General features: G+C 45.8%; 2 long non-coding RNA genes across 4 annotated transcripts; one reads left to right on the top strand and one right to left on the bottom strand.

Moving 5' to 3' along the window:
- Positions 1 to 25803: 25803 nt before the first annotated feature.
- On the bottom strand, positions 25804 to 28368 carry LOC143438215 (uncharacterized). 2 transcript variants are annotated; one of them, XR_013107209.1, is made up of 4 exons: positions 28253 to 28368; positions 27241 to 27388; positions 26136 to 26373; positions 25804 to 25956 (listed from the first exon to the last, which is right to left on the bottom strand). It is a non-coding gene; the product is annotated as an uncharacterized LOC143438215 (long non-coding RNA). The 2 variants fall into 2 exon arrangements; XR_013107210.1 differs by having other exon boundaries at positions 26136 to 26349.
- Positions 28369 to 35631: 7263 nt separating this feature from the next.
- Positions 35632 to 58098, top strand: LOC143438214 (uncharacterized). 2 transcript variants are annotated; one of them, XR_013107208.1, is made up of 4 exons: positions 35632 to 35855; positions 55648 to 55833; positions 56303 to 56374; positions 56594 to 58098. It is a non-coding gene; the product is annotated as an uncharacterized LOC143438214 (long non-coding RNA). The 2 variants fall into 2 exon arrangements; XR_013107207.1 differs by lacking the exon at positions 35632 to 35855 and having other exon boundaries at positions 55274 to 55833.
- Positions 58099 to 72089: the final 13991 nt, after the last annotated feature.

The following is a 72089-nucleotide window of genomic DNA, read 5'->3' as shown; positions in this document are numbered from 1 at the left end:
ACTGGCTGATGTGAGGATCAGAAGATACTTGTTAGCATTTTGTCTAAACTCCGCCCCACAGTTACCTGGCAATGGCCAGGTGTGCCTGACTCACTATAAAAGGGGCCGCTCGCCCCCGCCCCCTCCGCTGTCTCTTGCCTTCTAACATATACTGTGTATAAAGTCAGATATGTGCTGTGTAGAAAGCCCCTCCAGATCCAAGGATGCAGTCATTTGTCTTTCATGGAACCGGGTAAGGGCCAGGCTTGCAGGTAGCGCCTGTATGAGAGAAACCTCAACTGATGGGAGACGGAAGCATCTGGACCACCGAGGTTTGCCTCAAGGCAGGAGACATTCAGACCACCCTGTGTGTGTGTGTGGGGTGTGGGGTGTGGTACACCCCCCCCCCCCCCCCCCCGACACACACACACTAAGGTGAAAGGTCAACAGCGTCTGCCCTCTTGACCTTTTCTTCCTTATTCTGCCTCTCCCTAGGGACAGGATTAGACCACACAAGAAGGGAACCTCTGCTTTGTTTGCCTCGGGGTTGGGGGTAAAGAACACGTTTGTGTAATTTTAGCTGGTGGGGACCCACCACAGCTGGGATCAGCATTCTGGGGCTCGCCCTCTGCTCCTGCCCCCCTTCTCCTTTCACTTTGCCCTCTTAGGGGATCTCAGAGCAAGGCTGTGACTCAGAAAGGTCAGTCTGCTGCACCCTTTAACGCAGACTTTGTCCTGAGTGCGCACCAGTTAGACGAGGGCCCATTTCATTATCTAGAGAATCATGAAAGACTTCTCTTACACCTTGTTTAGTAACTAAGGCACTGGAAAACTGACCTTGGATGTACTGAGGCTTGTTGGGGAGACTTTGCAGGTCGCCAAAGCAGACATGATATTTTTCTCTAGCGTTGTTTCCTGGACAGAAGCTCTGTGAGTCTCGGCCTTGCGTATGCTGTCATGGCCAATGGGCAAGTGACACTACTGCCAGGGACTTCTAGTGACCCCAGAAAAATCTCAACATGGTGCCAGTTCCCAGTCTCCCTGTGTTTATTAGTGACATCAACCACCATAGCTGAATGCTGCCATTCTGTGTCTTTAGTGATTAGAGATATCTTTGCTCCCAGTTTTGGAGCAGAATGACAGATGCTGGTTTTAGCATTGCCAGCCCATATATTCTTGTACCCTATTCAGTACCCTTGGTACTCTGTGACAAAGTACCTCCAGCCCTGAGGACAAAGCCCATGGCATCTTGGTCCTTCTGCTCTCTGCGTGTCCCCGTCTTCTAAAATTATCGTTGCAAGGTCTGGAACCCAGATGGACATTTGGAAGGGCAAGCTCTGCCCTTTGGTAACCATCCACAAAAGCCCTTGACGGCAATATGTCCTCTCAGAGAGACAAGTATCAAAGTTGAGCTTCCTGGATTGATTTATGAGCTTGCTACTGAGTGGCAGAGAAGCCAATTTGAGAGTGGTAGTTTTTTTTTTTACAAAAAGAAATACCCTCAGATCTACCCCCTGGGTCAGTTGGTATCAGGGAGAAAAGGGGAGAGGGAAATCTGCCTGTCAGTTGGGTTTCCCTTCTGCACACTGTGTTAACAGTTAACCTGCCTCTTCCCACACCATGTGCTTTCTTTTGGGAGGAGCTAACATACAGCAAGAAGGATTTTGAACCTGTGATATCAAAAGTATGTGGTCCCTGCAAGCTACCTTGAAAAGCTGTGTAACCCTGGCTGTTCTGGAACTCGCTCTGTAGACCAGGTCAAAGCTGGCCATAAACTCAAAGAGCCATCTCTCTCTGCCTCTTGAGTGCTGGGATGAAAAGCTGGTTTTTAGCTATCCCAGAATGCAGCCAGGGAAGACACCTTAGTACTTAGTTGTTTGAGGAATTTATGTGCAGATGTGTCTAGATCTCAGCTGATTTCAAGAGCCAGCCCTGACTCTGAGCCCTGATGGTAGTCATGTGAACAATGGAGGGAGGTCCTCATCTTGGCCAGCCAGGCTCTCCCAAGCTGTCCTATGCCTTTGAGGTTGTATAAAGGACTTAATTTCAGAAACAATGTTAGCAACTTGCAAATAATGCCTAGTTGCCATGCCCCAGGATCTTAACCACCCCGATTAACTTTATGTCTTTTGGGAGTTCTGCCATTTCTTACAGAGAGGGTTAGACTGTGGCCCTAGCTATCCACAAGGACTAGGTTGTTCTTCCTGCTGGGAAAGTTAGGGGAGGGGGTCAGGAAGGGGCAGGGGAGGGGAGGAGGGAGAGAAGAGGGAGGTGAAGGAACAGGAGAGGGAGAAGAAAAAGGAGGAGGGGATGGAAGGAAGGAAGGAAGGAAGAAAGAAAGAAAAAGAAAAGGATGGAGGGAGGGAGGATGGAGGGAAGAAGGAAGGAAGGAAGGAAGGAAGGAAGGAAGGAAGGAAGGAAGGAAGGAAGGGTGGATGGTGTGCTGAGACTTTGCCCTGCAGCAGGGCGTCTGCTTGTGTGGTCACCTTGTACTCTCTGGTTTTATCCACAAGTCCCCGACCGACCCAGAGTTCTCAGAGGAAGGAATATCCCTGGACATTGTGTCATTCCAAGTAGCTCATTGTTCTCAGTTTCTAGAGTGGTGCTGGCTTGGGGATCCTTTGGATGGTATCGAAGACCTCAGCAGTGGTCAGTCTCCTCTCATCTTGGCCAGAGCAGAGGAGGCAGCTGAGACCCCTCCTCTGTGGGGCAGCTCGGGCTGCTGTGACGTGCGGTTCTAATCTTCAGAACAAAAGTGTCCCTTGATTTAAAGAGAAAGTGCCAGCTCCCAACTTGGTTGACTCTCTGTGGGTAACAATCCTCCCATTCACTTTCTGGTGGGTCTCTTTCTGTGGGGCTTATTGTCAGAGACTGGGGGATGGTCATGAAGGTCTAAGAGGGGGCTGCAAGCAGCAAGTGCTTACGTACTGGGGAGCAAGCCCTCCTTTCTGTGCCACAGGTTGGTGCTGCTGAAGCCGCAGCAACTGCCCCTCTGTGATGTGAACTGTTGTGACTTCCAACAGTCTTAAAGTCTCTGCCCAGGTGACAAGTGACTGCAATAAAAGCAAAGCCTGCTTTCTTATTTAATGACCCTCCTCTCACCCAGACACAAACGCTTAGATCTCTGTCCCCTAAGACACAGTTACACAGAGAAAAGAAACTATCTAGAGAAAGGTGAAAGATACTTAACACAGAAAGGAATGTTATTTGGGTAGGACCTGGCCCTGGGCTCTGCCTTGCTCATCACTGGAGAAGATGGCTAGAAACCAGTTTTTAAGAGGGGGGGAAAAAAAACCAAACCCAAACCCCAAACCAAAACAACAACAACAACAACAACAACAACAACAACAACAACAACAACAACAAAACAGGTGTTAAATTCCATCTACGCAATACTGGCTGTTCACTTCTCTCTTCTGTTCTCTCTACTTCCTTACTTCCTTTTTTAAAATTGTATTTTGTGGCTGACTCTAGTGGGTAGCTTTCCAATTATCTGCTAGCTTTGTCTGTCCAAGGAGCCCTCTGTCCCTTCAAATGAATATGGCTCAGATCAGTCCCAACTTTCCTCTTCAGAACGACGCCTCCTCCTAACCTCCTTGTGTCTGTTAGTGACATCAACTATCTTTGCTGAGTGTTGTCATTCTATGTCATTAGTGATTATAGAAACTTCCCCTTCCTTGTCCTCTCCAGACGTAAGACAAGACCCCATCACTGCACATCACCACAGTCAGTCCAGCGTATCTCACACCCAGCCTTCTCCATTCTAATCCTTTCTAAAGAGATCATGCCGCGGTTTGTCGTGGGCATGTGTTCTTTGTGGGTATTCAATATCACTGAACATCCTTTCATATTCTGGGCCATGCCTTCCTAAAGCAGAAGATTCCTCTTCCCCAACTCCCCTGCAGCTAAGATGCAGTTATTTTATTGCTCCTAAGATGCAGTCATAACATTCCAGCTCGATGTCTCCCAGGTACCTCTGATCCCTGGAAGAGCTGCAGAAGCATTGGTGACCAAGGAAGTGGTTGTGTACAGGGATCCATTCTTGTGTCAAATGTGGTATGGGAGGTTTTGTGTTCCTCGGGCATGTTAGTGACCTGTTTTTATGACAACTGCCCTTGTAACCTGGCTCTTATAAGATGCCCTATATTGTTTGATAATTCTCCTTTAAGCTTCAACTATTCAAAGCAATTGACAAGTAAACTTTTTTTTTTTTTAAATCAATGTAGAATGGTACCTTGCTTTTCAGCCTGGGTTCACATTTCTCCAGAAGAAGGTGTCATACCCACAGACCTTTCAAAGCTACCATTTTGGTCTCTACTTGTTTTTGCTATCTCTATTGGTTGCATGTCCTCTGACTGCAGTATTTTCCTCTGTAACCTTAGCTTTCTGCATTCGTTTCTACTTTGCGTGAACTGTTTATTGACTGAGAAGAGCGGCCAGGAGAAAATGTTTCATCCAGGAAATAGTCTTTGCTCTGGTCCATGGCTCTTCCTCGTTTCTTTCTTTCTTTTTCTTTTTCTTTATTTTTTTTAAACGCAGAGATGAGCAGTTGTGAAGGGTCCCAGCAATGCTAATATATGTCCTATACAGACATGAAACCCATCAAATCTTGGCAGAGGAGAAAACACTAAAATATTAAAGAAATTTGTTAGCATCAAAGAGTATTTTTGATCAAGCCTACAGACTTCATAGTCTCATATTTATGACTTTGTTTTAAACATCAAATGTGGGCATGCAAAGTCAGGATCCACAGGCGTTTTCATTGCGTGGAAAGAGAACATCTGAAGGATTTCATGTCGTCGTCATCACCGTTTGCCTGGTCTCTGATGTTCATCAAGATGGGAAGATCTTTCTTGTTTCAGTCCATGCTTGGCTTTCATGTGTGTTCTCAAAACCGTGGAAAGATGAGGCTCACTGACCCCTGGACAGTGCCAATGGAATGGGGATGATGTTAATTACAGACTGCTTTTTGCCAGTGTCCCATCGATACTGTCTGGAATCCTAAATTGAAGAGAGGTCCAGGGCAGGGCAGGGGCCTCCAGATTTCACTGAGCCCATAGGTGTGGAAGCAGCCTATCAGAATAAGTCCTTTTGCCAACCATGGCTTACGGAGGGCCTAGACGGGGTCCGTGTCCACCGTCTGCTTTTGGGGCCAGTGCTACTTATGACTTCAGACCTGGCAGATGACATGGTGTTTCCTCTGGCTCCGAATCACAGTGTTCTCAGTGACAACAGGAGATTCAACAACTTCCCTGGTTTCTTATCAGATTATGTCAATTCTGCCCACTTCCTGCTCATTTTCCTCACAGATGTGAGATCTACTCATGGTTAAATCATTTCTTTTCCGTTGGCAAAGAAAACATTCTTAAAGCCTACAGTTATCATCGATACTCAGAGTTCTTTTAAATTCCTTATCGACTAGGGCTGGGGAGATGGCTAAGTGGTTAAGAGCACTGGCTGCTCTTCCAGAGGTCATGAGTTCAATTCCCAGCAACCACATGGTGGCTCACAATGGTATCTAATACCCTCTTCTGGTGTGTCAGCAACAGTGTGCTCATATAAATAAATAAATAAATAAATAAATAAATAAATAAAATTTCTTATCATCTATTCTCAGTCTCCATGGACATCACAAATATCACGGTGTCTGGGCTGCACTGAAGACACACTTAAAAAAAAAATCTGTGTTTATCAGTGAGAAAAACCAAGAGGTTTTGGTGTAAGGCAGTGAGTGGTTCTCAACCTGTGGGTCATGTGCCAGATTATGATTCAGAAGAATAGCAACATACAGTTAGGAGGCAGCAACAAATAATTTTATGCTTGGGGGTCTAAAGACGTGTATATGTATGTGCCTGCATAAATTTATGATCACTATATGCACGCAGGTGTCCAAAGAGGCCAGAAGCCATCAGGTATCCTGGAAATGAAGTTACAGGCAGTTGTAAGTTTCAGGTGTTGCGAGCTAAACCCCGGTCCTCTGCAAGAGCAGTAAGCACTCTTAACTGCTGAGCCATCTCTTCAGCCCTGTTTGGTTTTCCTAAATGAATTTAAATTGCCTTGCTCCATGTAGATTAATAGTCATAACCCTATATAGACCATTGGCTTGGTCTGTGGGCACAATGCTTTTGTACACTGTCTAAAGGTTCTCCTTGTGTTATTCAAAGGCTGATTTCTCTGCTCTCATATCTTGTTTCAATCAGGACATGGCAGCGTAATGTTTATGACTAGAATCTCCTGTCTTAATTTTGTGTAAGCAATTCTTACCATTTGTTTTCTGCCTCGTTAATAAATACTGATGGCCCAGTGGTTGGACAGAAGAGAGAACAGGGTGGAAATTTCCACCAGTCAGGGGAAGGAGAGAGAGGGAGTTTCAGGGAAGCCATGAGGAGAGGGTCCAGGAAGACACCATGAAAAGAAACATCTAAAGCAGACAGAGCCAGAACAACATTAAAGTGCAAATATTAATTAGGATCATGGCTGGGAGGTAGCCAGATTAGCATAGAGGGTTCGGGTAGGTTATTTAACTGCTCAGTTATTGAAGTGCAGGTTGAAATAAACCTTGGTTTCTCTGTATGGTTATTGGGGACAAGCAAAAGTAAAGAAACACAGCTGCAGGATTCATTCACTAATCACATTTATATTTAAAACAATCCACTTTATATTCGTCTCCATGAATTCTACTAGATGTTCCTATGACAATCCATTTTGCACATTAAAAGGCTGGTAATATGGGTTTGTAGCATAATTAAAACATTTTTGTTTAAATATTTATGAATTAAATATAATTAAGTTGCTATATTTAATTACAAGATATTTATTATATTGTATATGACATACATATGTAAAAAAAAAAAAATCACCCAACACTTCCCCTTCATTCTGATGAGAGAAATGTCTGTTGTCATGTCTTAAGGAGCACTGCCTATTGCTTAAGGAAGACCAATGTCTGCATTTATTCCAGATTTCATTAATAATTCCATCTCGTGACCACTGAGCTGAACTCGATGACACAAGGCCTGTTGGAGTCAATGAGATTTGACAAAAGCGGCCATTCAGCATCTTTGGATACATTTCAGGAACCGTCAAGCCTGACTGCGTAGCGGGGACGGAAGCATTGCCAGGGCTGAGTGGGTTCGTTAACTGGTTAATCGTCTACCTAAAGCATACTTGAATGAAACTGGGAAGTCCTGTCATCTGGTTGCCAGATGTTGACAGAACTGAGAGGGGACACTGGAGCTCGGGAGTTCAGGCCATACGTTAGCAAACTGGCTTTTGTTATCATACAAAGCTTCCTCGGACAGGGATAGATCAAGCACATGTGTATATGAATGTGTGCACGTATTTTCCTATTTGTTCAGGAATCTATTAGAGAATAATATCTTTCGACTTAAGGGACTGAAATACTATGCCTCTCTAGGAGAGTTGTTATAAATAATGCGATTCTAGCCCTTCAACATTGCAACTTCACCAAGATGTTCCAAGGCATTTATACATACAAGAAGATTGTGGAATGAATAACTCTGGGGAAACTTAGTGAATATTGCTGTTATCAAACTTGGGGAGATCAAAACCTGTGCCTCCCAAGCCAGGTCTGGACACTCATCCTTGATAAGTCTATTAAAGAGGCAAATTAATAGTAGAAAGCAAATGATCGACTTGTATTCAATGTGGCCACACTAGGAAGAAAGCAAAGGAGACCCAGCGAACAGCTCCAAGTCTGCCTTCAGGGTTCTCAAGTGAGATTAAAGTTTCAATACACACATCTAAGCAGTCACCTTCAAGCCATGGTTCCTGCCATTCTTGTCTGGCTTTGAGGCTCACCTTGGAAGGTGATCTGAAAAATCGTTAGGACACTGTGCTATCTTTTTCCAGAAGACAAGTTCCCCTTCTGGCTGTGGTATTTTCTTTGTCTCAGCATCAAACTCCTGGGTAAAGCCAGTTGATGGTGGGACACTTGGGAAGCAGAAGTAGACAGACCTCTGAGTTCAAGACCAGCTTGGTCTACAGATTGAGTTCCAGGACAGCTGGAGCTACACAGAGAAATCCTGTCCCCCCAAAACCAAAACCAATCAACCAACCAAACACCCCCCAAACAAAACAAAACAAACCCCAAAAGTGGTGGTGGGAGAAAGAAAGAACTTCCTGGGAAAATTCTTATTTCTCTGGGGTCCACTGTTTCAAACGATCTGTTAGTCAGATGGAGAGATACGAATGCCTCATTTATTATCTTTATTTCTGCCAAGCTGGTTGTATGCTTATCATGAAGCAGAAGCATATCAGAGATGTACTATGGGCTGTGGACCATAGGGAGGACAAAGTGTGCTGGTTGTCCACACTTGGGGAGGTTATCAGCTGCTTTCCTGACAGAGCTTTCAGTGATGTGGTTGCCCTGTATCCTTCCTCCGTCAGGCTGTCCTGAGTCATTTAGTATCAAAGTTAGGTTAATGATAACACAGCAAAGGTCCCTCAGCTGGTCACCATCCGCATGCAGCTAAGTAATCAAGGGGACGGTCTCAGAACAATGGCTAGCGGCCCTAACCTGACATATCACTTCTGCTTCTTGCAAGTAGTTTGAGACTAGACGGGTGTCTTGACCCTTCTCACTTCCCATCCTTAAATGTGGATAACATTCTTTGAGGTGTTGCTGGCAAGAAGTAGAGACGATATATGAACTGACCTGGTGTCTATTAGTCCTCAGTAAGTGTTGGTTGAATGTGTACCTCACGTCATGAAACACAGGCCCAAATGTTACTGCTGCTGAGTCTGGACCAAAGGAGTGGGTCTGAGGAGTTCTGGAACAATTCAGGATGGCCTCTGTTCCTATTTCCGTGGGAAATTCCAGGTGCAAGGTCTCCATGCACTGTTTAAGAGAGGTGATTTCGATTAGAAGCCTTGGAGAAATCCTTGTGGAGAAATGTACTTGGCCTTCAAATCTCCTTCGGAGTGGATTGGAAGCTTCATAGAGACCATTTTAGATTTCAGGTCTCTTTATAGTGATCACAATCCCCTGGGAGTATCATGAACTTGCAGGGTCAAAGACACTTTGACCTGAATTTGCTGGGACAGTTACATCAGACCATGAGGCAGCTCCTTCCCTTCTAAATATTAGAGATTTTACTTGATTCCAGTAAATCACTGCTTCCTCCACTGGGCTAGAAGAAAAGGCCTAGGGTGACCCTACTACTATTTTGATGGGAGGGTCACTCATCTAGTATGGAAGTAACATAGAGCTTGTGATTGTGCAGGTGCAAGATCTTTTATTATCTGTGCCACCTGGCCCGTCTTCAACATTACTACACTGGTTGTTTGGAGGGTAGCTTACAGACAACAGCAATGTATTTGTCACAGTCCTAAAGACTGCACACTCTAGGACGAAAGTATCGTCCTAATTTCCACATCCAGTGAGGCTCTCTTCCTTATTGTAGAAGGAGTGTGTGAGCCAGCTTTGTCACTATTGTGATCAAATACCTGATAAAACCAACTTAAAGAGAGGAAAGATTCATGATTTCAAAGAGCTCTCGTTGTCACTATGTAGGGTTGGGGAGAGCATAGCAGCTCACTCATGGTGGTCAGAGAGCAGAGGGAGAACGTGGGTACCGGTGGGGGTAGATGGGGGTTCTAGCTTGCTTCCTCCTTTCACACCTTAGTCTCTCCAGGGCCCAGTGTATTGGATAGGAAGCAGTCTAAGTGTCTTTCCTTTTACTCAGCCCTCTCTGGGAGTGCCCCCACCCCAGGAGTGTTCTTTCTTAGCTCCAGGTCTGCCCCAGCCCAGTCAAGTTGACAATTAAGATGAACTATCTCCGAGATGGAAGGGACTTTCTCTGGGATTTTTAAAAAAAGAGTATTAATCCTGGTCACAAGGTCTCTACCCTCTTGACCTATACCCTGAAAGGTTTCATTTCATGCTAATATCTCTTCGGAGGAGAAGATTTTATCACATGAGTTTGGGAGCAGGGGTTGTGAGCTGGGACACATTTAGTTCACTGCAGTGAATGTGCCTCAACACTGTCATCTGAGCGATGAATGAGTGCCACCTATCTCCTCCCAGTTATGACATGGGTCAATGAGATTAGGACTGTTACAGAATCTATTCGTGGAATTGAGGAGATGGCTCAGTACTTAGAACATTTATTGCTCTTACAGAGGACCTTAGTCCGATCTCCTACCCATGCTGGGTGGCTCATACTCCAGTTCCAGAGTATCTAAGGTGATATTCTGGCTTTCATAGGTACCTGAACTCATGTGCACGTGCGTGTGCATACACACACACACACACACACACACACACACACACACACACACACACACACTTAAAAACTATTTTTTAAAAATAAATTAAAGATCAGAAGGTATATCAGACCAATGAGAGCCAGGGTGCAAACACACAATTTAAAGAAATCCTGTAGGGAATAAGAAAAGACTTTTTAACCCCCTGCTTTCCCTAAGAAACAAGTTTCATGCTTCGGACATACGCTAAATACCTTTCAATGCTGTTCTTCAAACTGGCCCGTCCCCGCTAGAGCCTCTGCAGCCTGCTTAGGGCTTTCAAACATTCTTTTAACTGAGGTAACATTTTGTGTTACAACTTCTAATATGAAATACATATTTCATATTAAAATCCATATATACATATGCTTTCTCTGGGAATTTTTAAAAGAGTATTGATCCTGGTCACAAGGTCTCAACCCTCAACTATACTATATATATAGTTGGAGACTATACTATATATACTATATATATAGTTGAAGTACAGGAGAGCCTCTCCTCTGTCCCATATATGTATATGGGTTTTGCCCTGTTTCAAAAATCCCCAAAGTCCTGGAAATTACAAAGGGGTAAGTACCATCTGTACACTTGGTCAGGACTGGGCAACAGAACTCCTAGACAGCTTCAGGACGGAGGAGGCTGGTTGTCAGGGAAACCAACCCTGCTGGTACGAAGACTAGAACTTGGGGCTGGAGAAACACCTCAGCAGTTAAGAGCACTGGTCATGAGTTCAATTCCCAGCAACCACATAGTGGCTCACAATCATCTGTAATTGGATCCATTGCCCTCTTTTGTTCATACACATAAAAGTTCACATACATTGAATAAATAAATAAATAAATAAATAAATATTCTAAAAAAAGAACACTAGAACTTTTAGCTTCCTTCTTTAACATCTGATCTCTGGGAAGAGAGAGGGCTAGAGATCAAGTTGATCACATGGTAGTGACATAATCAATCATAGTCACATAATTAAAGCTTCATAAAACCCTGCAAGAGTGAGGTTTGGAGGGTTGCTTCCCTCCCCTTCTTCTTCCTCCTCTTCCTCCTCTCATGTAGTTCAGGATGGTTTCTAACTCAAGATCTTTCTACCTCAGCTTTCAAAGTACTGGGATTACAGAAGTGTTTGTGTGTGTGCGCGCAGGCATGTGTGTGTGTGTGTGTGTGTGTGTGTGTGTGTGAGAGAGAGAGAGAGAGAGAGAGAGAGAGAGAGAGAGAGACCCTGTCCAGCTTCTAACATGTCTTAATATTTGCTGTAAGGTTTATAATAGTGTACCAGTTAATTTCTGAAAGCGTAGTGGTGTGTATCCCGAGGAGAACAGTGCCATAGAGCTGTTGGTATTACTTTCAGCTCTCCATACATTACACCCCATCTGTCCACGATACTTTGCTGACAACACTTCAGTGTACATCTTGGATGTCATGATGCACCGCGATGACCTCAGGTCAGGATCAACGCTGATGAAATGCCCAATGAACTGTGTTGTTTTGAAACTCAAGTAGTATGCCCCTTGCTCTCTCCTTCTTCTGCTGGTAAAGTACATGGCAGATGCACTTGGGAAGCTCAATGAACAGAAACAAGGCTTCACATTAATGTGAATATGCAAGATGTTCTCAATATGAATTATGGCTTTAATCAGTAAACAGCGATTCTTGGATAGTTTTAATAGCTGCGGGGGGGAGGGGGAGAGAAAAATCTAATAACTAGACACAAAAATTGAGCAATTTTCCATGGTATCTTGAGCAGAGTTACACAAAACTCTCACTAATTTCAGCATGCTTATACAGATGGAATCAAATTCCTGTGTGGTCCTGAGAGCCAGCTTCAGGTAAAAGTCCCATTTGAGATGGAAAAAGCCTTACAGGCTGGCCATCCTTGCCCCAAGGCCTCTGGGATGCTACTGAGGACACGTGAGGCTCTTCCCAGGCTGGGGCCTGATCGGAAGGTCTGCCCTCAGGACAGAGGGAACGTTTGATACAAAGTTCTTACCCCATCTACTTTTTCACCCAAGTATCAAGAAGCCAGCCTTTCTCAGAAATAGTCTGCCTTGTCTGATACTCCAATCTCAGTTTGACAAGTCCTTAATTGTTCTTGAATAAAGTTAAGCAACCTGTTATTATTTATTTAAAGAGTGTGTGTCTTTGTGAGTGTGTGTGTGTGTGTGTGTGTGTGTGTGTGCCTCTGCTTGTCTGTATGTGCACCACATGTATGCAGTGCTTGAGGAGGCCAGAAGAGGTCACAGGAGCCCCTGGGACTGGTGTTACAGGCAGTTATCAGCTGCCAATGGTGCTGGGAATGTCCTTAACCACTGAGCCATCTCCCCACTATTTATTTTAAGTTGAAAGCAACTGCATATGGAATCTTTAAAATCTGTTATAAAGTCCTGGATAAGGTAGGAGTCAAAAGACACAAAACTTAAAGAGGAAAAGTTCCAAGATCTACTGCCATGACATGCATGTATTCCTGAAGATTGGTGAAAAAGTATATTCTGTATTTTTACTCTTAAAAAGTAGTATATGAGATAACTGTCTTTCTTTAGCTATTCTATAATGTCTACACATGTCTAAACAATATATTATATGTGATAAGTATGTGCAATTGTTCTCAATTTAAAATAGTGTCTGGGGAGAGGTTAAGGACCTCTCCCAGCACCATTGGCAGCTGATAACTGCCTGTAACACCAGTCCCAGGAGCTCCTCTGCACTCTTCTGGCCTCCTCAAGCACTGCATACATGTGGTGCACATACAGACAAGCAGAGGCACACACACACACACACACACACACACACACACAATTAAATAATTAATTAATGAATAAAAGCATACTTAACTTTATTGAAGAGTAATCAAGGACTTGTCAGACTGAGATTAGAGTATTAGACAAGGCAGACTATTTCTAAGAGAGGCCTGGTTGTTGATACTTGGGTGAAGAAGGAAAGTAGATGGGGAAAGAACTTTGTATCAAACTTTCACAGTCTGTATTGTGGGAAGATCTTCAGATCATACCCCTGGCCTGGGAAGATGCCTCATGTGTTTTCCCAGAGGCCTTTGCTTATTTCTCTTTCTTTAAGGTTCACCCATGCAAGCGGCAAGATTTACTTCTTTTTTATTGGCTGGCTACTATTCTATTGTGTGCACATGCTCCGTTTTCTCCAACTGTTTATATTTAAAGAGACACTTAGGCAGATCCCACCATTGAATAATATGAGTGGTCCTGCAGTACACATGGGGATGTAGATATCCTGTCTCACACTGACTTCATATCCTTGGGCTATACACTGCAAGCAGGGTTGCTAGATCATATATATATATATATATATATATATATATATATATATATATATATGGTGGCTCAATGTTTAATTTATTGAGGAACTTCCATGCTGTTTTCTGGACTGGCTGGACTCATTTACATCCAGACCATTTTTCACAAGGCCTCTCTCCACACCTCTTTTAGTTTCTTTTGCATTGTTGTACTGATGATACCAACAGAAAGAGTTTATTTTGGCTCACAATTTCAAAGGAATTTAGCATATCACTGAAGGGAGGACCCGCTGATGCTTTAGCTCAGGGGTAGCGCAGCATGCTGTAGAGGTTGTTCACACCACAGCAGACCAGAATGCAGAGAAAATAGTGCCAGGAATAGGGAATAAACTTTCAGAGCACCCCCCCTCCCCAGGACTTACTTCTGCTGGCTAGGTTCTACCTCCAAAGTTTCTACAGCCTCTCCATGTAGTTCCACCAGCTGGAACCAAATGTTAAAGTATGAGGCAGTGGGGGAGAGTTTCCATACAAAGCAAAGCATTCCATGCCTGTCCCCCAAAGGCTCATGGTCTGCAGAAGACATTTAGTTCAACCGTAAGAATCTCCTTCAATCTTACCAGCTCAAAAGTCAGTATTCACAAGTTCAAAGTACAATGTCTCTTTACGATGTTGCCAGTCCCTGTACAATAAAAAATAAATTTACATAATATCAATACACAATATCAAAGTTACGTATTTTCATTCTAAAAGGAAGACCTGAGGGACAGCAAAGAGAGACTGGACCAAAGCAAGACTGAAATCTTAAGCAAGTGTTAAATCCTGCAGCTCTTCATCCAGGGCACAAGGTATCATGTGAGTTCCAAGGGGCAAGGCCTCCTGTATGCACCCTCAGGCTGGCTGCACTTGATGGCTGCACATTTGCTCAGGTGATAGACTACATTCCCAGCATCTCCACTATCTTAGAGTCTCCACAGCAACTTGTGGTTTACTCTCACAGTTTGGCACATTGCCCTGTCAGGGGTTTCTGCAGAGACTCTGACACTATCACTCATTGCTTGCCCTTATGGGCATTTCTTAGATCTCTCGGTGTAAGCTTCCAAGACGCCGTAAGTCTTGAATTCTAGATGTCCTCAAAACCCGCACTCTGTAGACAGGGCAAAGTTCAACCATCACCTTGAGAAGTCGTGGGCTAGCCTATTGTACTTCATCTGTAGACACCTCTAAGACACCTCTAAGAGACTGCTCAGATGACCCCGGAAAGATACTTCTCTCTACATTCCTTTTCCAACAGTGTACCCAGGAGGCTGGCTGTTTTTAGGGAGTGTTATTCAAATAGGCCCTTTCATAGCCTGGGCCCTCTAGTGGGTGGAATCTCACCGATACCTTGATTATTGCCTCAAATTGCAATGCATAACTTTTGAAGACAGCATTTATTTGAACCCACTGATTTATCTGTGTCTCTGTGTGGGTTTGTTCATGGGAGTGCAAGTGCCTGTGGGGGACACAGGGGTCATCTCCTCTCAATCTGGAGTTACAGGCAGTTATAAGTTGCCTGAGTGTGTGCTAGGACTCAAACTCAGGTCTTCTGCAAGAGCAGGATATGTTCCTTATCAAGGAGCCATCTCTCTAGCCCAGCACAACCATGTTCTAATGGTTAATGGTGTCCGTCTATTTAACAACCACACCGGGTTTTCTGCTTGTGTAATAATAATAATAATAATAATAATAATAATAATAATAACACCATGATTAAAGGCTAATTAAAGAAGAAGGTTTATTTTGGCTTTTGGGTTCAGAGGAATAACAAATAGTCCATCATGGTGTTGGCCATGGTGGCAGGAGGGGGCGGTGGGAGATCACATCTTAACCACAGACATGAAGCAGAGATCATGAGCTGGAAGTGGGGTGAGGATACAAACTGTTAAAGCTCACCCACAGCAATGTAATTCCTCCAAGCCTGTGCTGTCTCCCCAAACAGCATCAGCAACTGGGGACCAAGTGATCAAATGTGTGACCCTATGGCGATATTTCTCACTCACCCCACCACTCACGACTTCTTTGCAATTTTAAGCTTGCTTCTTTGCTGACAAACAACATATCCCCCCACCCCACCCCCATGCAATCTTTCTGTTCTGCCATTCACTCCGCATTTCCACCATAAACCCAACTAAATGCAGCCGCTCCAATAACCACTCCAAAGCCTGAGTGCTAGGGCCTGGACCAAGCAGGAGAGGGGAAAGAAGGGTGGGGGAGGGGGGAGGGAGGCGGAGCAATCGGGGCCAGAGCAAGAGGGAGAAGAGAAGGGGGAAAACATTTAAAAAATCTTCCTCACCAAATTATTGCTTTTGAACTCATCTTCCGCTAAAGTGGCTGATGTATAAAGGGTGGGGCCAGTGGGATGTCTCAGAGGAGAGAACTGAACTGAGCGCAGGTACCTCCCACAAACTGTCCTTGGACTCCCACTTGAGTGCTGTGGCTTGCCCATGGCCACCTCACAAAAAAATATAATAAAAGTGACTTAAAGAAACGATGAAAGAAAGCTGGCACTATTGGGAACACTTATTCTTTAAATTTGAAATGTCCCCATACCCATGCCATAGGCTTATATTTTAATGTTTGTTCCCCAGATGGTGGCACTATATGAGTTTGGGAGGGGAGGGGAAGTTTTGGGAGGTAGGGATGAACAGGCAGAAGTAGGTCATTAGAGGTGAGCCTTTAAGGTTCTAGACTAGACTCTTATTTGGACACTGCTGTCTCTGTTTCTTGGTCCTTTGCCATGTCTTGCATGACTTGGTCCCAGAAACCTACCTGGGGTGGTGAGGGAATGGATACATAGACACGTGTACAGAAGAGTTGGGAACAGGTGAGCTGTGATTTCTCTGCTGGAGCAGCACCAACCATAAAACAGCCTGGGACCTCGCTATGTTTATTCCGCATAGCACAGGGGGAGGAGCTAGCCAGTCTTGATAGGAGGTATCTGTGGGTGAGCAGTCCCTGCTTGAGTCATCAAAGAGTAAACGGCTGGCTGGTTTTTTTCACACACACAGGAGCCAAAGGAAGGCTGTGCTGAGTCCAAGCCTGACTGGAAAAGGCTTTGTCACTTCCCATGGGTCTGAGGCACTGGCTCCCGTCAACTACACACACTCACAGTGTTTACACACTGTTTTCACATGCAGGGCTTGCTCAGCTCCCCGCAATCTGTTTTGAGGTAGATATTTCTGCCCAGCGTCTCCACTGCCATGAACTGAATTGTTTCTATCAAGTTTGAGGTCCTAGCGCATTGTTGTTATAATGTATATTGGGTATGCGTGTGTCTTTTGAAAATGTAGCTGGGCGGTGGTGGTGCATGCCTGTAATCCCAGCGCTTGGGAGGCAGAGGCAGGTGGATTTCTGAGTTCGAGGCCAGCCTGGTCTACAGAGTGAGTTCCAGGACAGCCAGGGCTACACAAAGAAACCCTGTCTCGAAAAAAAACAAAAAAAGAAAAAAAAAAGAAAAAGAAAAGAAAAGAAAATGTCCGTCCCTGCTGCTCAATTCTTCAATCAAGTTGCTTGTTTTCTTCCTACTGAGTTGTATAGTTAGTTCCTTGTGTATTTTGGGTGATTGTCTCTTATGAGTTCTCTTGTGCTGGCAAGTTTTATTCTGATGGTGTCTCATTTGCCTATGTCTTCGTTTGTTCTGGATGGTTTTAGGCTCCTATCCTAAAAAGCCATGGTCCAGACCAATGCCATTACACTTCCCAGAATCTTCTTCCATGAACATCACAGCTTCAGGGCTTACATTTATGTGGTCCATTCACTTTGAGTTGCTGTTTGTGTACAGGGGTGAAATAAGGGTCAAATTTCAGTCAAATACCAGTCATCTCAGTGTCATTTAATGAACAGAATGTCTCTTCTTCATTGTGTGTTCTTGGCACCTTTGTCAAAATCAGTTGACCATAAATATGTGCATCCTTTTCCTTGGGCCCTGATCTCCTGTCCCCTTCTGTCTTGGTTTCATGTTGTGAAGAGACACCACGACCAAGGCAACTCTTATAAAGGACAACATTTAACTGGGGCTGGCTTACAGGTTCAGAGGTTCAGTCCATTATCATTATGGCAGGAAGAATGGCAGTGTGCAGGCAGACACGGTGCTGGAGAAGAAGCTGAGAGTTCTACATTCAAAGACAGCCAGGAGGAGGTGCTCTTCTATAGTGGGCGGAGCTTGAGCACCGGGAGCCCTCAAAGCCTGTCTACATAGTGACATACTTCCTATAATAGGCCACACCTCCAAATAGTGCCATTTCCCATGGGCCAAGCATATTCTAAGCACCACACCTTCCCTTTCTTCTCTTTCCCTCTCTTCCATGCCCCTCTCCTCCCTCCCCTGTTCTTCTGTCCCCTCTTCTTATCTATGTCTCTTTTACCCTCACACTCTGCCACTCTGGTAGCTATTGATCTAAGGTACAATTTGAGTTTTTAGGTAGAGCGACATTTTCTGCTTTGCACCTTTTGTGCAAGGTTGCTTTGTCTAGTTAGGCTTTTGTGGCTCCCTGTGAATTTTAGGGCTGCCTTTCCATCTCTATAAACAAAACAGCGATTTTCATAAGGTATACATTTGAACCTGCCAACTATTTGGGTAGCATGCACATGTTAGCCATATGTTCATAGCTCAGCTTTATAGTTATATAGATAGGCTCCTATCCAAAAGAGCCGTTTCCAGAGTGTGCATATACAGCTATAGAGATATAATAGAGACAGGTGGTCCTAAATTCAAATTCTAATGTTGGGAATTACATGCTGTACAAATACCTAACTTTACTGGGTTTCTATTTCTGTAGCTGCAAAATAGGGCAATAAAACCCAGAGCAGAGGACCTGGTGTATATTGATTAACAATATGTGTGTGTATACACACACATATACATGTGTGTATATATATATATATATATATTAATATGTATAATGATATAATATGTATGTATATATATTATATATACATACATATATATGTATATATATTAATATGTATAATGATATAATATGTATGTATATATATTAATATGTATAATGATGAATATATCCTAAGTGCTCATAAATAATTGCATTATTTTCAGTGGCTCTGACTAGCTGTCGGTGTTCATTTTTGGTGAAAGAATTTAAATCAAGAGGGACTGGGGAGATGGCTCTGTCAGTGAAGTGCTTGCTGTGCAAGTGTGAGAACCCCAGTTTGGGTCCCAGCACTGGTGAAAAAAAAAGAACCCGGGCATGGTAGTACGCACTAACACCGGAAGGTGGAGAAGGAGGGTCCCTGGGGCCTTCTGGCTGGCTAGTCTAGCTGAACCAGCAAGTGTCAGGTCCAATGAGAAACTTTGTCTCAGAAATAAGGTAGATAGAGAGTAAGGAATATGGCTGACATCACATCAACCTCTGTCCTCTACATGCACACACATGTGCAGACACACACACGAGCATTTACACAGATGCAAATACTTTAAGAATGCTTAGTAATTGCAAACATCGCCCTCTGGGTGAAGCCTGAGGTTGGGTCACCATATGGACCAGAGGAGCAACCTCGATTGAGCTGTTTTCATAAGTTTATCCCAAAACCCGGCTCTTTGGACAGGATCCAGAACTGAGCCCTCAGGAGGCAGTGAACTAAGCAGCCAGCTGTTGTCTGCATAGCTGTGGTCAATCTCTCAGCCACACCCCTTTGGACATTCCTCTGCAGAGAAGCAGCAAAACAGAAGAGACGTGTCACATTCGGCTGCAGCATGTAAGCGCTCTGACCCTGCCATTCTGGGGACAGTTTACATCCCAGGCAGCCTGGCTTCCCACACAGCCGTGTCCAGGCCTGTTAATCTGATAGGAGGGCTGGCTTGCAGAATTACTACTGTCTCTAGTAAAGATGATGCTGTGACGAAGAAGAGAGGAGGAGGGAGACGATGAAAGGATGCTCTTGTGAGCAGGAAGCATTTGCTCTAAGCTTGTCACATGTCTCTAGTGACCTATCAGATGACATTGTTGATAACCATTCGGGGTTCCCAGAATACCTTTGGCAATCTTATACCAGACCCCCAAATACTGGGCCTTGGCCATTGCATAAGAGCACTGATAAAAACATTCTGATCAGAGAACATTAGCAAGAAAAAGATGAGACATGCTCCCCGCCCCCCCCCCCCCCCCCCCAGTTTGAGTCTTTTTTTTACTTTGTTCTAAAAGCTAGTTGGAAAGAATAGCCCAAATAAACACAGTTCTGGCTACAGAAGACCACGAGATGCTGGCATCTGAATAGGAATGCTCCTGGCTCTCACAGGGTCATCCTGCAGAATTGGGTGGAGAGCGTCTAGGGAGCCCCAGCTATGCACAGGCTCTCAAAGTACCACTTCCCCGGAGCAATGAGCTTCTCCTGCACAGTGTTGTCTGGGAAAGGACTGGACAGTACACACGCCCTCTACACAAGGCACACCATGCAAAACACACTTGGGGCTTGCAACACAGGCTCCCAAGCTTGAGCAGCCCCAGAAGCATCAGAGGCTTGTTAAAACTCAAGACACCTCTCCACCCTTCCAATCCTTAGTTCTGGGGCCAAATCTGAAGATTCTAAAAGGCTGTGTTTCTAGAAAGTTCTCAAGAGATGCCTCCATTGCTGGTCCTGGCCTAGACTTTGATGAGTAAGTATCCCTTTAAATTCGTGCACACACTGGCAAGTTATGGCATGTAGAAATAAATGACAAATGCATGGATGACAGATCCCAGGCCTCCTTGGTGACCCCTCTAACACCACAGCTAATGTTTTCACTCCCTAAGCCTGTCCATAGCAACATACACTTCCTGTAAGAAAAGAAGCCCATTTTCCCCCATTTGAAGTCAATCTTTCTCATCCTGCTGGGCTGAATTTCCTATGATAAGTATCTCAGTCTCCCTTGCAGATTCTAGGGCACACATTGTCCTCAACCGTGGAGGTGCCAGAAGCTCTCTGGATTCAAAGGGTGTCTATCCAGATGGACAGATCGGGGAGCCAGGCTCTTGGTTGCCTTTCCTGCTCTGAAAATCCCCAGCTTTTCGTCTGAACATCAAAAGCAGGCTGGGATTAAAAATCAAATGAGCTTGCTGCTAAGGAAGTGGTGCCAGGTTGGAGTCTAGGACTCTTCTGTCTTGAGAAGGCTGGTCTTGGGCCATTGGCGAGCTGGAGCTTCACCTGGAAAGCCTGCTGCTGTCTGCCTGTCTTTTGGCCCTGGTGAGAACATTTTTCTTACCAAATTGGGCCACTCCTCACGCTGGATAACTGTGCGACAGCAGGTCCTGTCAACCGTGGTTGTTTCCCAGCTGAGAGACACATTTGATGGCGTCAGGTTTGCTCACAGATCACTGTAACAATTATTTATACTTTGCTATCATAATAGAACTACATATTGCCATAGATAGGATAGAAAAGAGAGGAAGCCTTCGCTTTACTTGTCTAAAAGTAGCAAGCATGGTTATGGCTGGAGTGCAGCTCAGTGGTCAAATCCTTGCCTAACAGGGACAAGGCGAATGCATGCAAATAACAGCAATTGTTGACTTTAGCACGTTTCTCCGTTGGCCTTTCTGTTTAGATTTCATACTTAGACTTACTTGTTTATGTGATATCATATGTGTGTATGTGTGTGTATGTATGTGTGTGTATGTCTGGGTATGAGTGTGTATATGTGTGTGTGTATGTGTATATGTGTGTGTATGTATGTGTGTGTATGTGTATGTGTATATATGTGTGTGTATGGGTGTGTATATGTGTGCATATGTGTATATTAGTGTGTGTATGTATGTGTAAGTATGTATGTGTATATGAGTGTGTATGTGTGCATATGTGTGTATATGTGTGTATTTGTGTATGTGTGTGTATGAGTGTGTATATGTGTGTATGTGTTCTCTGCATATGCATGCATGTGCACATCTATGTCTTCTGCAAAACATGTCTGTAGGAAAGAATGTAGGGACCCCTCCCCCCCACATTGTCTGGATAATTGACATGCAATGAATAACTTGTCCTGTTCATTTCTGGAGTACAGAAAATTCTCAGCTACAAAAGTGTCAGAAACCTTCTTTTTCTGGTTAAGGAAAAAAAAAGATTATTACAAAATAGAATTGAAAATGTTTTAAAAGCAACTTTAAAAGAAAATGTGATTATGTAGACTTGCTCCTAAGCTGATTTTTAGACCCTGCTATTTTCATTCAAAGGATGATTATCTCTATTTTCAAGTGAGAGCATAAACTCTTTTAAAAGAAAAAACAACAACAACAACAACAACAACAACAAACAAACCAAACCAAAACAAAAAAGCTGCTTTCTATTCTTCTTAGGTTTGTGACAACTTGGAATACAAAAATGAGAATGAAATGATGACAGTTTCAAAGGGTAGCATTGAACTGTGTTTAGGACAAGACTCCAAATTTGAAAAGAAATCAAACTATGAGGCTGGCAAGATTGCTCAGTGCTAGCTGCTTTTGCAGAGGACCTGGGTTCAATTCCTAACACCCACAAGACCTGCCTACAACTCCATTTTCAGGGTCTGAAATGTTCTTCTGGCCTGCACAGGCATTCACGTGGTGCAAACACATATATGCTGATAGAACATTCATACACATAAAACAACAGACCGGCCAGTTAAAAACCAAACTTGTGTGAGATAACAGCCTGAAATAAAATCACCTCTGTGGCCCTTGTCTTGTGAGTACTCATTACACTGTCACCAGGGTGTGAATGGAAGAAATGATTCTTTAGGGGTAGCCAGCACCAAGGCGGGCGTGTTCTCTACTGAAGAGATGTGGGGTTTCCAGGGCATCTGAATGTGTCTGAACTTGGCCTTTTCCACACAGATGACTGATCACTCTTTTTCAAATTACCTTTAAATTAGAGTGGGCCTCATCAGCCAGGCAGATGGTAATTTACTTTCCCAGTGAGAGCTGGCTCAAAGTGTTTCTGCCACTCATTAGCACTGGATGGGAGCGCCCGGCGTCATACAGGCTGAAGTAGCCACCATTAAGCCAGATGCTAAAATTGCAAACAATGACCACTTTTTTGTGTGTGTGGGAAAGACAGGAAAAATTTAGCTCTGAATAATTTAAAAACACCACAGACGCATTTTGAAAACCATATTTTTTATTTAGTGTGTGTGCGTGTGCGTGCGTGCGTGCGTGCGTGCGTGCGTGCGTGTGTGTGTGTGTGTGTGTGTGTGTTTGTATGTATGTGCACTATCTGCCTGGAGTACTCTCAGAAGCTGGAAGAGGATGATGTCAGGTTCCCTGGAACTGGAGTTACAGATAGTTGTGAGCCTCCATATGGGTGCTGGTATTCATGTCCTCTGGAACAGCAGCCAGGTGCTAATGTGTCTCATTCCAGCGTGAGAAGCCTATGGCTGGGATGCTGGTCCACCTGTAACAAAGAACTGCAAACACAGGGGCTTGACTGCAGAGACTAACTGCTCTATAGCTCTGAAGTTCAGAAGTTCAAGATCAAAGTCGAATTCTTTCTGATACAACAGCCCCCTTTGCCACCAAAGCAGGCTGGTTTTGTCTGCAGGTTATGAGGGAGAATCCACCCTCTGCTCCTCTCTTACCTTCTGGTCAGCAGTCTTTGCTCCTCTGCCTGGGGATCTATCATTCCCTGCCCTCTCTGGCACCTTGCCAGGCAGCATTCTCCTGTGTCTGTGTACAGGTGTGCCGCTTCTTATGAGGACATCAGTCACTGGGTCAGGGTTCACCCCAATCCAGGGCTTCTGGACAAGTGTTATTGAGACAACTATCTGAGTAAAATAAGGTCATATCTTTGCTTACTGTCTCAGAAGCTTTAGTCCATCCCAGACTGCACTGCTTCTGGGCCCAGGATGAGGCAGAGCATCATGGCGTTGGACTATGGCAGAGGCTGCTCACCTCCTGACAGACAGGAGGCAGTAGAAAGGCTGTACTAGTGGGCTGTCTGTTTCCCCCGCTTTATCCCACCTAATTCCCCCCACCATCCTATGGATGGGTGGTGCCACACTCAGGGTATGTCCTTTTCCATAAGGTAATCTTGTTTGGGGTGTGAGGCACACCCCTTACAGACACCCAGGGGTGTGCCTCTCAATCTAGATGCTTCCCAACCCAACCAAGTTGCCCATCAACCTTAACCCCCATTTGTAGCAAACATTAGCTTGATGACGTCAGCAGCGAGTCTCTCCGTGCAAGGTCCCATTTGGAGGAATGCAAGGTAAGGATGTGAACGAATCTTTCTAGGAGACACAGTTCAACTCATGACTCTGTTTACTAAAATCTACCAATGACCCGTTGAAACAGCTCATCTACCAAGCTGATGGCTAAACACACGATGATGACTTAGAATGATAAACCACAGACGCTTGCAGAAGGGCCAAGACACTGCTGACTTCCCTGAAATCCCCCAGCTTCAGCTTCTTGCAGTGCATGGGTGGGGGACATGTGCTCGCTCACCCTTGGCCTTTTTGACTGGAACTTTCCCCATGGCTTCCTGCTGCTTCTCTTGGTCTCCCCCCACATTTTAAGGTTTATTTATCTTATTTTATGTGTATGGGAGTGTTTGGCCTGTATATACATATGTGCACATATACGTATACATATACACATACACATACACATACACATACACATACATATACACATATACCTGATGGCGTTTTCTGATACCCAGAAAAGGGCATTTAGATCCCCTGGAACTGGAATTATGGGCAGTTATGAGCTGCCACGTGGGAGCTGGGAAACTGAGTCTTCAGGAAGAACAGCCTTCACCACTGAACCATCTCTCTAGCCCCTTCTGGTCTTTAAACCAATACTGAAGCAAGGCCTTCACAGCATGAGGATGCAGAAACAAACAAAATAGCGCCTACTGAAAACTAGGCAGATCTCTGTGAGCTCATGGCCAGCCTGGTCTACAAAGTGAGTTCCAGGATAGCCAGGGCTAGACAGAGAGACCTTATCTTGAAAAACCAAAAACAGAAAGAAAGACAAAAAGTAAAATTAAACATAAGTAAACGCATAGATTCCTTCATCTGTCATTGCTTAAATGGTTCTTGTTTACTTTGTTTTTCTTTTGATGAGGTCTCACTATGTAGCCCTGGCTGGCCTAGACCTCACTATGTAGACCAGGCTAGTATCAAACTCAGTCTCTGCCTCTCTCTGTCTTCCAAGTGCTGGGATAAAAGGTGTGCCTCATGGATGGGTTCTTGTTTGGATTATTCTTGGCTTTGAACCAAATGGCCTCTCAAACCTAGACTTCACCTCCCATCAGACTAGTTACTGCCCACCCCCAATCTCACATATACCCCAGCTCCCCCAGACAGTGGCACAATCCAGATCAAATGCAACAGGTTTTCGTTGGTCGGATAGCTTGACCTCGCAATTGACTGCGAGCTGGCGGATGCTAGGGGCTCATACTGAGCTAGCCTAGTTTCATACCAGGAGTTCTTAAACCCTTTTGTGAATATGAAGATGTTTCAAATCCTTATGCTTGATGTTAGAATGGAGACTGGCCCTCCCTCCACCTCCCTTCTCTCTAGCTAGCTGTGTGCTCTCTGTCCGCCGTCAACAAGCCTTGGGGGTAATGGTGGAAGCCTGGTGATTAGCGCTGACTGTGGTAAATCCCTGGATAATAGTTGTTATCATTTATGGGTGCCAGCAAAATGACAACTCTCTCAGTGGGGGTGGGGGGTGGGGTACTAGCTGAAACCAAGCGATCAAAACTTCCGACTGCCCTGTCTGTGAAGGAATCTTCGCATGTCGTCACTTCCAGACTGAAGGGCGCAGGCGCCTTGTGAACTGCCATGTTTGGCTTCCAGAGGGTTGGAAGCCGCTGGAACAGTCCACCTTTTGACAAAAATGACTGAGGACAGAAAGTATGGAGCACAGAAGACAATTTTCTCAAGCGAGGGAAATAAACACTGTAGAATGTCAGAGTAAAATAACAATAATGAAGAAATGGCTTCAGGTGTAAAACATAAATTCCCAGAATCTGCATACGTCCAAAGGCTCCATATTTAATAAGCATGATCAAAAGAAAATTTCCCCAGGGAAATTAATATCTATTGGTGCTACCTTTGAGCCAGTCAGAACTGCTAAAAGATTGCTGACCTGATCCAAAGGCTTTCCTGCATCCGGATTCGTGTAATTGCATTACGTCGAGAGACAATCAATCATGCACTTACTTGGTTTATCACGACCAAGTGTATTCTTCAGGACTAATGGGCTTTATTCATGCACTTTTAACATGCAGAAAAATACTCCATTTTTTTTTAAATCAAGTCTTTCATTTAGGTCTAACCAAAGTGACAATACTTTCTAGGATCCCAAGACCAGGGTTTTCTAAGCCTTACCCTGAAGCGGGGTCTCCTGTTTTTACATTCAGAACAATGAGGGCTCCCACAGAGGAAAGCTGGCCACAAGCATGCATTTAAACAGCTGGCCTGGCATTCAGAAGAGAAGCTGTTAAAAGCACAACACAGAATCCAATCAGGAGCAGAACCAAAATGCTCCCTTTGAGCAGCATTGAGCAATGAGGTCCCATGAGCAGCGGGGGCTGCTGTGATCAGGAACTCAAAGTCACTCTCCCCCCCCCCCCCCCCCCCCCCCGGTGGTGCCTCTCAGAGCCTCCCCTCACCAACCTGCCCTGTCTGGCTTGGTTCCACACCAGATGGCCAGCTTCTCTCATCCGGTATGGAGGAGGAGTCTGGGAAGGACAGCTCCCCCTCTGCACTGCAGCATCCTGAGGGCAGATGGACTTAACACGGCTTTTGAATTCAGTTCTGAGGCCTGAGGAGTGAGCTCTTCCTTTGCTCTCCATCTTTTCTGGGTCTCTGTGGACTTCCAGGTGACTGGCTGGGAGCATTTTAGGGCCAAGGTCTCAAAAGGGAGCAAGGAGAAGTCAAAGTCCTGTGTCTGGATGCTGATGGACTAAGTGGGGGGAAACTAAGGAATCTGTACTCTACAGGACCCCACACTGTATATGCTTCTGGCAGGGCTGAGGGATGATGCATAGAGGGCTAGCTGATAGGAAAAGAGGTTATGTCAAATCTCCCACCCCCACTGCCCTGTCCCATCACCTCCCTCCCCCATGTCAGCTTCTCCCTGTGTCTCACTGAGCCATATGAACCAGTCTTAGGCACTTCTGGTTACTTCCAAACCACAGTATACATCCCTGGAGTATCCCACACTCCAGACCTCTGGCCTCCTGTGAGATGTATCTGCTCTGACCATGATCTCCCTCCCGTGATGCCCTCTCCAGTAACATCAGCATACTCAGACCAGGCTCTCCATTTTTTGTCCTGGTGAGGGAGAGATGCCTTCTGTGTACTCTGAGAGATCTTTATGTGTGCTATTTCACCCGTCGATTTCATCTGAACTCCCATATCCCAGACTCAAAGAAGCCAAAGAATTCATTGATGTCACAAATCACCCCATTACTATGTGAAACCTGCGTTTTTTTTTCCCTAGTCCCTCAGATAGCAGAGGGACCATGGTGGCAAACTGTCATTCATGCCTGATGAATTGGGGAATCTGTCTCAGCCTATGAAGAGCCCAAAAAGTACCAAGTCCCTGTGGGGTGGGAGGATTGATGATACTTCCTGCTTCTTGCATTTTAAGTTACTACTACAGTAGACATCTTGGCTTCTTCCATGAAGCCTTCAGTGTTGTCTCTGTGGCTATCCAGTGTTGGTGCCCAGTATACCCATGTGGAACCAATACATTAAGTCTAATGAATGTACTTACTATTGGTGTGGTTTGAGGAAGGGGCCCAGAGTCAGCAGCTCATCACTAGGCGAGGGCTGGGTCCTGGTTGCTTCTCCAAGCAGAGGAATGATAACACCCACAGGTTTTGAAGGTAACTTGGTCTTCTATTTCTGTACATTAAGCAGCACTGAGAGGCAAAAGAGAGAGCAAAGAAGACTCGCCAATTGGATTCATGACACAAAGGCTAAGACTTTTAAAATAAATGTCCCTTCAAATGTCAAGAGCCCTGAGTGCGCTCTTGGTCTTCTGCCCTACGATACTGTCTTTGTGTTTTCAATCTTCTCATCTGCCAAAAACCAGATCAACAGTGTTTTTACATTTTCGAATTCTTTTTTCAAAAAGATTTTATTTACTTTTGTTTTACGCATGTGGGTGTTTTGCCTGTATGTATGTATACTGTGTGTGTGTGTGTGTGTGTGTGTGTGTGTGTGTGTGTGTGTAGTGCCCCTGATAGCCAGGAAAGGGCATTGGTTCTTTTTGAATTAGACGTATACATGATTGAGAACTGCCATGTGGGTGTTGGGAACAGAACCTGGGTCCTCTGCAAAAGCAGCCAGTGCTCTTAACTGCTGAGCCATCCCTCTGCAACCCGAATCCAACTCTTACTGTTGCAATAAGAAAAAAATATAGTTACCAGAGACACTAATGTTCTCCAAATAAAGCTCTGCCTGTAGGTTTTCACCACTTCACCTCATCATTAGCCATTAAATCAAAGTCACTGTCCCCACAAGGAGACACATTTGCTCTGGTCTCTGATTAGGACATGAATGAGAAGCAATGGTTGCTCCGAGGTGAGCTAAAGAGAACTACAAGAAGCTTTCTTGGAGACTGTCCTGGGTGTTTTGTTTTGTATTTTCTTTTCTTTTCTTTTCTTTCTTTCTTTAACTTGGCACAAGCCAAAGTCATCTGGGAAGAGAGACTCTCAATTGAGAAATGCCTCTATCAGACTGGCACACAGACAAGCAGACAAGCCCACCTGGAAGTTTCTTACCCCAGAGTAGGTGGTCCTGGATTATCTGAGAAAGCAGGATGACTGAGCCACAGGGGCAAGCCAGTAAGTAGCATTCCTTTACGCTCTCCGCTTCAGTTCCTGCTTCCGGGTTCCTGCCCTGACTTCCCTCAGTGATGAACTGTGACCTGGAACTGTGAGATGAGATACACCCTTTTCTCCCCAGGTTACTTTTGGTCATGGTCTTCATCACAGCACTAGAAACCCAAACTAAGATATAGACTCCGAATGAATTACCAACTCTGTGTATGTAAGAGATGCCGTTTGCCACATGCCCCGTACTCTGCAAGCGTTTCTCTGAAATAATTGCCAATGTTCACATCACCACTGAGGCCCTCAATATGGCCCTGGCCTTCAAGGAGCTCCCTTGAAGAAATCCTCTTGAGCAGGGTAGACTTGTGCTGTCACTGTGACTGTAGCTACAGGATTGTGATGTAGGGATGAAGATGTCCCCTGGGTCCTTTAGGAGGGATAAGCTAGAAAACCACAGAACAACAACAACAACAAAATAACAGCTCAGCTGGCACAGGGCATGCCTTATTGGTTGGAATTGTAGCAGAGTGGTCCTCTGATGTGTCTGGCTGTATCTGTGATGGTGGAGCCGGCTGAGCGGAGATGGGGGAGGGTGTGGGTTGGGAGAGATAAGTGGTGTTATTCACTCCAATAGATGCCTCTCTTGCTCTTCAGGCTAAAGTCCATGATAAATGGAGTCTGGAACCTTCAGGGCAGCTCTGGGATGGTTTATCTGAAGTCCCAAGGGCAACAGGAAGTACCTCAGGCTGGAATCAGACTGCCCAGTATGGAGGGACTGTCATGGGTATGGCCTCCTGTGGCTGGCTCAGGGATGACCATTTCAAGCAGGTCCTGACATCAAGTGGTCACGTGCCCACTACATTCTTCTAATCTGGGAGGAAATGCTGGAGAGGCATCCTCTCTCTGCCATGTCTGGCCATAATGTGTTGCTACAAGCTTCTAGGGACCACACCCCACGATGCTTGCTACTGAGTAAGATAAAGAAGATCTCTGATGTTTGGGGATCAAGTTGATAGCAGGAGGTGGATGTAAAAATAAAAACCAGTCACAATAAACTACTCTGCATGTCATATAATTTCACTCATATGGCATATTCTGGAAAAGAACTAGACCAAACCAAACAAAACAAAAAACAGTGGCTGTCAGGGGCCCCAACTTCATTGGGGCCAAAGGGACTTGGGAGGACAATAAAGATATGTCACTGGTGGCTTTTGTTCTATTAATATTTCCCCAAATGTACAGAAATATGTCCTGAGTCAAGCAGATGTTACTATATCCATGTAGTTTTTATAAAGAGAAAATAAATCAGCGGAATTCAGAGTTACAATGCTGTGGTATTTAAGGAGACAGAGGAGCCAGTCTTTCCTGGAAGAGTAGAGGAACCGGGTTGGGGAGACTCCAGGAGGTAGAATGAGTATGAACATTAAGTATAATAAGACTTGTGGTTCTACAGATTGGCCGAGTGTGCCAGAGAGATAGAAGGGAAGGACCAGCCCAGCTGCAGGACCAGCATAAGACACAGAACTTATCCAGCCCCTCTGTGTGTTCTGTGAGCTGCTTGGCATTGGGTACCAAAGCATCTGCAGGCATCCTAGCCTGGACAGTCCCATAGATGATGCTCCAGAAAAGGGCCAATCACCACCCTCACCCCGCCCACTATTGTCTGTGAGCTAACATGACAGAACACTGGGAGGAATAGAAATGCATTCTCATTGGCTGGGGAATCCATAGCCAAGATGCTGGAAGGTTTACAAACTGGTGAGGGCTGCCCTCCACTCCCAAGAGGGAGGTTTGAAGCTTTGTTCTCCTGTCTTTCAGGCTGGAGGAAGCAGGGGGGCTAAAGAATAAGCAGATTGGTATCTACATGAACCCTCTTTTATTGAGACTTGAATTCTATTCATGAGGAAAGAGCCTTTGTGGTCCGATGCCTTCTTAAAGACCCCCCCCACCTTTTAACCATAACACTTTTCAACATCAAAAGAATTAGGTAGTATAAAACAAGTTACTTAGCCAAGTTTAACATATAATTCAGCTGGACCTTTGTGGTATAGATTAAGACAGGATGATGTTTGGGCTCAGAGAGAGAGTCTAGGGCCAGCTAAGCAACTTAGGGAGACACTATCACAGAATAAAATAAGCAAACCTGGGCTGGAACAGCTTCTATGATAGCATGCTTGCCTAGCATGTGCAAAGCCCTAGGTTCAATCCCTGTTACAGCCAAAAGCCCATGAATTCAGTGGTATTAACTGCACTTTGAGCACTGAGCTGCAGAAGCCAGCCCTGCACCCACAGCTGCTGCCTCCCCCGCCCACTCTCCTGCAGCCACTGGTACACTCTAATCCAGTCACTGTCTCTAGCTGTTTCGTGTAATCAGAATCATTCAATACATGTCTTTTTGCATCTGGCTTTTCTTCATTGAGCATATTTGTGTTTTGTATTTAATGAGGTTAGTGAGCCCGGAGAGGATTTTGTCATTGGAGATGGGTGGGGGAAGGGAAAGGCAGCCTGTGGAGTGAAGCATCAGGACTTATTATGGGCTGGCAGGACTGGTCTCCGGGCATCCCACACTGTATGCAGCCGCATCACACCTGCACCCCCATCAGGACCCAGGCTCGCTGGGCCCCTTCCCTCAACAAGTTTGCTACACCCGAGGTTCTTACCTGTGGAATTTCTGAACCGGGTTTTGTGTTTGTGTGTGAGCAGGAATTGCTAATGAGGTGACCCGAGAGCAGGATTTGGAGTTAATTAGCCCTTGAACTGCCAGGACTAATTGCATTTGGTGGGTTCTGACATTTCTAAGAATAATTAAGAACCTGGTTGTCACATTTCACAAAGGCCTGACTACTGTGTGAATGGTCCCCCTTGTTCTTCCCAGTGCATAAAGTCTGGAAATATACGAGGAGCCATACCTGGTGCTAAGTGCAGATTCTTGGATAAAATGTTATATTTAAAAAAGCTTTTCATATAGATCAGTGAAATACAATGACCTCATTAATGGTGACACGTCAAAAATACCTGATGCCGGGTGGTGGTGGCTCACGCCTTTAATCCCAGGACTTGGGAGGCAGAGGCAGAGGCAGGAGGATTTCTGAGTTAGAGGCCAGCCTGGTCTATAGAGTGAGTTCCAGGACAGCCAGGACTACACAGAGAAACCCTGTCTCGAAAAACAAAAACAGAAACAAAAAATATACCTGAGATCCCTGGGGGTTGGGGGTACTAATGGTTGGTTGGCATTCACCATGTGCTTACTGTCTGCCTGGCACTGCAGTTCGAGGCTCACAAGAGCCAATGAGGTGGATGTAGTTCTTGTCCCCAATTAATGGAGAAGAAAACCGAGGCACAAGAAGGTGTGAGAGTTTTTCAGGGCCATGTTGTAGATTGGCCTGGTGCCGTTTGTAATTTGATGCTAATTCTGCTTCCTCGTACTTGCCTCTGTACAAGGACAGATGTTTATTTTCCTGTACATATTACTGCTCTGTCATAAAGCACTTATTAACCTCAAATTTGCATCCAATTCTGGTTTTTTTTTTTTAAAAAAGATTTATTTACTTTACTTTTCTTGTATAAGCATTTCCATACATGTTTGAGTGTGCACCACACATGTGGCTGGTGACCTCAGAACTGGAATCAGAGACAGTTGTGAATCTCCATGTGGATGCTGGGAATGGAACCCTGGTCTTTTGCAGAAGTAGCAAGTGCTCTTAACTGCTGAGCCACCTCTGCAGTTCCCTGGAACCTTACATTTTAAGAATCACTTTTAAATGAAGAAACAAATGCACCAATCTTTAACTCATCTTCCACTCAAGTGGTGTTGTAATGCTTTCTGCACTGTCTTCATTCATTCACTAGATACTGGGTGAGCATCCATAGCCAGGAAGAGGAATTTGGAGATGGAGTCTGTCTAGCAAGCATTTATAGCTCAAACACATGCAACAATACATTATCATACTGTTCTATATCATGAGGTGATGTCACACATGAAGGTTGAGTCACACTGTATCTGAAATGTGAGGGACCAGAAGTGTTTCTGATTTTTGGCATATTTATACAAATGTTCTAGTTGGGCAAACTTCATCCAAACATTCAAATCCAAATTTTACTGGCACAGTGAGCAGACAGACGTGGTCTCAGAAGAACCCTACCTCAACTCCCTCAACCAGCATCTGGATCTTTGGAAAATAAAAGTCTGTAGTTTAAGCTATGTTGTTATGGCAGTCCACTCAGCAACGTAGCCTTGAAAAAGATTTAGACATGTGAGATTCGGGCCGATGGAAATGGGGTACATTTAACTCAAATGGATTTTCTAAAGTGGAGACAGCGAGCAATGGCAGGTTTCTAAACAAGAGCGATGTGAACAGCCCTCATTCGACCTATTTGACTAATTCAGCAAACGTTTATCTGGATCTGCCTGGGAGTAGCAACAATAGCTTCAACATGGGTGATGGCCAAGGAGTCCACTATAGAAAAAACCCGAAGCCGTGTTAGACTGGGGAGGTGGTGGGCAGGGGTGTCTAGTAAGAAGGCTCTCATCCTTGCCTCCTTCAATGCTTTTCAGTCTGTCTTATAACAACAACAACCAACAACAACAACAAGATTTACTTTATGATCCTTACTTCTTTGTATTTGTGTCAGTATGTGCACTGGATGCAGGTGCCAATTGAGGCCAAAGGTGGGTCTTCCTAGAACTGGAGTTATAGGTGGTTGTGAGCTGCTCAGTGTGAGTACTGGGAATTGAACACAGGTTCTCTCTAAGAGTGGTATGTGCTCTTAAGCACAAAGCCATTTCTCCAGCCATCATTCTGAATCGGAAGCGCCTACCTACCACCAGCAGACCAACCTCTATCTTCTTTTGAAAAAATCTGACATGAAGCCCAGTGAACTGTCCTCTTTATTTGACCCCACTTGACCCCGTGTCTAGTCATAGACAACATAGTCCCCATACTCCGTCTTTGCGGCTGTACCAGCCAGGGTGAACCTCACCTTCTGAACCTGGTTTCAAGGGAACTGGATTCTTAAAACTATTGCCCTTAAGACATGACTATAAAATTGAGCCAACTCCTCCAAACTCCATTGTCAAGCAGATTCAGGGGTGACCCCACCCCTCAGCGTGGCCCAGCACATGTCTGTACCCACCACAGATATCAAATAGCATCACCAAGTGGGAAGGGCTTGGAAAAATGAAACCAAACAAATAGATAAATAAAACAATACCAATAACTTAAAGAGACAGGAGAGGCAGGTGACAAGTCTTTCCTCCGTCGCATAGACAAGATAATGGAGCTCAAAGATGCCCACATCCTAAGTCCTAGAACCTGTGAATAGACCAGTGCTTGGGAAGGAGAGGCAGGTGGATCTCTATGAGTTTAAGGCCAGATTGATCTACATAGAGAAACACACACAACACAGCTGTGCATGAGGATGGAGGAAGGAGCCAGGACCCCAAAGCACATGAACAGCCTTGAGAGGTTGTGAAGAACAAGGAAGTGGGAGGATTTTTCTCTGAATCTTCCAAAAAGGAACACAGACTTGCTAACCCCTTCATTTTAGACAGCAGAGGCCTTTAATCCGATGCTATCCTACAGTTGTATTAAGTCACTGATGTAGTTGTTTACTACATGTATAAGAAATGGAGGCACTTGGAATTTCACTTCCTTGTCCCTTAGATACCAGGCCTGCTCATTTGCATAGTGCATGCCCTTAGAGTTGGTTTCACAGAACCTTCCTGCTCGCCAGGCCCTTATGCTCTGTAATAGGCCGATTGGTCTTGTTTTCCCTTTTAGAGTCCAAACTCTACAGGAAGACCTGAAATATTTACTGTAGCATTTATAAGTCCAGTGTAATGCCTGCCATGTGGAGATCCAGTAACTCAATGGAACAAGCGTACAGAAGAAGCCCAGGGCTACACAGGGCTTCCTGGGGCCCTAATAGGACCTCCAAAGGCAAGCATCAGAGCTTCTTTTCAGACACAATGAGGTCAAGTCTGACGTCGTCATTGATGTATGTATATATGTCATGTTGAATTGAATTACTGTTAACGGTAACCATGACAACGAGAAATCTCATTCTCATGTGGAGAACAGTGAGTTATTCAGACCTTTGTACAATGCAACCCCAGGTCCCTTTTCATGAAGAGTGTTAACATCATCGACAATTCTCAATGGATCTTCCTATGTGGTGCATTGACGGTCCTTCTGGGAAAGGCAGACAACCCAGGGACAAAGCTTTCCTGGGCATGCTCCTTCTGGAGTTACAATTTATTTCTGGAAAGAAACGGCCATTCACGAATTCTCATTGTTCGGGAGAAATGTTGAAGCTGCTTTTTAGAAAGGCTGAGAGTACGCATTAAGAGTATAAATACCATGGCCTCCTCCCCGTGTGCCATTAGTTAATCGTTTTCAATTGTTAGACTCTGGAAGCAGGTGGCCATGGGATCCAGAGAAACCACCCCAGCTTCAGATAACAGGTCCAACTATGGTTCCAGCTATCTCCAGAATGTCCTGCCTGCAAAGTGACCTTTTCAGACTTTCCATGAGGTTCATGCAGTTCCAGAGCTGTCAATTCTCTGCCAGTGATGGTTCGTTCTTTATACTTTGCCGTGGTAAGGGACTCCTGCGTGGTCTGTGGAGCTGACTCAGTGATTAGGAACACCAGCTACTCTTGGAGAGGACCTGAGTTTGGTTTCCAGCACTCATATGATGGCTCCCAACTGGCTATAACTCCAGTTACAAAGATTCTGATGCCCTCTTATGACCTCTGTAGGTACCAGGCATACACTTGGTACACATGAGTACATACAGGTGAAATATACACATAAAATAAGTAAATCTTAATTGATGATGAAGACAAAGATGATAATGATGGTGATGCCATCGACGGTGACGATGATGACTCTGAGTGCATTTCTAGGCCGATTGGCTTTCCTTCTTGGGACAGGATATACCCCTGACAAGTGATAGACCTAAATTTCCCCCCAGAGGCAGAGAGAAACAACTCCTCTTCCTCCATATCACAGTAGTCATCTACTATGGGTATCTACTATAGGTGACTCCGACGTGCCACAGGCATTGGCAGATAGATACAGGATAAGTCGAAAGCAGTTCACAGGAAGTGGATGACAAGCTATGAGATCTGGCAAGCTGCCCCGCCATTTTCCTTCTTGGCTCGAGTTTTAGTGCTTCCGTAACCCTAAGTCTCTGATAGCAGCATAGCGAAATCAGGAAATGTCTAACGGGTGACTAATCTATTTTAACTGCTGTAAGTTAATGGGACCAGGAAAGAAAACGCATAGGATGGCAAGTGAAGCATTTAGATTGAGCCCTACACCAAGGCCAGGCATATGCCCAGTGAGGGGAAAACGTAACTGAGAGGACCAGGCTGAGACTGCAGCAGGAGCCCAGGGCCTGGCACGTCTCCCTCCTTGATGAGAGGACTGCGGTGGTGCAGAGCTTCATTATTCTCTGGGAAAAGCAGGCCTTGCCGAGAACAAGCTTGCCAAGCCAGTTATTAACAACCAGGGGAGGAAGGCCTCACTTAGCCCAAGTGAAAAAGAAAGGTAAGATTTGGGAGACTCTAACACCCATACTCTATTCAGTAGGCAGCAGCTTGAGCGTGGCACACTACTACAACGTGTAAACCCAAGTGGTTAGGAGACAGAGATATGTAAGTCAACCATTTGAGATCAGCTTGCACAACTTCGACCTCCACCTTAAAAAAAAATACGTCTGTTGAGGAGTCTGTGAAGCAATGGAGAGCATGGGAGAATGAGCTCTCTCGTAACTTCTCCATCAAGACTGGATCGCAGGATTGGAGACTGTTCAGTGGTAGTGTTTGCTTGGCACGAACAAGGCCTTGGGTCAGTCCCTGGCATAAAACAGGAAAACCCAACTAGTAAGAAAAAGGGATGAAGATGAACGAGCTGTGAACAAGAGGAGGAAAAGTGGGCTGTAGAGAACGTGTCAGCCGTGAGGCAAGAAGCAATGTCAGGTAGACCTAAGAGGTCTTGAGCCTTAAGAGCAAGAGGTTTGTGTCAGCAGCAGCGGGGCACAAGGGAGACGGGGTTCTAGGGAACGTGGCTATTTTCCATGAAGATAATGGCTACTTCTGGTATCCAACCTGTATTGCTCAAAGGACCAAGATTCCTTTTCTCCTGTCCCAAACTCTCTCTTCTCAGTATTCTCTTGTATTAGTTGCTTTCATGTAGCTATGACAGAATATCTTACAGAGATAGCTTTAAAAAGAGAGATCTGGGGCTGGAGAGATGGCGAGATCTGGGGCTGGAGAGATGGCTCAGTGGTTAAGAGCACTGGCTGCTCTTCCAGAGGTCCTGCGTTCAATTCCCAGCACCCACATGGTGGTTCACAGCTGTCTATAATGGGTCTGGTGCCCTCTTCTGGCACTCAGGCTTACATGCAGACAGAGTACTCATACATGGAAAATGCACACATAAATACCTTCTTAAAGCGAGAATGACCCATTATTTTGGCGTGTACTTCAGAGGGTTCAGCTGATGGTTGCACAGCTCTGGGTACATCATGGTGGCAGCAGGGTAGTCTTTACTTTGTACACCGAAAGCAGTGACAGAGCAACAAGAAAGGGTCAAAGACAAAATATTTCTGAGAAGCTTTTCCCAGTGACTTTCTTCCTCCAGGTAAATCCCAGTTCCTAAACTTCCTAGAACTACCAGCTGGGGACTGATCATTTAAACACAAATCCCTGTGTGTGTGTGAGGGGACACTTAATATTCAAAGCATAACTCTTGGTATAGATGTTTTGCTATGGAGAAGGTGACTGGACTTCTAATAGCTAAACCCTAATGCCTCTGTAGAAGTTTCAATGAAGATCATCTCACCAAACAGTGTTCTAACATATACACGTAGCAACTGTCACCCTGTGTAGAACAGAAGGAGAAAGTAAGGTTTCTATGATGTTTTCTTTGAGGACAGTAAGACACACAGGGCAGAGCAAGATCGATAGCACTGAGCTGTCTCTAAAGTGACCGAGTTCAAGCCAACAAGCTAGCCCTACACAGAAACCATCAGAGCCATCTCTTGTCGGGATCAAATGCATGGCGTGAGCCAGAAGTCACCACCAAAACCACAGCCGAAACTGGGTACATTCTAAAAGGAAGACCTGCATGTTTCGTGGGAATATAGAATTTATGTAAAAAATAATTTTTAAGATTTATTTTTATTATGTATATGGCATTCTGCCTGCATCTATGCCTGTAGCCCAGAAGAGGGCACCAGATCTCATTATAGATGGTTGTGAGCCACCATGTGGTTGCTGGGAATTGAATTCAGGACCTCTGGAAGAGCAGCCAGTGCTCTTAACTTCTGAGCCATCTCTCCAGCCCCGTGAAATTTTAAGATAAGACAAAAACTGCAAAACACAACAATGACTTTCAGTTGGCAATGATTAACCATTGCCCCAGAATTCCATGTTCCGATGAAGTTCTCCAGTATGAATTTGAAGTACTCTGTAAGGTAGATTTTGTGATAATGTGCCAAATGGCTAGCTCAGTGCAAGCCTTCACCTCAGGACTGGATGCAAAGTACCTCCCTGAAGTCTTAGAATTCCTTGCCTTCCTCCTGGTGTCACTGGGGCCCCAGAGAGCTGGGCCTGCTTCACTACTATGTAGAGGACTTCGCAAGGCACGCTGTGCTCCCTCCTAACTCACTGGCTATAGCACACACATACCCAGGAACATGCAGAGGCGCCTTATCATCTCCTAAATCCCTTTAATGGTCAAAAATTTAGGGCAACTGGCCTTTTCTAGTCATATTAGCTCTTTAAAAAGTTTTTTCATTTTAAAATTGTTCCTTTTTTAAAAGAATTATTTATTTCTATGTGAGTACCCTGTAGCTGTCTTCAGACATACCAAAAGAGGGCATTGGGTCCCATCACAGATGGTTGTGAGCCACCACGTGGTTGCTGGGAATTGAACTCAGGACCTCTGGAAGATCAGTCAGTGTTCTTAACCACTGAGACATCTCCCTAGCCCCTTAAATTAGTCTTATAGATTTATTTTATGTGTGTTGTTTTGCCCACATGTAGGTATGTGTGTCACATATGTGCGTGATGCTCTCAATGTCAGAAGAGAGCACTGGATCCCTTGGAATTGGAGTTACAGATGGTTGTGAACCATCCCATACATGGGCACTGGGAACTGAACCTTGGTCCTCTGCAAGAGTTGCTCGTGCTGTTAACCAAGGAGCCATCTCACCAGTCTCCATGTTTTATATTAAAAACAAATTGACGGGTGTTTGCCTACATGTATGCCTCTGTACAATGTGAGCACCCGGTGCCTTTGGAAGCCAGAAAAAGGCATTGGATCTCTTAGAACTGGCTTTACAGGCAGCTGTGAGCCACCATGCAAGTGCTGGGAATTGAACCTGGGTCCTCTGTAAGAGCAGCGTTAGCATTAATGGCTGAGCCACAGTGCCTTACTTTCCTAGGCTTCCATCATCTGGGCTTTCCCCTCCAGTTCTCAGCACGTTTCCTGTACCCCAGGCTGTCTTCCTGAGACTCCCTCTCCCGCCTTCATCTCATGGCCATCACTGTCTTAGTAACTGAGTCCTGAATTCATTCTTTGAGAGCTGATTTGACTCCACTATGTAAACCCTGTCCTGTGGTTCTGACATACTGTGTGGTTCTGTGATAGCTGCCACATTGAGCTTTAGACTTTTAGTTTGTCCCTTCTCTTGGAAGGTGGCACTAAGGGTCAGCCTGCACCCCGCTTACCTTGATCTCTTCCTTGTCTCCCCGGCATCGGTGCCCACCATGTTAGGTCTTATTTGTTTTGGCTTCGAGGAAATGACTGAGACTGTATTTCTTCTAAGGTCTCCTTGTGATTCAGCATTTGAGATGTTTCCTGGTTTCCCCCTTATAGTCTCACAGCAGTAAAGTGTTTGTTGAAAATAACTCAGCACACAAAACGCTAAATGATAAAAATCCCAAATAGCGGCGATAGGATCAAATGGGTGCACACAGCCCTCCACCTCTCCGTTTATCATGTAGCCCTTGGTGAAAAGTGAACTTGATGCTCTGTGTGTGATGGGGAAAGACCCAGGAGATGGAGGGTGGATTGCCCTGGCAGGAGTGCCTGGCTGGTGCGTTGGTAAACGTAGTGAGAGCCGACAAGGTGATCGAGATCCCATCTTTTGCTCTCTGTTTCTTTAAAATCCTTCTGGAACCATATATATGAAGCTGCTGATACTTACCAGGCATTGAATTTCAATGGGAATTTGGCCAAAGTCAAGACTGGAGAATCTGGCCCATGGTGGCCAGTTCGAAGTGTTGAGTCAGGGCCTTTCTGCTGACTCGGTTGTCTCTTTAGGCTTATGTAATTCCAGAAGTTGAACCCAGAAGTTCTACTGCCAGGATTGGGGGGGGGGTCATTTACATTTGAGACTGGACGGATAATGTCCACGGTGAAAAAAAAAATAGTCTCTGAGGGAAGAAGGGAAAGGGGTGTTTTGGAGATATGAATACTGCATAAATGAATGTCCCATTGTAAGAAAACCACTGTGGGTTTTATATTCTCAGACATTGCTCTTTTTCATGGTTCACCTTAGATGTCCCCTCTTCTTACGTTCTGTTAGATTCTTTTTAGCTCAGGAATGGCTTCGCGTGTCTGCCGTTGTCTTGCCAATCAACCCTGGAATGTGATTTTAAAATCTACACAAAAAATGCATGAACTATCGAGGTGATACCGAGAACTGGTCCCCTTTACTCCAGATCCTGAGCCCTGGCTTACATAAAGGACACGATCCTCCACTAATCCTCACACACCCACGGAGACGCAATCCCAGATGGGACGTGGAGTTGTCCCACACTGCTCCAAATGTCCTCCGCTTATTCAGGACACAGTTAAGCTTCACAGCTTAGTAAGACCTGACCTTGAGAATAATTTTTCAGGCCGAGAAACTGATGCCTCTGGAAAGCTGAGTAAGTTACCTTGATGACATATCACCTGCAGCAGAGATGGAGCCGACTCCTATTTCTGCCAACAGCTTTCTGTTTGCTGGTTTCTTCTATCCATGGGCTATAGAAGACAAGTCTGGCAACAGGACCACCCAGGGCTGGAGAAGAAAACTTCCTCCCTCATACACCCTCTGGCTATATGGGAGGGGTGCTTTTGAAAATGTTATCTAGGTGCCGATTACACAGACAAAGCAAAGGAGCCAGCTAGGGAGGACATTCTTAATGGATGAAGTCATTGGCTTCCAGATCATTCTACTTGCAGAACAAGGTTGTTGTGTTGCCGGCCACAGAGCAAACTCCCCAAAGGCTTCTAGATGCAGTTGAGAGAACGTAAAAAATCTACCAAACATCCTGCGGCTTCACTCAGCATTTCAAGTTCAAATATTTGTTTTGCATATCAGGAAATGGCTTAGGGAACTGGTACCATCTCGCTAAGTGCAAGATTATGAGGCCACGTGGCCAGCTAAGTACCCAGAGTGAGTCAGGATTTCTCCTGGGCGAGAGCCCCTCCTCTAATCCACACCTCTGAACAATGGCACCGGAGTCAGAACCAGTCTGGAGTCTTTCCCCAGGCCAGGAGTCCAATCCTCCCATTGCCTTCTCTAGTCTCTGGCACCAATGTCTGTCGGTCCTTCACTCCTGCTGAATACCCCCTTAGTCCTCTGTGGCTAAGTTTGTCATCTTTGACTGGCCACCCAACCAAGACTTAAGGCTGCTTAACCCATCGGGTGCTGTCTGTGAACATGGCTTGGTGCCTAGTGATGCCAAGTTCTTTCTGTTCCCTCCCTGTTCCTCTCAGGAGAGAAGGAAGTCCCTAGGGAGAGTCTGGGCAAAGATTAGGCCATCCTCCCTCATGTCCTGGGCGGGTGCCACTTGTACAGGTAGGATTCCTGAGTCCCATGTCATTTCTTCTGTACACATCAGACTTGAAGCACACACAGGCTGATGGGCAGGCCAGGGAGCTGATGTGAGGAGAGCCTGCCAGGCTTCTCATCAAATGGAATGCAAACACAGCCAGAGGCAGGCAGCTGTGCTCATGTGCCCTCAGCCATGCTGCGGTCAGTGCTGGGTCTAGGGTTCACCCTGAGCCTCCTCCCAAGTTGGCAGAGCCCATGCCATTCTTGCAGTGGAAGGGCCTTGGAAAGGGCCTTGTGGGTGCCATGGGAGTTGGGAACATCTAGGCTGCCAGTTTAAATCCCTCTTAACTTGCAACTTCTGCAGTTTTCCATTAAAAAGAAAGAAAGAAAAATTCCTGTACCCTGCTGTTGAAAACCAGGTACCTTCAGACACCTTCAAATTGAAAGTCACGGATGATAAATCTTTTACTGACATGGATGAGAATGAAGGATTATGCAAGAGACAAGGGGGGGAAAAATCTACCACACAGTCTTGTCTCTGACTCACCTCCCATTCAAACCAAATGTAACCCCAAATTTAGTGAAGTAGGTAGATTTCCCCTTTAGGGTTCTCTGTCATCTTTCTTAGCCACATCACAAGACCCATAGTTCAGAGTGTCCATTAACCCAGTCAGTGGGGGACTTCCTAACACTGACCAATACTAATGAACTTCATAGAGTCATCTAATCTGTGACTGGCGCTGCTCCAGACCCCGAGTCCTCACCCTCACTGTGCAGATAAGGAAGCCAGCATTTAGGGATTGGCCCTGGTTTTGAAACCTTTCTTTCTGTGGTTCTCTGGTGACTAAACAGCACAGTGCCACCCCATGCTGCCCCAGCACAGGCTCAGTCTTGTGGCTCAGGAAGAACCAAAGCCACCCCATACCCCCCTTTAAGGCTTCAGTGTAGCAGACACCCCACTGAACTAATTAGGACCCACCTCTCTAGAACTGCAGACTCACTGGCATTAATTAGACATGCAGAAGCACTTTCGTCCAGTAATGAAGAGAATAACATAGAGGAGTCTCACTGAAGGCTGGAGCATGGTATTTCATAAAGGTTATCTTCTCCACATGGGAGAAATGAAGATCCAGGGGCTGGGTTTCAATCTAGACCTCTCTCCTCCCTTTGGGCTCTGAAGTCAGAGGCAGCTCGTTTGGTTCTTTGGTCTGCTGCTTTGTTCTGAGTGGGAGGTGGACTTAGGAAACTCAAGTCTTCCAGGCAGGGGGCTCTGGAGAAGGCCACAGGGAAAGTGACCCAGACACAGCATACACACACTCCTGTCATCCGCAAATGATCATACATAGCACACCTGTGGAAAGATCGTATAGAAAGACGCAAAGATACACAAACATGCCACACAGATGTAAGCACTCAAACACACAGTTCCCAATGCCCGCCCCACATACAGTCACACACACACACACACGCAGTCATATACACGCCACAAACATTTGTGCACAAATGCACACACAAAGGTGCATGTACACACATGCCACACTTAAACATTCTCTGTCTCTCTCTCTCTGTCTCTGTCTCTCTCTCTCTCACACACACACACATGTCTCTCTCTCTCTCTCTCTCTCTCTCTCTCTCTCTCTCTCTCACACACACACACACACACACACACACACACACACACACACACACACACACACAAGCGGTTGTCATAGTCCCTGGTGTTTGTTCCCAGTGGCTGGCTGGCTCAGCAGAAAATCTGGCTGAGTTGCAAGATTCTGTTTGGAAGGTGGGCGTTGCCGTGTGCAAACACGTCTCAGGTTCAGGAAAGCACTGGTGGAGGGCAGCCAAGGGCACGTGCTGGGGTGGGCGGGGGTTCTTTGTCTTCTCTCCCCATGAGAATAACTTCCAAAATTGGAACAGAATTTCACCTATTAACCTCGATGATGTTGTGTTTCTCAGCCCACAGCGCCTCAGATGAACCCGGTGGGTGCCAGCCTGCTAGGCACACCCTCCACTGTGATGTAATGCTTTGTTGACAACATGATCTGAAAGCACCTGTGGGTAGACAGAACAAATAGGCAACCCGGGAGCAATCTTAATTGCAACATACATGGAGTAGTCACAAATTAGGGCAGGTCAGACCCTCTCAGAGTGGGCAGTACCTGCTGCTCTGAGTGGTGGGTGAGAGTCAGCAGTGAATGGGACCCTCAAATCCTAGAGGGAAGAGGGAAGCAGAAGCCTTCCCTCAGCAATCCCAGGATTTCCTCAGCTTTTAGCACAGTTTAAATCCTCAAAGTGTAGCCAAGGGTATGGTCTCTATGCTTGTTAAATGGGCAAGATAGTGAACCGTGCACACAGAATGATACAGTACATAGAGGAGCAGATGGGAATTAGATTTGATTATTCCGCCACAAGGCAACAAGCTTGAAAAGAAGACCAATGAAGAATTACTGAAAAAATTAGATTTGCTTAACTGTGATCCGTGACAGAAGATTGAGGCAAAAACGACGCTTTTGAAAAGCAACGTCTTGGATTGACCATTCAGTGTATTCAGCTTTGTCAGATTACTAAACACAAATTTTTTGTTTATATTTCTTTGTGCATGTGTGCCTCTGTGTGTGATGGCTGGGTTCATGTATGTGTGTATATGTGTGTGATGTGTGCATGTATGTGTATGTGTGTGGTGTGACTCTGTGTGTGTGTGTATGTGATATGTATGTGTTGTACGTGGGTTGTATGTGTGTGTGATGTATGTGTATGTGATGTGTGTGATGTATGTGTATGTGATGTGTGATGTGTGTGCATGTATGTATATATGATGTGTGTGGGTGTGTGTATATGTGTGATATGTGTATGTATGTATGTGTGTATATGTGTGTGTTGTGTGTGTGATGTATGTGTATGTGATATATGTGTGATGTGTGTACATGTATGTATATGTACGTTTGTGTATATGTTGTGTGTGTATGTGTGTGGCATGCCTCTGTGTGTATATGTGTGTGATGTGTGTGTGTGATGTATATGTGATGTGTGTGTGTATGTGTGGGGTGTGTGTATGTGATATATATGTGTTGTGGGTGATGTATATGTATGTATATATGTGATGTGTGTGTATACGTGTGTGTGTGTATGTGTGGGGTATGTGTGTATATGTGTGTGTGTGTGTGTGTGTGTTATGTGTGTATGTGTTGTGTATGTGTTGTGTGTATGTGATATATGTGTATGTGATTTGTGTATGCATGTGTATGTAATGCGTGTGTGTATGTGTGGGGTATGTGTGTGTGATATGTGAGCAGAGGATAACTTGCAGATCTCAGATCTCTCCTTCCACTATGTAGGCTCCAAGGGTCGGACTCAGGTTGCCAGGGTCTCAGCATATCTTTATGCTTCAATCCATCACGTTTGCCCCACCCTAAAACTTTTGAAAACAATACTAACCCCTTTAAACTCTCCTATGAGATGCCACTGTGACCCTTCTGAGAAGACAGATATGGCCGCTGCAACATCCACTGAGCTGTTTGAAGACCTGGAAGCACACACTGGTCTCCAACCCGCTACAGACAGCTATGGATTTGTTTCCTCTCTTTGCCTTAGTCAGTTCTCTGTTCCTAACAAAGCAAGCCATAAAGAGCAAATATTTATCTTTGCTCACTGCTGGGAAGTTCTAGGTTCAGGTTGGATGGGCTTTGTTGCTTTACCTGTTGTGGTGCAGTATGGTGTGTGTGTGTGTGTGTGTGTGTGTGTGTGTGTGTGTGTGTGTGGTGGAGAAGCCATCCACCTCCTCTGTGGAAAAGAAAGAGAAAGAAGAGACTAGAGTCTCTCAGGATCTACCCTTCCAGGGTACCCAGTGACTTCCTCCACTAGGTCACCTCCAAAGGTTCCTCTACCTCTAAATAGTGAAGCAGGCTGCGGACCATGCCTTTAACACAGGCATGTTAAATCCTGTTAATCCCCAAACAGTGGGGTCACAGACATTGTAGGTATCTGGTCCTCAATTGCTTTTGCCTGGGCTACTCTTTTTACAAAAACAATCTCACTTAGAATGACTCCCATAGGATGAAACCATTTATGTACGAAACTCGTTTTCTTTTAGACAGACTATCTTGCGATAGCTTTCAAAACACAATCTGGCTGATGAATATGGACGGGGGTGGTGGGGAGGGGAAACTGGGCATTAAATCATTCTAAAAATAAACGTAAGGGCTTTTTACAAGAAGTGAGCCTTACCTACCCATCTATGAGCTGGAGTGGCTTTGGGGGTTAGCCCACAACAGAAAGCTGTGTCGCTTCAGGACAGCCATCTCACAGGCGTTAGGGACACAACCAGGGGCCACCTGAGAAACAGCAAAAGGCAGGGCCATGAGGTGCTTGGCTTCTCCGGCCTGGTGAGGAGATCAAGTGAAGTTTTTATCATTACAGTTCTCTGTGTACTCAAATCAAATCTGTAAAGAAGGGGTTCTACAAGTCAGTGTCCTTCATAAAAATACGGATGGGAGGTAGCTAGCTTTTCTTCTCCTTCTCCTCCGTCACTTCCTCTTCCTCCCCTTCCTTCATCCCTCCTTCTTTATACCTTCTTTATCCATATCTCCTCTTCTTTGCCATTTTTTGTGCATCCTTCTCCATCCCTTCTCTTTTCCTCCTTCCCTTCATCTCTCCTCCAAGCCTCCTCCTCGTTCCCTTCCTCTTCTCCTTCCCTCCTGTTTTTCTTCTTCCTGTTGTGTGCACATCTGGGCTCCTCACATAGAGGTAAAATTTCTCTCTCCCTTGTCCCTTCTGTTTTCAAAGTGGCCAGGATCCAGATGCAATGGCTACACAGAAGGCTCTAGTGAGGATGGCTTGGTTTGCTGCTGGTGAGCCCATTGTCGAGAGGTAATTGGTTCATGAGAACTCTGATCCCACTCAGTGGATCAATCCACTGATAAAGTCATAGTTGGATAAATGATTGGGAAGTGGTAGAAACTTTAAAAAAAAAAATGGGGCCTGCGTGGAGCAAGTGCTTTCTAAGGGTGAGCACTGAGAGGAGAGTCTTGTGCACGCCCTCCTCCTTCTGATTCCTGCCTGCTGGCTCCCTTTAGGAGTGTCTCTGCCTTGTCCTTACCCTCCCTGCTGTGATGCTCTTCCTCCTCAGGCCTAAAGCAGTGGAGCCAGCCAAGCACTACAGCCTCTGTACCGTAGGCCGAATGCATCTTTCCTCCTCCAAACTGTTTCTCTCAGGCATTTCCACAGCAACAAAAGACTGATTAACACAAGGTTGGTACCTAAGTTACCGTTTTTAGACCATGAGAGGACCTTGGGAATAAGCTGCTTGTGCAAATAGTGAGTGTATGTGTGTGTGTGTGTGTGTGTGTATGATGTCAGAGTGTTTGTGTGAGTACATGTGTATGTTTGTGTGAGAGAGTATGTATGTGTGTATGTATGAGTATGTATGTGTGTGTGAGTAAGAGAGAGAGAGAGAGAGAGAGAGAGAGAGAGAGAGAGAGAGAGAGAGAGAGAAGGCCAGAAGCAAGTGTTGGATCCCCTGGTACTTACAGGGGATTACCTGGTAATTACAGTGGTTGAGAGCCACCTAGTAAGAGTGCTGGGAATAGAACCCAAGACTGGTATAAGAGAAGTTAGTTCTCTGAGTCGCTGAGCCATGTCTTCAGCCCCCACACAGGTTCGTCTTATCAAAGAGCTACCAAACTATCCTTGAACCTTGTGGGCATTTTCACTGTAATAAAGAAAGCTTTCCACCTTAAACTGTTTCCATTCATCATTTTTGCTCCCTCTGACTAAACGTCATTCTGAAAGCTGTGGCCTCCAAAGCAGGCAGGATATAAACACAGACGACATGCTTTTATAATTGGCTCACCTTAGGGTATAGAATCTATACCATAGACAGTAACTGTGGCTGAGCTCAGCTCTGCATAAGGCATATTTGGGCACTTCACAGCAGGCATCTCATGGGACACCTGCTTCTGTGACATGGACAGTAATTAGTGCCATAATGGCCTTTCCCATAGCTAACTGTTCTTTCTGCTCTAGAAGCCGTTCTCTGTGTGGTGGCCCGATTGATTCTCCAGTGTAAATCTCGAGCCCTCCCCTTTGGAGAATCTGTCTATGGTATGTTTGTGGTATGATCCCATCACCCCAATAGTGGCTAAAGCTCTGATAATTTCTGCCTGTGGTGATGAAGAATGCAGGCTGGTAGTTCTCACTCCAAGGCCTCTCTTGCTGTTGGCGAGGGCCAGTGTGAGGTATCCCTCATAGTCTCAGACATTTGAACATCATGCAGTCCCCAGTCGGAGGTGCTGTTTTGAGGGGGTGGGGGTGGTGAGGTGTGCAGGCTTGCTGGAGGAAGTATGCCATCAAAGAGCTTAAGGCGTCACCCTGTTTGCAGTTGGCTCTCTCTGCTTCATGCTCACAGTGCAAGATGGGAGCTCTCAGCTTCCTCTTCCTGCTGCTTGTTGACAGGCCTCTGCACCACCACCACACACTTTTGCCCCACTATATCTGAAAGTCAAAATAATCTCTCTCTTCTGTAAGTTGTCTCAGTCATGGTACTTTATCCCAGGGCTAGAAATGTGGCTAATATAGTCAATTACCACCTCGTGCTTTGAGGAGCTGCACACTCTGGTCCCAAAGCAGCCTATCCACATGCCCAGGGAGCCAGTGCCTCTAGGATGATGGAGGCCTTTGTTTTTTTCCAGCAGGGCTGCTGAGTGTAGGGCCCAGAGCCCAGCTTCCCTTAGAGGGAGCAAGCCAAGGTACTAAGATGGAGTTAGATTTGCTTTCTATACCCTCACCTCAGAAACCACAGCTCTTCACTTCTCCATGTTCCAGTGATGGAGGAAATTGCAAATATCTCCCCTGCTTCAAGGGGCGTGGACATGGATTATGTCTCTGTGGAACAGTGTGAGATATTGATTGTGGTCTGGAGTACATATTCTTCATGTAGATGTGGGGAAACAGAGACCATGTCCTCAACCAATTAACTAAATACCCCTTGTCTTGGTTAGGGTTTTACTGCTGTGAACAGACACTGTGACCAGGCAAGTCTAGTGAAGGACAACATTTAATTGGGGCTGTCTTACAGGTTCAGAAGTTCAGTCCATTATCAAGTCGGGAACATGGCAGCATCCAGGCAGGTATGATGCAGGAGGAACTGAGAATTTACATCGTCATCTGAAGGCTGATAGCAGAATACTGGCTTCCAGGCAGCTAGGATGAGGGTCTTATAGCCCACACCCATAGTGACACGCCTACTCCAACAAGGCTACACCTTCTAATAGTGCCACTCCCTGGGCAGAGCATATACAAACCATCACACCAGTCATGGGCAACTCAACACCCGGAGTCCGTTCTGTCTGGTATTCCTTTCTGCTATGTGTGCCATTGCTAAGACGTGACATGGATTCCACACCCACTGCCTCAGCTACCAGCAAGTGTTTATGTTTCCTGGTACTCTACTGAAAAGGAAGCAATTGGCTTTGAGCTCCTCACGTGTGGGTTAGTTTGATCACACCCTACTTCTGCCCAAGGAATCTTTGAGAACCCCTTCACCCCATAACCTTCTCTCTATCATCTCAGGACTGAGAGTCTAGCCAGTGCTGTGAAGTACAGCATCTGATTGGCTGCTCTCAGTGTCACTTAGAGATGGAATCGTGATGAATCCTTCCCACACCATTTCAAAGCTCTTCTGCATTCAGCCAAGGTGTACAGAACATGGAAGCAACCATCCTGAGCGCTCTAGAGAAGCATGCAGACCCTGACCACTGTAGAGATGGGTGTGTGGGATTAAGCCAGTTTACTAGTGTGTCTAAGCCTGGGGTTGTCTGGGTGAGCAAAGGGAGGGGCGTGTTTGTGCAGGGAGGGGAGAATGCTACCCAGGGAGCCACAGGTCTGTGAATGAAAGGGGCAGGTCTGATGAAAACCTTTCCAGGGCAGCTCATGGTTCTACTCAGCCCCCAATTCATCCAGGGTTCTTGGTGGTGCCCCCACCCTATTGAGATCAGTCTATCTGTCAGCTTAGGATCCCATGTCTCCGCAACCATTCTTCCTCCCTAAGATTGTTGTGCAATGAGTTCCACATTCTCTGCTCAAAGGTGTTCTCTGAGTACAGAATATTTCCCTCACACTATCACACAATGCGGCTAATTGTAGAATCGCTGTAGAATGTCTCTTCAGCATTTGCCCGGGAGGAGAAGGTGGCCCACTGGCTGCAGAGGAGGCAGCAGGAAGGCCTGCCTGTGTTCAGCAGCATCCAGAGTTCTGCTGCCCATTAAAGCAGCGCAGGCAAAAATGAAGACCATGGTCCACGGACCAGGACCCAGTGGCCCTTTCCCAGCAGACTGGCTTCACTCAGAGGGGCCCCTTAGGTCAGAGAGTCCCTCTTAGTGTTAGTTCATTAACACTGGACTGCATGGTGGTGTCCTGGTACATTCGTTGTGAAAGAGTTTTTCATTATTTCCAAGAACACATTCCAGAACTTTCTCCCCACCTTCTGCTCCACTGATCCCCGATCCACTCTTCTTAAGCAGATCTTGGGCCCTTCCCCTTAGGTGAGTGCGTAGATCCCATACCCTGAGATCTGCTGTTGCTCAAGTGGGTATCAATTGGCTGCCCTGAGTACATTTGCCTCAGGTAGAGGTTACATGAGCACAGTATGTCCCTCCAGAAAGCCAGAAACTGATTTACTATCCACAGACTCTGACTTGGACCTCTCCCATGATGCTCTAGTTCTCCCATGATGCTCTAGTTCTTGTTATTGCTGTCATTCAGGGCCACGAGCCAGAATGTTCAGGCTTTGGGCCATCTCTGCAGGTGAGTAGGTGGGAAGGATGACCTCAGTGTCTGGACCTCTGCTCCTCACTCCATATGCTGAAGAACATAAAGAAAACAAAAAAGGGATGGAGATGGTAATCTGGGAGAGCTGGGTTACCCCCAGAAGCGACTTAGCCCAAATCTATTCTCCTACTATGCCCTGGGATGGGCCGCGACCACTAGCTTTAGGGACTGGAACACGGCTTGCACTCAATTATACTTTTGTTGGAAAGAAAAATTAACAGATAAGTGAATGAATATGGAGACTGAGCTTTCCAATTAGGTCCGTCAGACACTTACACGTCTCCCATAGGGACCCTTACTTGTCTTGACAGCCCTTTCCTCTTCTGTTAGCGGATCTGTCTCTCAGCATGACCCTCGTTCATTCTGGCCCTCATGGTGGAATCCATCAGGACTGTGTCCATTTGGGTTTTCAGTGTTGTCAGCTGCCTGGGACAGAAACAGCTTTGCCAAGTGGCTATCCTCTCCAGTTAGCGGCAGGTCACATTGTTGCCGTATCCTGCTGAGTCTCTGGGTTGCCATCTTAGATCCTATGAGCTACTGTTTGGTGGGAGTGTAGTGCCAGATTGGGTAATAGCACTAGGTGAAGGGAGTCCTGATAGCCAGATGGGCGCGGACTCTCCACCATAAGACGGGGATGGCACCTTGTCACAGAACCTTGTAGCAGAAATTGCGGGAAAACAGACCGGTTTTCATTACAGTTTAAAAAAAAAAATGCCTGTGAGAAGCAACTGTCATGGTGGAAACGTGGATTTGGAAAAGGCTGTCAAAGGTCAGTGAATGGGGTCTTGTCTCTGTTGATCTGGGCCTGTGCTAGTGCAGACTGTCACAGAGAAGGCTGCAGTAGAGGACTCTTGTCCAAACCCATGGCAGGGTAAAGCAAAGAAAGAATTACTCCAACTAGACCCCACTTCCTAAGATTCTAATGCTTCCCACAGAGGGATGTGCAGGGGACCAGGTCTTCCGTTAGCATATGGGCTTTTGGGGGAAACACTTCACATGCCAACTAGAATAGAAAATCTCTTTACAAAGTGTCATGCATTATTTTAAAGTGCTGTCTGACGAGTGGAATCCTCTCAGGCACAGTTAGCTTTGATATTTTCTCCTGCTTCATTCGCCTCTTTTAGGTCATCTCCCCTGTACTTTAAAAAAAAAAAAACATTTGCTTGTTTTTATTTAATGTGTAGGAGTGGTTTGCCTGCATTCATGTATTTGCACCATGAGTATGCAGTGCTCAGGGTGGCCAGAAGAGGGTGTTGGAACTGGAGTTATAGGTGGGAACTGAACCTGGGTTCCCTGCAGCAGCAGCCAGTGCTCCTAGCGACTGAGCCATCTCTCTAGGACCTCTCCTCCTTTTAATCATGGAAGAAAATAAGACCCCAAATCTGTTTGCTATTTTCTTCACCACGTTTTGCCAATATAGAATTTAAAAATAAGAAAGGACGCCTGATTTGCTGAGTTCCTTGGCTCCTGAACTTTACCCCACAGAAAACTCTCAATTCGCTGTTAAAGATTCACAGGTGAATGAATTTCTCTAACCTTGAGGTTGTTTACATGTTCAAAGTGAGCCTTCTGTTTTCTGTCTTCCTGTTATCATTGATCCTCCACTTCTCCAGAGTGAGCTCATCAGTCTCCAGGCAATCTCTGGGTGACCCTCCCTACAGGAAGCTATTCCTAACCAGTGTAAAGGAAGCACTTGATTTAATTAACACCACCACCATTTCCCAATAATGGTAAGATAAACTAAACTTATACCAGGAAGGAAGGAAATTAACCTTACACTCCTGTGGAAAAAAAATAGAGCAGGATTCTGAATCAAGAGGCTAAGAGGTCAAACATCGTTAGTAGCCTTCTAGATAATTCTTTAAGTCCTGACAGCAACACTTTCGTGGAGACAGAAGACCTAAGGGAGACCTGAAGGTGGGAAGTGACTGGAGTCTGAAGAGGGAGTGATGTCATAACCAGGTGCCAGGTTGGCACAGGTAGCTACCATGTATCTGATCCCCCGGGGCTGTTCTGGCAAACACTTCCGAGAGTATTGTTTAAACCCTGTAACAGGGCCCAGACCTTAGGACAACTGACTCCTTGGTGGAACTACCACTTAGGCCATTAAACTCAGTACATAGACAGCCCCACCTGCCAAAACTAAAACAAAGGCCTGATCCATCAAAGTCCACAGTTCTGGGAAAGCATCTAACCTTGCTTTGGGCTTCTGTATTTCCACTTCTGGCTAACTGTCCTTGTTAACTGAAGCATGTCAGTCCAGAACATGGTTTCTGTGATTCAAAGCTCACCCTGAGAAAGGCTCAAGGCTACACTGGGATCCAGAACACCCCTGGTAGTTGCCAGCCAACTAATAGTGTAAGGCCCGACAGGTAGGGAGGAACTCCCTCCCTGCTCTTGGGAATTCACGGCCACCCCAATAACTGCAAAGACACCGAACTTGATGTAACAGCAAAAGGTATATTTCAATCAACGTGTTGAGGTCGCACTTCCAGCCCGTCCTACGCAGAGGCAAGCAGTGAAGTACGACCCCCACTTAGGGAAAAGATAGAGTTTTTATAGTAAGAACCGCAACCCAGGGAAACGAGGGGGAAATATCAAACACTATTCAATTTGTCTTGTGGTTCGTTTTGTTCCTGGTATCCAGGATGCATGGGCACACTGAGAACTCCCAACTCAAACTCTCCTGGTATCCAGGGTGCACAAGAACGCTAACTTGAACTCTCAGCTCAAACCCTATTCAATTTATCTTATGGTCACTTTTTAGTTCCTGGTACCCATAGCACTTGGTCACGCTATCTTGAACTCCCAGCTCTGAACTCTATTCAATCTATCATCAATTTTGTCTTGTGGATAGCTAGTTTCCTAGGACCCAGAACACAGAACAAGCTGATCTGCACTCTTGACTCCATCTGTGGAAGGTTTAAAATTTTTTAACCCTTTCAATAGAGACTTTTTATTGGCTTAAAACCATGTCTGAGCAGTCTTTTCTGGCGAACACCCCACATTACCCAGAACCTTCATTTTCTAGAACTACACTTTTGTGGGGGTAGGGAAGGAGGTTAAAGCATCCAGGACATTTTACAGTAAAATGTAAACTAAAGAGAATAAAACAGAAGACCCTTGGCCGCAATGCTTAGGGGTAAGAGTGACATGTTGGGACACCGGGTAGCCCAGGCTGGCCATGTACTTACCATTCATCCCCTTGCTTAAGTCAGCAAAGCTTAAGTCAGTGCTTAAGTCACGTGCTTCTCCGCACGTGCTGGGACTAGAGTCATGCACCACTGCTCTTGGTTGAAACAGGAAATCTTTGTTGCCACGAATAAAGACTGGTGAACTAATGAGGATTAGAAATTTTGGATCTAAAACGGTGTGCTTTGCTCTAAGAGTTCCTCTCGACTTCCTCAGTCATCTTGAGCGACATTTCCAGTGCCCTTGAGCTCTATGAAGGAATATATCCAAGCCCACCTTCAGTTGCTGTAACAAACTACCACAGACTGGAAATTTTAAAACAAATGAAGACTCATTTCTTACATTAGTGTTCTGGAGAACATTAATTGTGTTGGGAGGCCCAAGACTGAGAGGCCGCTTCTTGTGAGTGACAACATCTTACTGTACCATCCTATGAAGGGAAGATATGACTTGGTGAGATGCAGCAAACATGCCCGCTCCAATCTCTCTTCCTCTTCCTAGAGCCGTTGATCCCATCAAGGGGCCCCCACCCCTGTGGCTTTGTCTAGTTCTAATTAAAGTTTTAACCTCCAAATACCGTCAACATAGGAATTTTGAGATTAAGCTTCTAACACATAAATTTAGGATAATGCGTTCTAACCACAGCAGGTTCAATCCTGCCCCACAGGAGCATGGGGGTGAAAATCTGTGTATGTCCAGCACCTGGGCAACATTGGGAAACCCACTACATCTTCTTTGAAATAAAATCTGGTAAATTCCCACACTCCTGTGCAGACCCTGATCCCTCAGCAGGAGACCTCGCAGTCTCAGTTCATAATGATTCTAAGAAGGTCCCCTAAGAGGCTGTGTATCTACATAGCCTGGCTCTTTCTGTGTAGTGAGTAAACTCAGATTCAGGAGATCTTACAGTGATCAAACAATGTCCTCATTTTGAGAGAAAGCAGTTTGAGGACTCTGCTGAACATTCCAGGCAAGTGTTAGCCCACAGTGCACACCAGTGTGGATCTTGTTTAGAACACATCGGAAGAGTCTGCCATGCAATCTGCAGCTCCCTGGGAGGACGTGAATGGTGTGTCAGAGTTCACCAGCCTTTCCCACTTGACCTAGACTGGGTCCTTCCAAGACAGTCCTGACAACCACCCCTCCCTGCTGTGGGAGAACTCATTCAATAAGCGCCTCCATGGTCCTCATACTGTATTACGTTATAAGAGGACAGAGGGATTGTAGGGAGTCATTTAGTCCAGGTTCCACGCCTGGGCAGAGCAGAATTCTCAAACTACAGGAAGCCGCACGTTTCCCTTGCTTTGGTACATCTCCATATGTGTCCTGTTATCTGTTTTATTCTTTTATTTGTTGGTTTAAATCACACCAGAACTCTGCAGTCTCCCCTTGCAGCCTCTCATTCCCTCGCCCAAATTATGCAAATTACTAATAACCCCGATCTGGTCGCGGTTGTTCTTGATTGAAAAGTAATTGGGTTGTAATATGCTAACCCTTTAGCTAATATTTGTCCCTGAAGATGAAGAGACCTTAAAATTCACTGGAGAGCCCTTAGGCAGTCAGGATTATGGACTGGGAAGCCGAGGAGGGAGGGAACCAGAACAGGATGGAAATGTCCACATGGCCCGTAAAAAATGAAGATATTGTGTGTGCATGTGTTTTGTTTCTTTTTTTAAAAAAATATTCTTTCCTTACAATTTTAAAAGCAACAACTACTTATTAGGAACAAAAAGATAACATGCTGGATGTGGGAGTTGGGGAGCCGGAGAAACATTTCAGGGCAGAAACAGGTGCACAAAGTTGCCTGCTGAGGGTTGGAGCATCTTGCAGTAGGATCATCCTCAGGATGCGGCTCAAAGGCCGTACAGTCTGGTCCAGACGGACCCCTGGCAGGGACCCAGAATGTTGCTGAGTCAACTTGCATATAACAGAGAAGAGCAAATCTAAACTAGATCTTGGGCCACTGGGAGGGAAAAGGGACAGAAATGAAGACTTGAGAATGTGGTGAAAGGAGTCAGCGAATCACAGCACAGAAACTGAAAACATCATGTCATGCCTGGTGTGCATTTCCTTGACAAAGTACATGATGTAAGTAAAGAGGAAGGAAGTGCCTATCATCTCTTGTCTAAAGTCCAGGCAGCTGTCTGTCTGGGGACAACACTGTATGGGAGTGAACCTTCTCAGGAGCCTGCACTCAAGGTCTGCAAAGACCTGCAGTGTGGGAGCTCCTCACTGGGCATCGTCAGTGACAAGCAGGGTGGAGAGCTGTGGTGTCAGGACTGCTAGGTGCTCTGTAGAGGTGCTCCAGAGGTGGCTGTGATCTCTTGTTAGGGATCTCAGGGTGATTCTGAGAAAGGGCATCTGTTGGGGGGGCTCCCTGGGACATCACCTGCTCAACATCTTCATCAGATCACCTCACAGGTGAGCCCCGTGGGAAATTCTGGATTTCTCCTGAAGTGGTGAACTGGCCTTTTCTTTATACTTTAGCTGGCTTTTTTGGGTCTTGACACCCTCTAAGAAATTATCAAAGATGTAGGATTTCCTTGGCAAACTTGCTTCTCCTGCCTCACCAAGAAGCCACGCAATATGATCAACAGATGGATCCTGCACCTGCCAGAGGAGCCGGCACCCCTGAAGACCCTCATTGAAAGGAGCCATCCACTAGAGGATATGGTAAGAATATGAACCCAGGGAAGCCACTTGAGAGCACCCTGATGCTACTTCCTATTTCCAAGCTCCGGTCCCATTGGCAAGAGGGAAAGCATATTCAGAGTGAAGCCATTAGCTGCCAATAGAGAGTTCTGGAATCCCAATCAATAGGTTGAGATGTGGACTCTGCTTCTACTCTCAAAATTAGGGCTAAAGCCAGAAAACAAACAAACAGCAAAAACAAACAAACAAAAAAGCCCCAAAACCTTCCAAATGAGCACAAATATCACAGCACTGTCACTGGTACAGATAACCCATGCTCAACGTCCTTCCCAGAGGGAACGGTACCCAGGCTGCCTGCTAACCTTAATGAGCTGTTACCTGCATGCCGGAGAGGAGGGTGTTCGTTGATCACAAGTATTTTTAATTAGTTGTAGGCGCAGATGTTTTTCTACTTTTTTTTTCTGACTTAGATTTATTTCTTTAATAACAGGTGCTGAGCATAAAACTTCAAGAGACAGATTTCCGTAGCCGCCAGCAGTGTCTTCTCCTTGCCACCTAATGGGTCAGTGTAAAATTTCTCAAAAGAGATGCTCCCCAAAGCGCTTAAAGTCCTGACTATAGCTGGGAAGCCCCCACGCCACCCCCTGCAAAAAAAGCCCATGTGTTGAGGGCTTGGTCCCAGGATGTCACTGTGGGAGGGGTAGGAATCTTTAGGAAGGGGCACCTGGGGGAGGGCCTTAGATCATTGAGGGTGTGTCTCTTTCTTTTGCTTCCTGGACAGGAAGTCCAATTTTGCTCCATTGTTGCCACTGCTGCCTGGTCGTGTGCCCTTCGTGACATGACCAACCCAATCATGGACTGAAAGTTCAGAACTGCAGCTCAAGTAAACCTTTCTGCTTTGTCTGTTTATTATCCGAAGGCATTTGTTATGGTGACGTCAGAGCCTGTGGGGCACAGTCCTCTGTCAGTTGTTTCTATAGTGGCCTTAAGTTTTCAAACGCAACCCTGTGGGAGTTAAGCAAGAAGGCTGCCCAGCGAGCTCAGCTTTCCTAACAAGGCTCTGTGCAAACTTTACCAGCCAGTCATTTATGCCTAGAAATGTCACCTGACCGTCTTCAGCCTTGGCCTTCTTGTCTTTAAAAGACACTCGGACTGAGTGTGTTCCCAGGCCCCTCCTGTGATGTTCCATCAGAGATGACTGCACACTCAAGCAGGGTCACTGAGGGATGGAGAATGGCCACCCTGACAAACCCTGCCTGACAAACCACCCCTGTGTTCTTTGTTTCATCTTTGAATGTTTTTATTACCTGCCTTTTCTGACTGGGAAAATCCGGTTTGTTTTTTCTTCAAGGCCCTGTTCAAATACTATCTTCTTGCTTGAGCTTTTCCAGGTCGCCTTCTTGGTCACACACATGTTGGGCAAATGGACACATCTATTTGTCAGGGTTGTTATGCCTGTAAAGGGCTCTTAGAGTGTTCAGTATCGACCTGTTTTGAGGTAGGTCGTTTGCACCATGCAGGCCAGTGAGAGGACCCAGGACACAGTGTGTGGCATTTCTTCTTTTCCCTGGATCAGACAAACTATCTAGGAATCCTCTGGCTTTTGTCTAAAGTAGGTCATAAGACTTTCATGGGAGAGATGCTCAATATCTGGAGAGGAAGGGGATACCTCCATCCTGAAGACGCAGGAACACAGAGAATGTAGACAGGCCTGGCTGAGTTCCTCCATATAATGGTCCACTCTTCATCAAACCTAAGCATCAGAACACACGTTTCCGTTTCCTCGGGTCCTTGGTTTTTTTAAAAGGCTTCCTGTGCCCTTTACAGCACACTTTGCTTTCCTGTGTCTATCTGCCTTTTAGAAGGACCTGAGTCATGAACCGAGCTGTGGGACCATAGTGGCCCAGGGTTATTAAGGAATCGAGGGAGCTTCAATCCTGGATACCTCAAACATGAGGATGGCAGGAGTTGGCTACCTCCTCTCTCCTAATCTGACACCATAAAGCCGGCTCCCCCACCATCAACCCAAGTAATAATTTATTACTCTGACAGTTATCGGGGTTCATGTCTTGTTTGACCTTATAAGGTTCCACCACCTTCACCATCCCCCTCCCATCCCCTCCTCAGACTTTAAGGCCCTTGAGTATGTAGATGAAGTATCTTCTAACACCCATCCCCCTGGCCAGTGGTATACAGCCACATAACCTTGCTCGAGAGACTCTGGCCACCTCCCCAGGGGCATAAATACCATGTTCTCCCTCCCGATAAACAACCCAGTTCTCTGAAGCTGTTCTTGGGTGTGTTCACTGCAGGAGACTGAGATCTTGCACTACATTCTCTTGTGCAGCCGGCTAAGCTTCCCTCCTTCCAGTCCAGCTCGGTGCCCGATGCGTCTGGCTACCACTGAGGGAAAAGGGGGTATGGGGCTGTACCTAGCAACTGATAAGAAAGCAATAGTATTTTTTCCCCCTGAATGTACTAGTTTTCAACCTTCCTGGGAGAGGAAGATAAAGGGTGGCTCAACTTTGCAAAGCCCTCAGGCTGACTCGAGAACCCAGTGCTTTGTGAATGTGTTGCATGAACACTACACAAATGCTCACGTCTTGAGTCACATCTGCTTTATAATGTGTCTGCTTGAGAAGCGTTGGGGAGAGCTCACAGTCAGCCAGCCACCTACCTTCTAAAGCACTGTCCTGTCTTCCGGCTCTCACCTGTGAAGGTCAATTTGCAGAGGCCCAGGCCCCGTGCACGTCTTCTTCTGTATGCAAGTCGATGTGTGTGTGTGTGTGTGTGTGTGTGTGTGTGTGTGTGTGTGTGTGTGACTGTGTGTGTACATGTGCTCTCACACACTGCTCCCTGAACTCTGAGCAGAGATGTAGTATGGAGAGCTACTGCATCTGAGGGCTGTATCTGAGTGGAGTCATCTACCTCCATACCTGAAGGACCAGGGCAGTTAAGCTGGTCTCAGGAGCCAGGCCATATTATTCCCAAATGGCAGAAACTCAAGGTGTGCCCTGGATGGGTCACCCCCTTGAGAGGACCGGGGATAATAGTATGGACATCTCAGTGGTCTGTAAGCCCTTCCAGGAGCTCTGAGCCGGGCTATAGAGGGCAGAGGGCTTTCTTCACTTCCCCAAAGCTCTGGTTTCCAATTCCTTGAAGTTCAGGACACAGGTACTCAGGGACAACCCACCTTTGTCAGGCTTGCCTTCTAAACCTTCTTCCTCCAGGCAGGTAATTTCCATGCAGAGAGCAGCTGGGAAGGAATTCCTCATTTTCATGTGGAGGGTTGTGCTTCCCCAGCAGAATCCTAACCCAGCTTTTAAATCAATGACTCCAAATGGATCTGGGTGTAGAAAGCAAACTGAGTAGACAGAGTGCGCCTGTCTGCCCACAGTTCATGCAGACAGACGGAGTGCGCCTGTCTGCCCACAGTTCATGCAGCTTCTGAGTGGAGAGGGGGCCACAGGCTGCTTCCCCTTGCGTGGCATAGCCATCTCCACAGTAGGAAGGGGCGACCCAGTGACCTTCCATCTAGCCTTAAAGAGGGGAGGAGAAGTTCCCTGGAGCTTACCATAAAAGGGGTGAGCATCACTGGTGTCTAAAAACCCTTCTGCTTTACTTTTTCTCAGGCTGCCTGGCCACTCTTTCCAATCCCAGAATTCTTTGCAGGAGGGGCAAAGCTCCCTACAAGTCAGGCAGGGCTTATGGGAAATTCAGTGTCAGGAAGGGTAAGGAGGAGTTAACAGACAAGGGTGTCAGGGACACAGAGGATCTGGAGACTGTTTTCAGCAGGGCAGTCCAGGCATAGGGAGTAAATTGTAGGTGCTGTTTTCCGTGTCCCACAAATGACCAGTGTGCCCTGTTGCTTGGTCTCTCTCAGACTGTCTCTGATGCCCCACTGACCAGGTCCAGATAAAGAAGGCCTGGTTTCTGAGGGTCAGTGGTAGAGACGTCACCCGTCCTCTGTGGGATCAAGTGTTTTTTAACACGAGACAAACCTATTGCTGTGCCATGGAGAGAAAGAGGCTTCTGTGAAGAGAGAAACCAGGTATCTAGGTTCCCCTTTCCTTCCAGTGGCCACTGTGGTCTGTGGTCTTAAAGAGACCAGATCTGTTTCTGAAGAAGGCAGTCTGTCTGTCTGTCTCCCCCATCCCTGTCCCTCCCTCCTTCCCTCCCACTCTCCTCCTCCCTCCTTCTGTCCCTCCTTCCCTCCCCTTGATCCCACCCTTCTCTCCCTCCTTCCTTCCCTCCCTCTGTGTGTCTCTATCTCCTTCTGGATCTGTCTGTGTTGCAGGGTTGAACTTCACCCTGACCCCTTTCTCAAGCATTTCTCTTTCCTCAGTTCCTCTTCCGGATTCACTCAGCCACTGACAGTCCTACCCCACCCCCAGGACTTTCTGCAAGCCCCTAGACGTGGACGTCATAACTCCTCAGCAGCCATCAGAGCCCTTAGGACTCTGTGGCTGCCTTCTGCTGTTTCTCCTCACTTCTATTCCCCATCGGAGGGGGGGGCGGGGAAGAGAGACCATTTGGACTGTGGAGTATTTGGGTCTCTTTTTATTGTTTGCTTGTTTCCGGGAATGGGGAAGGGGACAGGGAATTGGACTGGGAGGAGCTCTTTCACATACTGGATGAACCTCTGCCATGGAGCATCAGCCTCAGCCCTTTCTTCTGCTATGTGTCTATAAACAGGTTACCATTAAGTAGCTGAAGAAAGCCCTGGCCTTGGCCTGCACAATTTCAGCCCTGTGGTTCCCGCAGCTCAAGGTTTGCCTGGGCAGTTCAGCATCTCTCCCCAAAGCAGCCAAGGCTCTCAGAGAGAACAATGGAACTACATCCTTCTTGATATTTCTCTTAGTGATCCCTTTGATGGTAGAGGATCTCCAGAGCCAGAATAAACATAGATGATCTTGTGGACTTGTCTGTAGATTTCATTGACAGTCTGAGAGTTTTCCCTATGATCCAGAAATGAGGGTCTCTGTACAGCTTGCTAATGACTGGGATGCTACAAAGAAAGCCCAGGGGAGAGTGGAGGATGCTGGGTAAAGTACATGGTAGTAACTCATTAAATATACTCAGGCGTTAGGGAACAGCTTCTTACTAAAAATATACTTGAAGACCAGGTCCAATGACTAACACCTTCAATCCTAGCATGTGGGAGACAGAGGCAAGTGAATCTCTGTGACTTTGAGTTCAGCCAAGGATAAAAAGTAAGTCTCTGCCTCAAAAAATAAAATAAATATACAAATAAGTTTATATATTATATGTAATATATAAAGATATATGTTTGTGTATTTTTGTATATAAATATGTTTATATATAAATATATTTCAAACATACACACACTAGTGAGAATTAATTCTTTAACTCATAAATATTAATTTTACAAAATAGATTTCTTGTGACATTTTCATACATGCACATAATATACTTTAGCCATATTCATTAATTCCTTTAAAAAATAATATTACTGTAGTCATTCCTCCTCCTGTCCAGAGATTTTCTTTCTTTTATACAAATTGCCTGTGGCATGAATATAATAAAAGAAAAGTTCTAGAAACAAACAAGTCATGGGTTGGAAAAGGCTAAGTAGCATGACAAACTTTCACAACCTTCTGCTCTCTCTTGCTTGGGATGTGAGTTGTTCCTCTGTGCAGCGGGTCAATGGTGTGTATGCTACCCACCTGCCAATCCCTGGTCACCATCATTGTTACAATAGCGACTCCAAGCACCACACTGCTCGCTTCAAGTCACTTAAGTTTTACCTAATAACACGCCCAAGTGCAAGAGATGTGCTGCTGGGAGTATATCATAATTGCCTGTCTTAATATTAATTATAGTTGCTAATCCCTTAATATGCATGATTTATAAATTAAACATTATACAAAAAATTAAATGTTACAGTAAATATAGGCATTGGTACCACCTGCAGTTCCAGGCACCCCCTAGAGTTCTGGAGTATATCCTAAAGATAAAAGCAGGGAGTATGGTCTTTTAGTGTATGCCAGACTCTGTAACAACTCAGGCATCACTTGGTTTATTTTTCCAAATAGACTTATGAAACGCCATTATTGCAGTGTTAAAATAAGAGACATCAGAGTTGGGGGTGTAGCTAGCTCAGTGGTAGAGCACTTGCCTAGTATTCCCAAGGTCCTGGATTTCATCCCAGGATTGCAAAAACAAAAAGCAAAATACAAACAAAACAAAACAAAACAAAAAAGAAAACCAATAAAAATTCTCTTAAAATAGGAAACAGTGAGTGTTTTGCTTGTGACTTTTACGTAATGTGGTTGAGGCTCTAACCCCTGTCTAACGGATCCCCAAATGTGTATTTTAATCACCACAAATGCATCTCATCGGAGCCCAGGATCTTGAGCATCTTTCGGGTGGGGCTGCAGTGTAGACACTGGCTGTTTGGACCAGCGGGGTTCAGGCTAGAGATTGAACCTTAGCGGCTTTCCTCCCATACTCTGGTCATCTCCATGGTGTCTAAGTAGCCATAGAAGAACAAAGAGGTTCTGGGTCATGGCCACTCACTATACGGCTTTCTTTTCAATAAGGGGCGTTGAACCACATCCAGCAGAAGCCTTGCTCCAGTTTAGTGAGTCAATACCTCATGCTGTTGCTACAAACACCTCTTGGCTGTGAGGTTTAGGAGAATTTCATCAAACAGAAAACAAGCCTCTCTTGTTTGTCTCCAGTGGCCCCCTGGAGAACTTGAGCATTCTCCCTGTTTGGGAGAGCTTGGCAATAAGGAAGAGTGAAATAACCCAACATTTTGATTTCTTCTGAGAGAATCCACACTTACAAAGCTCGCAGTGCCCTCGGTGCTCAGGGCGCCCTCAGTGCCATTGGCAGGCATCTGTGGACACAATGCCACAACCTGGTCAAACCCGGACAAGGGATTTTGTGTGCACGGACGTCATTCCATTTGTCCTGACCAGCCTTTCCAACATGGCCAGATTCAGAGTCACCTGAGGCTTAGCAAACCATAGGTTTCAGTAAAGTCCTGATCACCGGTATCCTCAGGAACTGGTGGCATGAGATCACCAGCAAGCATTAAGGTATTTACATGCCCTTAAAAAGAAGAGCTTGTGCAATCATGGAAATGGGAATAGATATTAAAACCTGCCCTCTCCCCACAAGTATTCACTAGTTTCTGTAACACAAGGATTTTCCCAAGACCTGCCTGGGCACAGAGCGTTGGAAGGATAAAATGTTCAAAAGTGGTTCCAACCATACTTATCCTCAGTCGCTGGTGCTCCGGGCTGTGATTATGTTGTCTGTTTTGTCAAAAGCTTCTGTTTATGCCAGTCACTGGGGAGATAAAGTTTTCATGCTAAGATCCTCAGGAAGCAGGTCTGGCAATTAGGTTAGAACAGGGAGCAAATAGGTCGCCCAGCTCCTTTAAGATTTGTGTGTGTGTGTGTGTGTGTGGTGTGTGTGTGTGGTGTGTGTGTGTGTGTGTGTGTGGTGTGTCTCTGTGGCTCCTTTAAGATTTGTGTGTGTGTGTATGTGTGGCTCCTTTAAGATGTGTGTGTGGTGTGCACATGAGTGGAATACCCACAGAGGCTAGAATTGTGTGTGTGTGTGTGTGTGTGTGGTGTGCACATAAGTGGAATACCCACAGAGGCTAGAAGAGGGTATAAGATCCCCTGGTGCTGGAGTTTCAGGTTGTTATGAGCTGCCAGTGTGGGTGTAGGAACCTAATTCCAGTCTCCTGGAAGAACAGAACCGTCTTGGCCGCTGAGCCCATCCCTCCAGCCCCCAGCTCCTTCTTTAATGAGCCAGCTAATCCAGGTTGTCTGGAAAGCATGGGGATTTAGCATGATTAAATGAATTAGTGGTCTTTGTCAGACAGAGATCTGAAGGAAGGGACCATTAAGGAGGGTAGTCATTAAATGACAACTTTGGATTATTCTGGCAAACACTGTTGCTGGTCAAGTCCCACGCAGTGCTGTTGTAGAAAGTATTTAATCCTGACCTGGGGTTTCTACCCCACCTTAGACCATTTAGTACCTGGATGAAACACACACACACAGCCTTTATATTTACAATAATATAAAGCCCTCAAGCTGCCTACCCTCCATGCTGTTAGAATCTACTTTCCCATTGATAACCCTGAGTTACACTCACTACATTTCATCTGGGCTGCCCTTAACTTCAATCACCAACCCTTAGGGCCATGTTTTCTTGAACTCAGCTAACCCATGACAGCTTCTCCTTCCTCCATTTGTCTTCCTCCCAAGCCCAGGAATCCCAAACCCCATCTATGTCTCTTCTGTCCAACTATTGGCTGTTGGCATCTTGATTCACCAATCAGAAATTACCTGGGGGCAGGGTCACAGGTCTACATGCAGATTCCAGGTCTTGAGGGCCCACACTTAGCATTACGATAGACAGCAAGACCAAACCCCAACATCTGTTGATACAGATTTAAGGTTTCCATTGGTATAAATCCTTACATATTGGTACAAAATTTAAAATCAATTTTGTTAGACATTGTGCCTATACAACTTTAAGAATACAAGGTTTAATCCCAATCCTTTTAATAGCTGCTATTACAAACTGTTTTAAGTAATTAAGTAATGCAAGTTAATAGTCAGATAGTCAAACTCATGGTCATATTATATCCTAATTTAGTTAATGGCAATAACATGTTTTCAAGGCTATTCAACAGCAGCCATTAAGGGGATGCCTTCTTCCACCATCTTTGTTATTGACTAGGATATCAAGAAGCCTAGGTTGGGCTATTGTTTAAGCTAGACCTCACATTCTATTTGGCAGGGTAAGCCGTTTGGGTTGGAAGGACAAGCCAAAACCTAGTTGGGACTAATTTGAAGAAAACCATGGCCTGTGTCAAGGTAGCTGATTTTGTGCCAACACATTGAAGTCAATAAATTGACTGTGCAGAGAGCTTAACAAGGGAGACCTGGCTTAATTGAAAGTCTTCTTTTCAAAATATCTGGAGTTTTTCTTTAGGCAAAGCTTATATGAGTTAATAGAGAGATATGGTTGCTTTAAAAAAAACCTCAAACAATTATAGTTTGCATTAAATAAAAAATATTGTGTTCAGGTAATAAATAGTAGCAACTGCCTTAGTCTAAATTCAGTGACCACAAGAGAATATCAGAGACAGTTATTCAGAGAAGAAGGGCGTGTATTTGGGCCCCTGGTGCTGGGGCAGGGCAGTGTGACGCCATATTGCTGGTATTTAGGAAGCCTCCACTGAGGGCCTTGGGCTCCACTCATGGTAGACAGTTGAAGAGAAAACGGTGGTTGTAGAGCTGTCCCGATCTGAGAGGAGGACTTAGGTTACAGCAGTCCATTCTTTTGGTAATCAATGCAGCCTCCAGAAAGGGAGTGTTCACTCTGACTGGAAAGGGTCTCTCTCTCTCTCTCTCTCTCTCTCTCTCTCTCTCTCTCTCTCTCTCTCTCTCCACCTCCCAGTACCACACAAGGCAACCACACTGGGGCTTGAGTTTTAGAGGGCACCTGTCACGTGCAAATCATAGCAGGTGTGCCACATGCCCAAAGACAGCTGGAAAAGGATGCTAATTTCAAGGCTTTTTGCTCAAGATGTTTCTTAACTCACGGTCCTGAGAATGGAGAGAAAGGAAAGATCCAGATGCCAAAAGGCACGAAACCACGATGTGGGAGTGCTCCACTTGGAAGGAGGGTGGTGAAGAGATGAGGAGTGACTCCCCGTCTTAGAGCGTTTGAAGACTAATGAGTGAGAAGGAGGAAGAGAGGAGGAAGCAAGCGTGAACATGACTGGGAGAGAGAGTTGAGCATGTATGCAAACACAACCTTCGATAAAATCCTCAGTGCTCAGTATAGGAGCAGGCACTTTGCAGAGATAGCAAGCCCTTGTTCAGGCTCTAGAAGATTCTACAAACATTGGTCAGAGACCCTGAGAACTTTCCACCATTAATTGGAAGTCTATCTGTATCTCAGGTTTCATTTGCAGACACCATTCTAAGCCCTGTAATGGGCCAGACTGTGTCCTGCTGAGACATTCTGGCAGCAGGGCAGGAAATGGAGCATGGTTTCTGGGTTCTGCAGACTGAGTGCTTTTAAACTGAAGTCCCCCCCTGGTGCATTCCCCCTAAGCCTTGTGCTTCTCAAACAGGGACCCTGTTTGAGAGGAGGCTTTTCCCTAAAGTGATATAGTAACCAAGCTTTGTGAGAAGTTTCTGTTGTGACAAAGTGAATAAAAAAAAGTCTGCAATTCCTGGTGGCCATGCCCACCACAGACTAGGTCAGATCCAGGAAGGAGTTGCTGTAACCTAGAACAAACAACTGAAAGAGGAAGGTGGAGGAAAGAGGGATCTTCCCAGAGATCGCAACACACACGCAGTGCATACATGCACTTAGAGAGAGAAAGAGAGAGAGAGAGAGAGAGAGAGAGAGACAGAGACAGAGACAGAGACAGAGACAGAGACAGACAGACGTACAGATAGCGCATATGGTAATTCATAATGACTACCTAATTACATTTGAAAAATAAAACATTGGAGCCAGCGAGATGGTTCAGCAGGTAAAGGCACTTGCATGCAAGCCTGGCGACTTGAGTTCAAATCCTGGAACCCACGTGAAGGTGGGAGGAGATAACAGACTCTGCGGTGTTGTCCTCTGACCTCCACACATGCCACAGCATGCACACAATAACAAATGCGTTTTAAAAGGTGATTCAGTTCAGTCTTTAACACGTTATTAGTTCAGAAAGCTGCTTCTGCGGTGTAGCGAACTCTTGGGAACATACAGTGTAACCTATGCTTCTGGTGTTCCTGGAATTTAGTTGTGTCTGATACACATCGAACATTTCTAAAAACAGTGAGTGGGCGTGCTGACTGCTCGATCATAAGTGGGCTGAGGCATCTGGGTAAGAACACAAGGATGTCTGCTTCCTCCAGTCTTCCTTTGCCCCAGCCAATCCTTCCTGCGTTCCGGATTCCAGTACAGTGGATTTAGGCACCTTCCACGTGTGACTTGGGTAAGAATGACCCCCACCCCTCCCCGCCCCCTCTCCCTGCCCTGTAGGCTCATATATTTAAATATTTGGTTCCTAATTGGTGAATTATTTAGGAAGGATTAGGAGATGTAACCTTATTGGAGGAGGCGAGTCACTGGGGGTGTGGCCTTTGAGGTTTCAGAAGCCAATGCCCAGTCCAGCCTTGATCTCTCTCTGCCTACGTCCTGCAGATCTGATGTAAGCACTCAGTTACTGCTCCAGTACCATGCCTGCCTGCCTGCCTGCTTGCCTGCCTGCCTGCTTGCCTGCCTGCTGCCATGCCTGCCTGCTGCCATGCCCTGCACTATGATGATCATGGACTAACTAACCCTCTGAAACTGCAAGCAAACCTCCAGCTAAAAAGCTTCTTTTTATAAGTTGCCTTGGCCATGGTGTCTCTTCACAGCAATAGGACAGTAACTAAGACATAGCAATTCGGGCAGCCTGCATCTCCATCATTCAACAAAACCTCATCCGGTCCTCACTATGTGCTAGGCAGGGTGTAGGAGCTGAGGTACAGTAACACAAAATGCAGCAGCAGCCCAGCCTCCCGGAACTCCTCCTCCAGCAGCTGTGACTGGCAAAGGAGTCGGGAATCTCAGTAGCAAAATCAGCCAAACAGAACAATTGCAAAGGTACTTTTAAAGCCCCTAGAAGAGGTCTGTCTGGTGCTACTTTTAACTGAAAATAAGAACAGTTTATGAACCTTTGTGACTTTTTTTTTATTCCAACATATGTCCCTAGCTGGAGGTTGATCTCAATGGCAGAGGGCCTGCCTAAGCATGATTAAGGCCTGGGATTCTATGCCCAGCACCACCTAAAATGAACGACTGAGTGAATTAAACAAGATTGGTATGCCTTCCACCAATTTCTTAAACCCTTTGAACAAGAATAAACCCAGTGGGGCTGGAGAAGTGATTCAGTGGTTAAGAACGCTGGCTGCCAGGTTAAGACCTGTGTTCTGTTCCCAGCATCCACATGGCAGCTCACAGCCATCTGTGAATCCAGTTCCAGGGGATCTGACGCCCTCTTCTGGCCTTCTTGGGTACTGCATGCACATGGTGTGCATGCATACATGCAAAGCACTCATGCACATAATGTATAGTAATAAAACAAACAAGAATGAACACAAACACTGGATCTAAAAGTAATGAGCAAACATAGGATTTAATCCATGTTTTAACCACTGTTTTTTTTTTTTTCAAAACGGGAAAATGAGACCTGGGAGATCAACTCAGTGAGTAAAGCTGGAACCCCAGAACCCAAGTAAAGCCAGATGTGACCATGTTTGTAAGTCCAGTACTCCTAAGATAAGATGGGATTTGGAGACAGGAGAGCTCCCAGAAGTTCATATGCCAGCTAGCCTGGTGTATGCAGCACTGAACATCAAAGGAGGTAGAAGAAGGTGAAGAGGACGCCCGAGGACCGAGGATGTCCTCTATCCTCCACATGCACGCCATCACACCCATGTGCCCAATATGCTGTCCCTCCTTGTCACACACATGAAAGTGTGAAATAAAGCAGCGCTTGTACCTGGCTCGACCAACATGATTAAACATCACTATAGAGGCCACACCTTATGCAGACTACACGAGTGCAGAAAACATCACTATAGAAACCGAATCTTATGCAGACTACTTGCCCACTCATCCTTGATTTTCTGTGGGTTGACAAACCAAGAAGGTTTATGAGGCTCTGTGCAGTTCCACTATTGAAAGGCTGAACTACCTTTAACTAAAGGATTTTTTTTCCCTTGGACTGAAAATACACACACACACACACACACACACACACACACACACACAATGGTGAGAAAGAAAACATGTGAATAAGAGAGTCTCAGTCAGCAGTGTGGCTTTCGAAGAAGCTGAAGAAAAGACTCTGAGACTCACAAAGGAAACGAGACAGGGAGGATGGGAGGGAGGGAGACAGAGAGACTAGAAAGGACTACAGACCTCAGTAGGTCCTCAGCTCTGGCACCAACACATGAAAAATGAAAAATCGTGCGACTCTGTTGTGGATCTGCCTAGAACCCCTGCTGTCTAGCTCCCCAGAGTTGCTGGGGATGAGCCCCTGGCGTTGAGACCAGCTGGAACCTGCCCAGCACAAGGATCTTGGATAGCCAGAGGAGACAGAGCCAGGAGCAGATGGCTCGGGTGCTCCGGGTGTCTGGAACACATTCGACCCTTCTCAGATGTATCTCTGAGACACACTAGTTTCCTCTTTCTCAGCTGGCGAAGCAAAACATCTCAATATTCTCCATTCTCTCCATCCACATGGTGTATTTTCAAAAAAGACAGACGCAAAGCAGGGATGAGGCTGGGATTTACTGAGCCAAGAGCTGCTGAGACAGGGAAACGCCTTGCATCCCTCCCGCACACGAGGGCTGGCGGAGTCCCGGAGAGATGTGGCGCCTCATGCCTGCCTTATATAAATATTGTAAGCATTGATATAATTGTGTTGGCAAACTGCTCCATACTCCGCAGAGAAAGAGAGCTACAAGGATATGGCTTTATTATTCATAACACGGTGTGCGCTTACTGTTGGGGGAAGATACAAGCTGCCTGAGGGCTGTAATTTCACCCTCGTGTTCCTTCTGTGCCGGGCACCAGCAGCTAAGGTTTCTGTGTGTGAAAAATATGTTCCTTCACCACCACTGACTCCGGTACTTCAGAGGAGAAGAAGGGAGCAGAGAAAGTTCCATAAACTGGGGCAACCTGACCGCCCCAGTGAGATTTGCCGGAGCAGAACAGTTCAGCCAGTAAAGAGGAACTTAGGCGAGGAAGTCCGGGGCCTCGGAGTTGCAATCCTCTCTCAATAAAACACTGCGAGTGTGCTGTGTTGGAGCGGGGGTGAGGGGGCATCACAATAGCTGGAGAAAGAAAAACAAACCATACCTTGGTCTTAACACCTTGGGGAAATAAACGAGAAGGAAGGTTTATTAAAACGGCTTCTTGTCCACATATCCTGTTCCTCTTAGGGGCCTTTCCTTTGAATAATCCACTCTTGTTTGAAGCACAGAGGCAGCCATGTTTGCAGCCTGATGCTGTACAAGGTAACCTTTAGTGGGGGGTAGGAGACAGGCATCCTGGGATGCACAGAAGAGGGAAGCCCCTCCAACTCGAACCAGAAGGACGAGTGGAAGACTCGTGGTTGGGTTTGGGGCACTAGGAGAAGCTAGAACATTGCCCAGGGGATAAAGGCACACAGCAGAAGAAAGGAAGGCTAGACTCTTGGAGATATGGTACAGGGTGAGGTGTTTCCCTTAATTCACTGTCATGGCAACTATTGAGTAGTGATCCCAGTGTGAGAAAGAAAGATGTCTAGTCTCCCTCCTCAGGCAGACACTGGTCACCAGGAGAGCTCGTTCCCCTCCCTCAGGTGCTTTTCTCTCAGAGCCTCATATTTAAATAAGCACAATTTGTAGGGACATATTTTACCCAGAGCCTGCCAGAACACCATGGGTCTCAGAAAGCTGAAATGTTATTTGTGCTGCTTGGGAAGGCACTTGCAGATTTGCTGGACTACATGGAAAGACTGGAGCTGCTGTCCTGAGGAATTGGGATATGGTGCATAGAGAGATGCAAGGAGCACAAGTGGCTTCTCAGGGTTCAAAAACCAGAAAGGGATGAGGCTCCCACGGAGTCCTCCCCAGCCCCCCATCATCGCACTGTAACAGAGCCCATACTGAAGCCTTGGTGGGAGACAAGATTCTGCCAAGGCATTCTGCACCCACCCTGGATCTATCAGACCCATTGCAACAGGGACTCCAAAACAACAGACCCCGGAGAGTCCCATTCTGGGGTTAGAGAAAGCCTTCGCTCCAGAGAGAAACTCACCCCAGAGGAAGAGATTTCACAGTGTGTTGATGGTTTATGTCACAGTTATTATTGCTGGTTTTGAGATACTAACATTACATTTAGGGTCTCCTGTATGGAAGGCAAGCACCCTACTGTTCAGCAACACCCTAGCTCCTCACTCAAGAACACCTGTTTCTTGGCCATCTTTTCTGGAAGATTCTAACACTGCTACTGGAAAGGTGGGGAGAAACTGGAATAGTGGGGGAGGGGGTCATCTTTCTTACTCTAATTTGGCCAAACTGTAAATAAGCCCTTATTTTTTTTCTTTTTAAAATCAGTTTCTCTTTCTTTGGAATATAGGGAAACTGAGGTGCAAGTTTATGGATGTAAATGCTAAGTAATAACCCCAAGAGCCTGGTACCCACCCACTTTCAGGAAAGTTCCACCTTGATTTTAAGCAACTGACCTTGAAAGGCATGCTGGGTAGAGCTCCATGCTTGAACAGGCCTAACGCCCTGGGTTCAATACCTGGTTTTTGTGAAAAGACAAACAACTTGAGCTTGAGATTTGCAATACAAGCATCTCTTGGTGTCCACAGGCGTTGGTTCCTGGCTTTCTGAGGATCAGGACCCAAATTGATGTTCGAATTGAGCCAACTTAAGCCCTCTGGTCCTTGAAGACATCTGGAGTTGACCTGGGAAGCTTAGTCCACTGTGAGTGCTGTGTCCATGGCTACTGGACTAAGTTGCTTAGGGGGAAAAAAAGCAAGAAAGGGGGAAAGCACCTTGAGTATTTTCAGGCAGGAAGAACCTGCCCCGCTCCCTTGTTCTCCCAGGGAGGCAGACTTGGGCTCTCGTGCTTCCTCTCCTCCCAAAGCCAGGAACTGGACTCATGGTTTGGATTTCATTCCCAGGACAGCTGGAGTTCACAACAGAATGGATACAGTGACTCAGGGAGTGTGAACATCAGCTCAGGTTGCAAGCTCAAAGTTCAAGCAAGGAGCACAAGATACAAAGTCTAAACAGAACATCAGGATACAATATCCAGAGTTAGGAGGGCACTGAGAGGCAACTCCAGTGAGAATGGCCTCTACTGCATATTCTAGTTCCAGTTGGCAGAACTGTTTGGGAAGGATTAGCAGGTGTGGCCTTGTTGGAGGAGGTGTGTCACTGGAGATGAGCTTTGAGGTTTTAAATGCTCACAGTAGTCTCCCTCCCTCTCTCCCTCTCACTCCCTCACTCCCCCCCGCATGTGTGTCTACTGCCTTTAGATCATTGTGTAAGCTCCCAGCTACTGCTCCAGCACCCGCCTACCTCTATGTGTCTTGCCATGAGGATCTGAAACTGTAAGTAAGCCCCAGTTTAAATGCCTCCCCTTTAAAGTCACCTTGATCGTGGTGTCTCCTCACAGCAATAGAACAGTGACTAAGACACTAAGCCAAAGAAAAGGAGGGTGAAGCC

Source organism: Arvicanthis niloticus, chromosome 24 (assembly GCF_011762505.2).
Source record: "Arvicanthis niloticus isolate mArvNil1 chromosome 24, mArvNil1.pat.X, whole genome shotgun sequence".
NCBI classification, from domain to species: Eukaryota; Metazoa; Chordata; class Mammalia; order Rodentia; family Muridae; genus Arvicanthis; species Arvicanthis niloticus.
Note: the sequence above shows the minus strand (reverse complement) of the source record. Positions and strands in the feature narration are given on the sequence as shown.